The following is a 72,089-nucleotide window of genomic DNA, read 5'->3' on the forward strand; positions in this document are numbered from 1 at the left end:
GGCCGACTGAAACCATATATACGGACATGACGTCTCATTGCTTTCAGATCCATGAATTTATAGTTATCACATTGCTCACATGGACATCTGGTTTCACCTTTACTATCTAGCCGTGAGATGGATCTCTTGACAAAAGAGGCAAGTCTTAGCTGGAACTTAAGAGATCGACGATGTGGATTATTAGTCCAGCTTTTATGAGTAGACATTATGCAACAGAAACATAGTTTAGTGTTTAAGGTTTAATGTAACGTCCCACTAATAATAACATAAAATTTTTGGTTTTAGATTAATAAATCAATAATACATCTCAGTTACATATAACCAAGGTAATCAAGATTTAGGAAAACATCATCAAATCAGAGTAAATCACAGAATGTGGAAACATATGGTGTGTGCTCTGTAATCATCCCGAGCTCTTCCATTTGAAAACCAAGGTCCCTGAAACATAAACTAAAAACTGTAAGCACAAAGCTTATTGAGTTCCCCAAGATACCTCATACTATACATATCATATAACGGGCCCAGTACATATGAGATACGAGCCCTACCCACACTCGAATAATGAGCCCCACCTAATGAGATACGGTCCCCGCCCACACACACATAACGGGCCCCGCCCAAATGATATACGAGCCTCGCTCACACTCACATAACAATCAGATACGTGCCATACCCACACTTGCATAACGATGACATACATGCCCTATCCATACTCGCATAACGTTGAGATACGGGCCCCCCATACTCGCATACATGCCCCACCCACTAAACATATAACCATATAATCATATAACATTAAAACACATGAGAAAATCACAAAGATAGAAGCATACTGCACAATCATCCGACCCCGATCACATAAAATCGTATATGCATAACCAACCTGATACTAGCATATAGAATAATCATCGGGTCCCGCCCAACATAAATATCAATACATACACATGCAAGAGTCACGTAGACAACTGGCATCTTAACATAATAACCATGGACCAGCATTATTGCCTTCTACCCACTAACTTCTACCCGCTAAACACAATGAGGAGACTCACCTCACACTGCTGAAGCTCACTGAAAGAATTTCTTTAGCTGTTGCCCTGACGACACCTCTGAACTATCAGATCAAAAATAATACTCAATTAGCAAGTGGGTTCCAATTCATAACCACAACTTCATACCTGGGGTAAAACGACCATTTTACCCCTAACCTAGCCTTGTCCAAATCTATGACCCAAACTACAATCTGAAAGGACCAAAGGCCCACTGATGAACCATTGGCCCAATTTACCAAATTGGGCCCAACCCCATATGCGCCTTATTCTAAGCCCATAATTCCTTTAATTGCAAATCAGATTACCTCAAGAACCCCTTGGGAAAAACTTGTTCAATGACATAAATCAAAAGTCAAACTCAACAATCCAAATTGACCCAAGTCGCCGAGTTGTCCTTCAACTTGTCGAGTTTCTCCATTAACAGTACAGATTGGTAAAAACCAAGTCAACTCGCCGAGTTCGCTCAAGAGCCAACAGCTTAATGCATTAAGCTGCCTTCATCGAGTCCAAGAGCTCCAAAGCTCAGATCTCAACCAAAATGAGATCAAGAAGGGTGAATTTTCCAACTTTACCCCTTAGGAACCACCTAAATAGGTCTAAACCCAAACCCTAGACTTAAAAGAGCGAGGTCTTAATCATTAAGCACATAATCATCTAAAACAAAACCCCAAAATGCAGATCTGACCCCATAAGGCTAGATAGCCACGTAAAGTTTCCAACTTTACTCTTAAGCATGACTAGGAGGAGCTCAAAAGATCAAAAAGGGCTAAATGAAAGACTTAATGAATGCATGAAGCCCTTAAATCCATAAAGTTGGCACCTTTATGCCAAAAGAGCTCATGTGAACCTTAGATCTAAAAGAATAGACATTTGGGACGTCCTAATCCCCAACATCCACCCAACCATGGCTATAAGCATAAGATCTAAACAAAGAAGATATCTAAGCAATTAATAAGCATGGTGAGAACTCTATACCTCAAAAACTTGGCAAATGAGATAGAGATTTTGGATCCAAGATGTTTTCTTCAAGCCAAGAAACGCCTACTTCCTTAGCTCCTTCAACATGCACCAAAAATAAACACTCAAGGCTCTCCCAAAGCTCACACACTCAACAATGGAATACAATGCTCAATTTTAGGGTTTCTGGACAAAGGAGGTTGGTAAGGACGCCAGCAAAGGGACTTAAGGCCTTTAAATAGGGTGCAACACCCTGAATATTAGGGTTTCTCAATCAGCTTCCAACTCATCGAGTCCCCTTCACAAACTCGCCCAGTTGGTCCATAAAAGGTGCTTCCCAAAAGCCTCCAACACGTCGAGTTTCCCACCACCAACTCGCTGTGTTGGTCCCTAGGAAAGGGCATTAGTTTCCACAATTAATCTTCTAGATTCCAGGTGTTACATTTAATCTACGAGAAACAAAAATCAAGTAAAGTATTCATAAAGTTGATCATTCAAGCAGTATCCCCAACATGGGAACACAGGAACAAATAATCAGAAACATATAGAGTGTTCACAAAGGTAAGCTTCTAAACCCACTTTTTGAATCCCTTATCTCATCTGTGAATGTTTATTATATGATTGATTGTTTAAGAAAAATTTGGCAATATTTCTCCTTAGCTCCCAAGTGTGTGTGTGTGTGTGTCTATATATATATATATATATATATATATATATATATATATATATATATATATATATATATATATATATATATAATACATGTTCACATCCTAAATGAGATAAAGTATTCAAAAAGTTGTCCCAAACGGGGACAGCCCGAAATTAATTTCTAAATCAATTACGGGTGGGTATTTCTAGGCTAATGATAATTACAAAGAAGACACACAAACAAACAGAATTTGGAAGAAATTTTTTTTGTCATTTATAGCATCTTGCTTTTGTATATTTTTGTTATTTATTGCATACAATTTTGTTTTATGTTTTCCACAATAGCATTGTACTTTAAATATTATATTGTTTATTCTATTAAACCATTGTACTTTTGAATATATTTTTTATTTATAATATCATATTTATCCTATTATAGTATTGTATTTTATAATATTTTTGTTACTTAATAACATTGTACTTTAAATATTATATTGTTTTTTCTATTTGAGCATTGTACTTTTGGAAAGTACAATGCTATAATGCAAAAAAATGATTTTTTTTTTGTGTATTTGTATGTAATTTGGAAAGTACAATGCTATAATGGAAAATGAAAAAAAAAATAGTTTGTAAAGTAGAAACTATTTTGTTTTCATTTTTTTTCCATTATAGCATTGTACTTTCCAAGTTGCATACAAATACACACTATTTTTTTTTATTTTTTTCAATTATAGCATTGTACTTTCCAAATCGCATACAAATACACAAACTATTTTTTTTCAATTGTGACATTGTACTTTCCAAGTTGTACGCAAATACACTAACTTTTTTTTTTATTTTTTCCATTATAGCATTGCACTTTCTGCATAAATACACTTAAACATGTTTCCTACACATATTGCATATTCAGTATTGCATCATACATCATACACATTACAATATAGACAAATACACTTAAACATACATCCTACACAAAAAATTTGTGTATTTTGTATGTAATTTGGAAAGTACAATGCTATAATGGAAAAAATATAAAAATAAAAAATAGTTTGTAAAGTACAAACTTTTTTTTTTCATTTTTTCCATTATAACATTGTGCTTTCCAAGTTGCATACAAATACACACTTTTTTTTCAATTATAGCGTTGTACTTTTCTAGTTGCATACAAATACACAAACTTTTTTTTTCAATTATAGCATTATAGCATCATATATATATATATATATATATATATATATATATATATATATATATATATATATATATATATTCATTTTGTCCACACATTACATACATAAATACATACATTATACATACAAATACACTTAAACATACTTCCTATACATATTACATATTCATTATAGCATCATATTTTTTTTCATTATAACAACCTACTTTTTTTTCATTTTCCATACATACAAATTACGTATATAATTTCAAAAGTCATACACATACACAAATACTACACATACAAATACACATGGAAAAACACATACATCATACACATACAAATACATATCATATATACACAATATAAACATTCCACATACAAAATGAAAGATAAAAAGATGAAAAGGATCGTGTGGTGGTGTAATTTCGAAGTTTGCAGCGAGGTTTCCACAATTCCGACAAATAAGTGATGTTCCAAATTTTTTCCGGTAGGAGCTCTAAATTCTGACACTAAAGCTGGAAATTCCAGTAAAGAATCACTACAAATTCGAGTTTTCAGTGGGGAAAAGAGTAAAGTAAAAGAAATTAAAAAAAAACGGTACATAGTTAGACATCGTTACCTGTCGCCGGTGATGGGAGTTGCCGGTGATGTGTGGGGTTGGGGTTTTTTCTGGCGAAATCGAATATATTGATGATTATTCGTTCGGTGCAGAGAGAATTAGTGTTGAGATGAGAAGGGAACACATAACACAAGACAAAAGAAAATGGAAGTATTATTCGTCTAGAGTATTAGTGGCCACAAAATGTCAATAGTGCCGACACATGAGTGGAGGGAAGTTTGACGCCATCTGTTTAGAGTATTAGCGGTGACACCGTCGCCGCTATTGGTGTCGCCACTATTGGTATATGAAACGACGTTCAAGCCGTTGGATTTGCAACAAGATCAATGGGTAGGGTGTAATCTTGGACTTTCACTCGGATCATGGTCAAATAGTATTAGCGGCAATGCCTTTAGCGACAACAACTAACGCGAATGTTGGTTGTTACCGCTAATACTCGTATTTCTTTTAGTGAATAAAACCAGGTCATAAAAAAACATCTTGACATTTGTTGAAACATGTTAATTATGCAAATTTAGCTAATGTTTAATATTTATTTGGCATTAGGTATCCGATCCATTCCATTCTTTCGAGCTATGTAATCCAAAATACTTAGTATTTACAAGTAACAATAAACAATAATGAAAATGATGTATATTTATTTCATTCCAACTCATCATTTTTCTATCGTTTCTAATTATATTACATCTTACAACTACGTACTTCACCCGTAGTTTTCTTATTCCTTTAATTATGACTATGGTTCCTAGTTACATTCTTTTGATATATAACATATAACATATATCATATAGAAAGACTCGTGATAATATGGTGTGCAAGCTATCCATATGCACTTATAACGTCATTGAATGTCATCAACATGCTTTTATCTTATCTTCTTCGCCCACCAAACCCACTTTCACGTTGGCAGTTGAAGTAGACTGCTGCCACCGGAGAACCAAGGTTGTAAAGCTCCGCAAAGTCTTTAGTATTGAAGTTCTGACGCCATCCAGGGGCATACACAGTTTGTCGACCCAACTGTCGGAATAACACAAAAACCATGCGATGAATTCCCATTGACGGCCTTGGACTCTCATAGCACACAATTTCTTGGCCTAAAAAAAGTTAATAAGAATGAAATTAAACCCTACATTACAAAAAAACAATCAAGAAAGATATCAAACAAAAATAAATGAACTTAAGGTGTTGCTTTCGGCATTTGATCCGGGAATCCAATCACATTAATTAAAGTTTATAGCACACTAGAGACGAATTTGTGGGAGATTGACCCTTACCCCATCTTGTTATGGCTTTCAACATGTTCTAAGGAATCGATTATAACGAGAATAAACATTCACACGTGCTTTAGTATCAAAAATTTAAGATTTGACATCATTTAGAGACTGATTAAGTGTCTATTTGAATATCTTTTTGTTTTGCTTTGGGCAGAAAAGATTCTTGGATGACTTAAAAGAGTGAATGCTTTATGAAATTCCTATCCTTTCAAGTGCATATTGCTTATAGATTTCACTTTAGTTGTACAGACGACAGTGACGTTGATTCATAATAATTATTATAATAATAATAAAAAATAGAAAAGTAATATTTTATAGTACCCTTGTTTGCAAGAACACGTATGCTCAAAATAAAATTTGGATTCTTATGAAAAACAAAACCACCCTACCTTTGAGGATTGTTATGTAAATTAGCGAAAATACCTCTTCCTTTGCTCACCTTTTACCATATATACTTATTAAGAAAAATAAAACGAAGTAGCGATCAGCATAAAATCGTGGAAGGATAGAGTTCGTGGACCACAGTATAGTTTTTATTTACGCGATTTTTTTTTTCCAATTTTTATGTAATTAGCCGCAATAAATGATTTCAGAACTAGTGGAGCAACGAACAATATGAATTGTTGGATGTGAAATAAAAAAAACAAAGCACTCACCAAAACGTGCTCCCGTGGTCGCTGGTATATCGGTCACCAACCTATGTGGTTTACATGCAGAGAATAAAGTATTACAAAAAGCAAACGAGTAGACCAATCAGAAGTAACATAAAATATGATGTAGAAAAGAGTATCTGAGATTCGACTTTTACAATAAAAACAAATATATGTTGTTTTCGGAGGTAACATGGTATCAAAAATAAAGCTAGAAAGTAATAGTGATAAATGATGGTTGACCATTGAGTTTAATAATGAAGTGAGAACCTTGTATATCTAAGCTTGCTTTTTGTTTATGTGGTAGCCAGATTAAAGCCATGAAAGCCACTTATATGCTCCTAGACTTTTTATTCTCTTTAAAGTTGCTCATCATGGTTATAATTTCTTTGATTTTGTCATGTTATTGATTAGGGTTTAGATCCAAGCCCTTTATAATTTAGGTTAAACCGATAAAATTAAAGAAATTATTACTTCGGTTTAACCCTCACTATTAAAGGAGCAATCCATTGTCTATCACTATATTGTCACATTTTGAAAAACCTAATCTATTTGCTAAAATGGTTTCCAAAAACATAAATTGAATTTTTTTTTCGTTTCACACATAATAAATGTCTTCTTATACAAGGAGCTTACCAATGCAAGTATTCCCTAAGGTTAGGGTCACTAGGACTTGGAGCATCAGGATCGACCATCACCTAAAAAAGTAATAATGTAACTAAAATAGTTTAATTATAGTTCACAAGAGCGAATTTGGAAGAAAGAAAAAGTGAAAGAAGTAAGGAGGATTAAGAATGAAAAGAAACTAAACGTACTAAAGTGTGAAAAGCCCGGAGGTCGTCACCTCCAATATCAACCCTAGGCTGATTTACCACCTGAGAGGGTTTTAGCTCGCACCCATTGCTAACTTCTCTATCGTTGTATGTTACAGAAAGGTTAATCGACTTTGTGAAACTGTCGAGAACATCTCCTATCACACGTCCAACAACCAACGGGTCCCTCTCCCTAGGCATCATACGAAAATTGGAATTTGGGTTTAGTTTGTTGTGTTTCTTTAAAGCCGGTTGGATGTTGTAGTGGTTTGCATGGAAGTAGTGTTGGTATTTATAGGGTTTATATTTTTCTTTTTGGAGTTGGAGAACATAGTGTGTGGCACCACAAGTATATCACACACAAACATATTCCCTTTATGATGTGATCGATTTAAAATATTGAGGATTCTCCTATGATAGATAGACCAGTGGCGAAGGCTGAGTGATAGACTTGTCAAAAGGGTTGCACTTTCACGCAGTATATGGTTACCAAAGCATGTTGGACTCTATCTTTAGATTCAGAAACAAGAATTCAACACCTAGTTAGTTCTAGAAGTCGAAGGTAAAAGTAATCTGGATAGATAGATAGAGTTATCATTATCATTTGGAATCGGATTGCATTTTTGTAATCTTATCACATAAATAAACGTCATTGATCCGGCACCTCAAATCACTAGATGACATGTATAACAAAATTTAAGGGACAGAGGCGCCGAGAGACAGAATTTTTCAAGTTTTATCCTCGTATTATGAGTATCTTAAGTAGTAGTAATTAACTAGGTCTCTAATTGGAATCTCACAAGTATTAAGGTTAGTGTCACTTGTGGTTCCAAAAATATTAAGTCAGAAGTACACTACAAGAATAATGAGAATTAGCGGCGACAACCATCTTTAACGACGACATGTAACTTTCGCGTTATGTGTCGCTGTTAAAGGTGGCTGTCGCCGCTAATTCCTATCGACCCTGATCCGCGTCGACATACGAGGTGAAACCTCACCCGTTGATTTTGTCCCTAATCTAATGACCGAAAATCAATAATACTCAAAAATTTGACCATCAAAATTTTCTCCAAAACATGTCGCCGCTAATACTCTATATGTCGCCGTTAATACACTATCTGTCGCCGCTAAAAGTCGTCACCGCTAATTCCCTTCGTAGATATAACCCCCTTCAGCTCATTCTCCCTCTTTTGTGGACCCTTTCTCTCTATAACGACTCTGGCAACAACTCCTTCTTTTATGTTTTTCTTATTCTTTATCTTCTCTCTATGTGACATACTCGTTAGTGGTGTCGGATTGTTTCAGCCCCTAGTCCCTTGCCGGAATTGTTGAAGATTTGTCGGAATGTGTTGTTGTCTGCCGGAAATTGGCCGGAAAATTAGTCCTACTGCTGGAATACAGCCACCAGTCCACCACCACATTTCTCCGTAGGATTACACACCACCACATGTTTTATATATGTTTATTTTAATTTTTGTATGTAGAATGTATATTTTGTATATGTATGTGTATCTTGTATGAATATTTTATATGTATATATACGTGTGTTTTTGTATGTGTATTATGTATGTATATTTGTTTTTGTATATATATATTATATATGTATGTATTTGTTGTTGTATGTGTATTACGTATGTATTTGTGTATTGGTATGTGTATTATGTATGTATATTTGTTCTTGTATATATATTATATATGTATGTATTTGTTTTTGTATGCGTATTATGTATGTATTTGTGTATTAGTATGTCTATTATGTATGTATATTTGTTTTTGTATATATATTATATATGTATGTATTTGTTTTTGTATGCGTATTATGTATGTATTTGTGTATTAGTATGTCTATTATGTATGTATATTTGTTTTTGTATATATATTATATATGTACGTATTTGTGTATTATGTATGTATGTATGTTTTTATAACATTTTCATATTTTTATAATATTTTTTATAATTTTAAGAACGTTTGTTTTGTATATGAAATGAACGTTTACAAAAAAAAAAATAAAAAAAAAAAAAAATAAAAAAAATAAAAACTACAATTAACAGTGACACTTTTAGTGGCGACAGTAAAAATTAGCAGCGATAATTGGGATATTAACGATAAGACAACAGCGGCGATGGATCACCACTAAATATATTAGCGGCGACATTCGGAACCTTTAGCAGCAACGGTCATTATTCTTGTAGTACCTGTACTAATAAGAAAGGATTATCACTTTTGTACGTATGTTCTTGATATGACATACAATGTACAAGGCTTTTGTTTTTTAGAATTTGTGTAATAATTTTACTTGTATCTACTAATTAATGTATCAAACTAGTATTTTATATGAAATTTATAACGATAGCGTGGTTATCCAAGGTTCAGAGCAAATAATATTTTATTAGCAACCAATTTAATTAATGTATATTTGATAAGCTAGACAAGATAAAAAAAAATAAATAAGCTATTGTATAATATGCTAGGTAGTGACACAATAATAAAAAAAAAATCGCACAAATCAGGTGTTGCTGGTACCATTTCGGGCACCCATATAAAACCACCTCTAAAGAAATTTCCGGTACTCCAGATAAAAATTATAAGTAAGAAAAGAAAACAAAAGATATTTAGATATATAATTAAAAATTAAACTTATAATTAATTTTTTTTTCTTCCTAATATTAAAATAACTAGTTATAATGAGATTTTTAGGTTTAAACCACACTCCTTCCACTTTCCACTCTACGTCATGTTTCTAATATTATTACACTACAAAAAGCATGCTAATTAGTGACGAAAATGAACAAGTCACTAAACAACTAATGACCAAAAATTTGGTCGTCAATTTTTGTCACAATAGAGATCAGAATATATACATAGTCACTAAAATAGTGACTAAAATATATTGGTCACTATATCCATGAAAACCCATTTCCCCACTAGATATAGTTATTACTAATCAATGAAAATTGTCACTATTTATTCAATTAGTGACCTCAATCTTTTAGCAACCACAAAAATGTCACTGGTTTTTGTTTGTTACCCTATTAATGACCATAGTGACCAAAAAAGTGGTCCCTAAATATATATTGTTAGACCAAAAAATTTGGTTAGTAATAAGGAAAATACAAGAAAAGATGATAGTGACTAGGTTGATGTAATTGCTATAAATTAAAAACTACTCAATTATTTCAATGATAATGTTTGAATAAAATTATATCAAACCTCATATTTGCTTCCAATAAATGTGGTTCCATGATCTTCAAACTTGCTCATATTTTCTTTTCAAAAACATTACTAGAACTAGTGTATATATTTCATGACTACTTAATTTGGTAACATAAGGGACTTTTGAGCATATGGAATCTCCATTAAACTTAGTTAAAACTAATTATCCATTGAGGAATATATGCATCCTTTATTTCAATATTGTAATAGGAATTGGAGGCTGATTCTTGACAGATAGTTGGAGCATACATATGATCGAGTCTCCTTACATCCTTGCATTTAACAAAAATTATGAGCTAAATGCATTAAAAAAAACATGTTATGATTATGAAGCTAAGTTTTATAAGTGATATGAAGAACATATCACTCCAATAACTCCACCATAGAACACGAACACCTCTACATTCCCCAGAGCTTTATCACTAGCTGTTGCATTCATGAATAGACCAAATTTAGCAAGCTTGAAAAAATCTCCAAGGTTTAAGAATTGCTATGAATGTTTACAACCATCTACAAAATACACAAATACCCTAAAAAGAATCAGCATCATCAAACCCACATACATGTGCATCTCAGAAACAATCAGAAACTGATTTACAGTTCAGGAACAAATGAACAGTAAACTGATCAAGTACGAAGCATCAACAAAAATCAGAACCAGTGAGTGATGAACTGAAGCTATGCAGACTTCGCAAAGATCAGAACAAATTACTCAGCAAAACAGAAATCTAACAATTAAAACTTTACAGAAAGCAAAAGAAACTCATCTAATCGTAGTTAATACAACGAACTTAGATAAGAAAAACATTACTGAGGTAATCACTATCATCGATGCTGAAATCGATTGAGGAGAAACAGGTGATTCAGTTGTGGTAAGACGCAGATCGGTAGAGAGACCAACGTTTTAGGGTTTAAAAAAAAGGCTTTTTGTTAAATAAAGGCCATTTGATGTGTTAGGGCTTCAAATAAATGGGGTACGAGATGTTCTTACATGTTCAAAGTTGTTGAAGATCTCTCCGGTAAATCCCTTTCTTATGGATGAGAAGGAGCGCATCGAGAGACTTCTGGTAGTCGATGTACGCTAAGTAATCATGCTTCAGGGGACTTCCGGCGTTGTTTGACCAAATCGGCAATTCCAGTGCACAAGCCATGGCGCTCAAGGTCTTCGATATCATTCACCATGCGCTCGAGCTTGTATTGTACTACGTCCGCCATCATTACTGTGTCGGAGAAAGTGAACAGCAGGCTGCGAAGGGTTTCCGGGCGTTAGGTTATCGACCAACGCCAGTATTAGTTTTTTATTACTGCACAATTAGCCCATAAACATTTTATGTTTTGAAGTTTTACCCCCAATGACTTTCGTTTCACCTATTTCACCACTCTTTTTAAACTTTATTGTCAATTTGGTCCTTTATATATTTCCATTTCTTAGTCGTGATAGTCGATGATGATTTTATGAAGTTTGGCAAATTGATAGAAATGATTTTATTATATTTTATGACCATTATGCTATTTCTTTTTTAAAAAAAAATTTGGTGATCGTTACAGTTATTAATTTTTTCCAATATACATAGTATGTGTTGACAAGAATAATTGATGTGTATGCTTAAATTTATGACCCATACAAATATATGTTTGCGTCTCCGGTTGAATTTTTAACCTAAGTAATTTTATTAAGTATCATTGTTAGAGATTTTTAACCTAAGTAATTTTATTAAGAATTTAAGTTGGAATCTATTGCAATATAAAAGAATTCAATACGTTACATAAATTAAAAATTATATTTCTTTGTATAACAAAAAATATAAGGAAGGCCTTGTTAAGATTCATATTGTCCACACATACTCGTCATTTCCCATTCTTTTCTGTACCACGACCATGTTGACTAGCTACCTTGGGAACTTGACCTCCTTTATCATCCTTGTCTTAAGAAGTTATTCCACTTCTTCTTGGATGATCTGATTCCTCTCGGGTGCAAATTTCCTTTTTTTTTTGGTGTAATGGTCTGCAAGAAGGATCAATGTTAAGTTTGTGATTTATAATATTTTTCTCTATACATGTCATGTCTTTGTGTTTCCATACGAAGGTTTTCCTTTTTTCTTTTTGAAACATTATTATATCATCTTCTATGTTTTCAGGGATTGATGATCTTATGAGTACTTTCGCACGGGATCCTTAAGGTCTAGGGACACTTCTTTTGTTTCTTGTTCTTCGGCTTCTAGTACATGTTATGCCCTTTTCTTTAATTTCTATGCTTGGCGTGGAACTGTGGAAGTCTTCATCAAGGTCTTGTAGCACTCATTGGATTCTTGTTGATAAATTGCGATCTTCACTGTCCCCCAGTGAGTGGGTATCTTCACACATTGATGGTATGTTGATGGAACTGCCTTCATGTCGTGGATCAATGGTCTACCTAATATAATATTATAGGAGGATAATGTATCAATTATGCAAAAGCATTGCATGGTGTTTACCCCCTCAATGTAGATAGGAAGATTTATTTCACTAACCGTAAGTTTTGTTTCGCTACTGAATCCTATTAGCACTGGGGATCTTTTGACTATTTCAGACTCTAGGATGTTCATTCTTTTTAAAGTATCCAGGAGTATAATGTTGACTTAGGATCATCCTTCAACACGGATCCATCTAACAAAATGGTTGGCGATGTAAATAGTGATCACCAATCCATCGTGGTGAGGATCCTAGATGTCTACTCTATTTGTTTCGTCGAAGGTGATTTGCTTCTTGTTCGTGATTGATGTATTCTTCCGTGTTCTTCCTTCGTTCTCTATTTTTGATACTTTAGTATGCCTTTTTGCTGCAGAATAAGAGGTACCACAAATGTCAGAACCTCCAGAGATAACATTGATTACCTTGGCATCTACAAGAGGGTGTCCTTGTTTTTCTAGGATATTATGAGGATCTTGATCCTTTTCTTTGGATCTTTCTTTTCTTCTCCTAAGGATCTCTATAATGTGACCAAAGTCTTCATGGTATGCACACCACTTGGACTTATCTTTCCAGAATGTGGACTTTTCTCCCTTTTCTGGCCATCTCTTTTTTTCGCCAAGATCCTGCATAGAGAATATTAAAACTAAAACATCCACAGAAAAGCAATAGTCAGTGATATCGAGAAATTCTTCTTCCTCTCCTTCATATTGAAGAGAATTAACCATGTGATGATCAGGATTGGAATATGGTTATAACTTATAGGATCTTTGGACCAAGGAGTCAACCTTCCTACTGGGGTAATCGTATAAGTTTGGTGGCTTACTCCTCTTTTGGATCTCCTTGTCTTCTTTGAGCCATATAAACCTTAGTGCTTTGTTTCTTACTTCGTCCGTTCTTTTTCATGGTGTCATTACAAGGTCTTCATAGAAATGAGAATCCTTCTTTAAGCCAATTTTGAAGGCTTCTATGGTGGTTTCCATGTCAATATTGGGGATACTCAAAGCCTCCCTACCAAAGCTATTCACAAAATCACTAAGGGATTCCTTAGGATCCTAAACTACCCGGTAAAGATCACTAGTGGCTTTTTTGAATGTTGTGCTACCAGAAAATTGACTATTAAAAAGATTAACTATGTAAGAAAATGAGGTAACAGAGTAAGGAGGAACGTTGAGAATCCATTTTAAGGTTGATCCTTTGAGGGTCGAACAAAAACCTTTTTATAGACGAGCTTCCTTTAAATGTGTGGGAATGGGGATGATCTCCTACCTTTCCTGGTATTGTGCCACATTTTCTTCAGGATCCATAGTTCCACCGTAAGGCTTCGTGTTGGGAGTTTGGAAGTGCTTTAGGACTTTAGTATCAGCTATCGCATGTGCAAATCTTGAGATCATGTGGCTCGTGGGGGATACCTCTAGTATAGGTTGGACCACTTTAAGCACACTTAAGAATATATCCCTTAACTATTGAAGTTCCTCGGCCATGACCGAGCTTATTCTTGTATCAAGGTCCATAGAGTTATTATTAAAAGTGTAATTGTTAATGGAGTTACTAGGATCCTTGTTAATGAGAGTGATGAAGGTTTTGTCGGGATCTCGGATCACATAGGCTCGCTTGTTTGGAGTTGCATCCCATGTAGGATCAGGTGTTGGTGTTGAGGATCTTATCTCCTAGCAGTTTCATGAGGATCCTATATTGTCAATGTTCAGGATCTTGGGTTGCAAGATCAAGGGTGCTGCTCCTAGGGGTTTATGGATCTCCTTCCTCAATCTCTCCATTTACATGAGCTCCTTCCTATTATCCTTATTATACTGTGTAACTTATTGTTCAAGTCTCTTCATCATAACAAAGAGCATGTTCTTGGAAATCACTACAGGGTGATCCTGAAATCCTCGGGTAGTGACCGTAGAGGTATTTCTATGTGGTGCATCAGAAGCCACTCCTCTTGGAGGTGGGGGAAGGTTCTTAGAGGAAATGGGAGGAATGGAGGAAAAGGATAACGTTGGTTGGGTGGACATGATTTCTGAATGATTGTAAACACTAAGGCCCCACGGTGGGCGCCAAATTGTGTTGGTCAAAATTGATCAAGTAATATTCCACCAAATTGTATGAGAGGTTGTTGTGTCTAAGGTAATTCAAGTATCGAACAATGATCAAAGTGAAAGAATTGAGTTACAAGGAAAGCCCTTGGTCCTTTATAGGATCTTCGGTGGAAAACCTTAAGAGGAGATAATGATCACATACCTTATTCTTATTGATTTGAATGTAAGATTACAGAAATGGTGATGGTAATAGGAATACAAAAGTAGTAGTAGAGCTATTTGTTTCCATAGTGTGTGAATTACATGTGTATTTATAGTCTAGACTAAACAACATGGATCCTATTAAATGAGTATATGCACGTTGTTTGATTTGGTATTCCTAGGTCTTAAGCCTGCTTGAAGCGATTCTTCGTTAGGAATGAGTCTTATGTTGACCATTCCTACACATGTGAGAAAAAGGAATAGAACTATATCCATCAAAATTGTTAAGAAATCATATCGATAATGATCTGGATCCTAAGGTATGTTTAAGGATCATGGAGCTTTGTTAACATCGAGCATCCTGAATATGGTTTCAGGATCCTGCCCTAACATATATATATATATATATATATATATATATATATATATATATATATATATATATATATATATATATATATATATATATGTTAGGGCAGGATCCCATAATCAGGTTTTGGATCCTTAATATTTCTGAAGCTTCTGGATCACTAAATATATCAAAGGATCTTAATTATTATCATTAATATTTCCTAACATTTTTAACAGCGACAATCTTCTTTCTTTTTCTCACTTGTGTAGAATTAGTCAACATACGACCAATTCTCAACGGAGAACCACTTCAACCAAGCTTAGGACCCGGGAATACCATGTCAAACAACATGCAAATATTTGTTTAAGGATGATCCCAAAAATATCAGATATCTTGTTATTTAGCTTAGACTATAAATAACACATGTATATCGCATACTACACACAGAAAAACCTCTACTATTTCACTTGTACTCTTATTATCTTCATTATCACTATAAACCTTCTTCGAAATTAATAAACACAACAAGGAAGGTGATCATTATCACCTCCCAAGGTTTTATGTCGGAGATCCTAGTAAGGATCAAAGGCTTACCTTGTAAACTCGCTTGTGTCATTTATACTTCATTAGCATATTCATTTTGATCACAACTCCACGGCCTCTTATACAAGTAATTATTCCTCAGTTAATATAAACTCTATATAACTAGTTCTATGATGTCCTTTGTCAATTCTATTAGGAAGAGTTGGAGGAATTTCAGTTTCCTTAATATCATTTTCAAATTCAAATTGAAAACTAGGGAAACTGTAGGTTATTCGATGGCTGACTCTTGAATCTTATCAATATTTGTGTGGCTCTCGCTAGCTCTTCTGGATATCAGTTCCCTCTTAAGAAGGAATACCCTCTTAGCAACAAACATTTTGTTCTCAAAAGGTTTGTAAAACTATTATCTAAAACTCTTGTTGGTAAGTCCAACAAGAAGACACCTTTCTACTAGAAGTTTTAGATTTTTAAGCATTTCATGACGAGCGTAAGCCTCACAATCATAGACGTCCATATGTGCTAGTGAGGGATGAACCCTTACTCCACATCTCAAAGAATTTCTTATAAACTTTCTTAGTTGTTGCAAGACCAAGGACTATTGTAACACTATTAATGGTACAATCCATGAACTTTTGGTAAGTATGATACGACTCATCAAGTACCAAATCAATCAATGATTTGTTTCTCTACGCAACTACACTTTTTTCGACAATGTTTTGGGTAAAGACGTCTCATTAAATATTTTCATAATTCCTTCGATGATCGACAATGTTTTTACTAAGATGCCCACTATCCCTATATGATTTGAGTATCTTGTCCTTTGGCCCAAATGATTCTAAACTTCGTTTTACGACAATTCTGAACATCTTAAAGGTTCCACACTCATGTTCGAAGCTTTCCTTCTCATGCATTATGGTTAATCTAAATGGTCTATTATCAATAACTAATTCCTGTAGATATTCACATCACCAAGTGATCAATGTCATCTATTTTGATAAACATGATTTTCCTTTATTATAAGACTTGCATTCAAATGATATCCATAATTTTCTCAAACGGGACACTTAGTGATGCATTTCTTTTTTATATATTCAAGACAATGACTCTACAAATATACTTTATCCAAACTTTTGGATGTATTCGAATTAGTATGTATCGTGGACAATTTGAATGAACCATTAGTTAAGATTAATTCCAATGGATATTCATACTATCATATACTGAGTTGACCATCCAACTTGAGACTTGCATTTATAAGACTTGTGGTTAAATGGACTTCAATATTCTATCCAAATGGATCTTTGGTAATGCAATTCTATTTTTCAAGAAAATGATTCCACAATAATAAATCTCATTCAAATATTTGAATCTACTTCTGATTTATTGTTACTATACAAGTATCACAGATCTCATGACTTTCCTTTCAAACATGTTCAAACACTCTAAATAATTAATAACAATATTAAGAAATTTTTTGTATAAACAAATTTTGAATCATAAGACCATATACTAAAGTTTTAGGCAGAATGAGGTGTCTTTTGATCCTATGATAAGTAACAAGGGATCGGTATTCACAATCATTTTCCTTCTCCATTTTTCAATCTTCATACTTCCTTTTAGCCGCTACACATTTTTTTTCCAAATGTCAGTACTCGATCCATAGTAAAATAATCAAGGATTGACAGTAATTTTCCAATGGTATTATGAATTTGCATATATGATTTGTAGACATAAAAATTTGCGAGAACAATTTACCTTTTGATCCAATGGATAGTAGCATGGGCTCGATATCCATTATCAAATCATCTTCTCAATGTTTCAGTCTTATCTATCATACATATTGGGCATTTATGCTTTATTGGTCATTATATTGTTATGGAAATGAATAGTCTATCAAAAAATGTCTCAGAATTAGTCTTCCTTTTGTCCTTGGCGTTTAAGACCGAATTATGTATTCTAACACTAATCGCCTTTTTGCCCATGGGCAATTGGTTTTTTTTGCTTTTTCACACTTCTATTCATGAAAGCAAATATGGGAGCATATGAAGCTGAAGTTCTCACACATGCTAGTTTCGAAAAGGCCCTCAATGTGTCATGCATCACCTTCGTGGATATTTCAAGTTGTTCATACCAGAATCAGAGTGAACTGATTATATATACATGCCAACTAGTTGATCATGTTGACCATAGTCAACTCCTAGCTAAAATGAAATTCCACTTTACTTCGTTAATATGTTTGGCCACTATTCTAATAGTTTTACAATGCAGTTATGGGAGAAACCTTAGGAAGAGCTTTATCTAAGACATGATCTTTCTATTAGTCTATAAGAACTTTTCCCAAACTACGAATTTAGACTAGATTAATCATCCTACCAGCTAATCCTTTTGAGGTTTTATAATAGTAGATTCAAGTGAATGATCTTATAGACATCATTCATTATTAATTCCATTCTTGGTTGTTTTATTAATCCTTAAAATGTGTCTTCTAACACTAATGAATTATTTACTAAGGCTAGGATCTATATTCTGCTTTGTGATATGTAAAGGGATGTCATAAACACACCACAAAGTTAATTAGGTATGCAAAGCCCTTTACCAATTTCAATCTCTATGAAACTCCTAGATATTTTGATATTAATGGATCTTATCAAAGGCATGTTAATATCATATTATTCTCTTACGTTTGTGACTGGGATTTTGAGGATCACAAAACAAGATTGTGAAGTAACCATGCAAAACCACATGACACACTCATTCTATTTACATTTTCAAATTGATGTGTCGGTAAGCCACGTATGCTCCATCACAATCTGCAAAACTAATTTGCCACATCACCTTACCTCTTATAGTGTCAAAATCATGTGTCGGTAAACCACATACGCTCCATTAATAGACTTGTAAATAAATGATGTGCATTTTAATGGATTAACACACTATTCACATTTTGCTAATATCTAAATAGGAATTTTCTTTGGATACTTTTAAGTTAAAACTTTTAATTTGATGTCAACCTATTGATACCTTTTGGCAAACTCCATTGGTCCACACAAATAGCGGTGGTGAAAAAGATACACATTCAACGGTAATTTTCTAGGTATTTCCTTATACCATATTAGAGTGCTTAGAATTGATGGGGCCAGCTCTTAATCCAAGTATCGATGCATTAAATTATAGTTATATATAAAATAAAATGTTATAAAGTATAGGGTATATTTTAAACATTTTAAAATTATTATGGGTCAAGATGCTTAAACCTATTCAGGATCTTGGATCCTAAAGGAGTCTTAGGATCATGACCATCACCATTACTATTTCCTAACAAAATTACCAGATATATTTCTTATTTAGTATCCACATGTGCAGAAATAGTCAACAAAAGACTCATCAACTCCAAAGAATCGCTTCAATCAAGCTTAAGACCCGGAAATATCAAGTCAGAGAACGTTCAAATACTAGTTCAACAAGATCCCGTAAATATGGACTTTTAGTTACATAATCTAAACTATATATATACACTTGCAACATGCACACAACAAACGCAAGGCATTGAAAGATTACACATCTAGGCTGACTGAATCATTTGTACTCGTATTATTAAGCTTATCTTTGTAATTCATTCTTCAATCAATAAAATCAAACTAGGCAGGTGATCATTACCACCTCCCAAGGTTATATGCCGAAGATCCTAAAAAGGATCAATTGATTTCCTTGTAAACTAATTTTGTCATTTCGATCTTACTTCTATATTTAAGTTAATAACACTACAACCTCTCATATAATTTTGTTGATATCCTTTTGATCGATTTTAGACCAATACAATTTGGCGCCCATTGTAGGGCCATGGTATTCTACATAAACAACCTTATCTTCTTCCTATGTTCCTTATATTTCTTCAAAAAAAACCTTCCACCGCCTCCAAGCGGACACCCTGGTTAGAGGAAAACTTCTGATGCATCTAAGAAAAGGAACCTCTCCGACCACTAGCCTTGGGAATTCGGGATCCCTGGGATCCTAAGATCCTCTCGCTTTGATCTCTAACAAAAAACTATTTTTCATGATGAAGATATTGAATCATCAGGTAACTCATCAACATGAGTACAACAAAACATTGCTCAATGAGGTGGAAAGGATAAGGGTAGAGATCTGTAAACCCCATGAAGAAGCACCATCGATCTTGCAACCTAGGATCCTTGATTTTGATAGCCTAGGATCCCTATGGAATCGTCAAGATACTACAGCATCGCCACCTACTACTACATCAACATGGGGCGTAATCCCAGATAAGTGAACTCTTGTGACTCAGGATCCTCACGAAACCTTCACTACTCCCTAAGAACCAATACGTTGGTAACTTATTGGAAAATAAAACCTATAACATGAGTTTTGTGAGTCTTGATGCAGGGATAAGTCCAGTCATGGTCAGGGTACCTCAACAGTTAAGGTAGATGATCTCAAGTGTGCCAAGAGTAGTGCAACCTATACCAGAAGTATCCCCCACCAGCCACACAATCTTGAGATTTACTCCCTCGATAGTCGACACTAAAGTTCCAAAACGCTTCCAAACTCCTAACATGAAACCTTATGATGGAACCACAGATCCTGAAGAACATATATCACAATATAGAGAAAGGATGAAATCATTCCTATTCCATCGAACCTAAAAGAGGCTTGTTTATGCAAGGGTTTTGGTTAAACCCTTACTATATCAACCTTAAAATGGTTTCTCAATATTCCTCCTTATTCCATGAACTATTTTGCACATTTTTTTTTACCTTTTTAATAATCATTTCTCTTGCAGTAGGACATTCAAGAGGATCACTAGTGATATTTATCGAGTAGTCTAGGATCCTAAGGAATCCCTTAAAGATTTTGTAAATAGGTTTGGCAAGGGAAGCGTTGAACATCCCTAATATCAACATAGCCACTGTCTTGGAAGCTTTTAAGATGGGTCTAAAGAAAAATTCTCTGTTCTATGAAGATATTCTAATGACCCCATGCAGGAGAATGGATGAAGTCAGAAGTAGAGCTTTAAGGTTCATCAAACTAGAAGAAGACAAGGAGATTCAAAAGAGGACCAACACTCTGAATTCATACGACAATCCTAATAGGAAGGCCGACTCCTTGGCCCAAAAGACCCTAAAAGTCAAAATCATAATCCAAATTTGATCATCATAGGGTTAATGCCCTTGACGATGAATGAGAAGAGTATGAATTCCTCATGATCACTAAGTATTGTTTTTCTATGGATATTTCAGATCTGATCTTTACTATACATGATCTTGCTGAGATATCAAGATGGAAAAGAAAAGGAGAAAAATCAAGTGGCTGAAAAGGCAAATGTAAGTGGTGTGCGTACCATAAATATTTCGGACACATCACTGAGGACTGTATAGTTCTCAGGATGGATATTAGTTATCTTCTGAGCAAAGGATAGCTTAAATAAATCCTAGGAAAAAGGAGCGAAAAATCAGAGGAAAAGGAACAAGATCCTGCAAATATCCTTGAAAAACCAGGATCCCCTCGTTCGAACGCCAAGGTAATTAATGTTATTTCTGTGGGTTATGATATTTATGTAACTTCTTACTCTACAGGAAAATACAAGATAATCACTTTGTAAGAAGGATCTTGGTGGACAAAGGATCCTTGATGAACATCATACTCTTAAATGCTCTAACCAGGATGAACATCCCAAAATCCGATATAATCAACAATTCCTTAGTACTAATTTGATTTAATGGTGAAACGAAGCATACAATTAGAGAGATCAAATTACCTATCTACATCAAAGGGGTAAACTCTATGCAAAGATTTTGTGTTATTGATGCTTTGTCTTGTTATAATGTTATACTCGGTAAACCCTTGATCCATCACATGAAAGAAGTACCATCAACATACCACCAATGCGTCAAGATGCCTACTCTTTGAGGGACAGTGAAGATCGTCGGTGATCAACAAGAATCCAAAGAATACTACAAAAATTCAATGAAGCCTTCTACATTACCGAGATAAGCATAACAATAAAAGCAATGGGCACAAGACGTACTGGAAGCTGAAAAAAAAGATCTAAAAGAAGTTACCTTAAACCTTGACGATCCTGACGCCAAAGTACTTATAGGATCCTTAATACCCGAAGGAATCAAACATGACCTGGTGAAGTTCCTATAGGACAGAAGAAACACATTTGTGTGCAAAAGCTAAGATAAGACAGGTATAAGCAAAGATATTATAACTCACACACTTAATATAGATCCTTCTTTCAGACCTATACATCAAAAAGAGAAGGAAATTCACACTTGATAGGAATCAAATCATCCAAGAGGAAGTTGAAAAACTTTTTAAGTCATGGATGATTAAAGAAGTCAAATTTCCAAGGTGGTTGGCCAACATGGTGGTAATACAAAAGAACGGAAAATGGAGGATGTGTGTGGATTACACAGATCTTAATAAGGCTTGCCCTAAGTATCCTTTCCCTTTGCTACACATCAACTCTATGATAGATGCCACAGAAGACAATTAATTACTAACATTCATGGATGCCATAACTAGATTCCAACAAATACACATGGACTCATGTGATCAAGAAGATACTGCCTTCATAACTCGTATAGGTATATATTGCTATATTGTTATGCCCTTTGGTCTAAAAATGTCAGTGCAATGTATGAAATATTGGTAAATCGAATGTTCAAAGACAAACTGGGGGACACCATGGAAGTATACATTCATGACATGGTGGTCAAATCCAAAAGAGATGAAGATCACCTTAGGGATATTGAGGAAGCTTTTAACATTTTATACGAATACAACATGAAGCTCAATCGATCCAAATTCCACTTTGTAATGCAGGCAGGCAAGTTCCTCGACGACATGGTCACTAAGAGGAGCGCAAACCTTTCAATGATATCTTGAGGAAGAACAAGAGATTTGAGTGGTCCAAAGAACATGCAGATGCCTTCCAAGAAATTTAAAGATATTTAACTTCAACACCTCTCTTGGTGAAACCATTAGATGGTGAGCCACTCCTCCTCTATCTTTCAATATCATCAAATGTTGTTAGTGTAGTCCCAACCAAGGATCTAGATGGAGATCAACAGCCTATGTAAGTTTAAGTGTCTTCGATCTTAAAAACAGGTACTCTCACCTAGAAAAATTAATGTTGCACTAGTCACAGCTTCCACCAAACTAAGGCATTATTTGAAACTCATACTATACATGTGAAAACTAACTATCTTATTAAGAATGTTATGAGAAAACCATAAATGTCAGGTAGAATGGCTAAGTGTTCAGTGAATTTCAACACATATGACATGAAATATGAGCCAAGATCCTTAATAAAGTAACAAGCATTAGTAGATTTTATGGTTGATTTTAGTGAAGATCTACAACTGAGGTAGAGTTAGAAATATAATAACTTCAAAAAGAAGAAAACATAGGGGAGTGGATATTGTTTACAGATGGAGCATCCAAATTTAGAGGAACATGCCTTAGGATCATACTAAAATCGCCATTGGGGGACATCTTTCCCTATACATTTACTTGTGAATTCAACATAAATAAAAATGAAGCAGAATATGAAGCAGTAAGCATGGGACTACAACTAGCCAAAGATCAAGGATCAAGGATCTTCAGGTATATGTTGACTCATTATTAATAACTAACCATTTCAATGGATACTACGTAGTCAAAGGTGAAATAATAACACTATACCTTTAAATACTTAAAAAGTTGGCATATGAATTTACAAATTTTAGTTTAAATCACGTTCCTAAAAAAGATAATATAGAAGCAGACACACTAGTTGATCTAGGATCATCCCTTAGGATCCCACCAGAAACCAAGATCCTAATAGTCCATATAACGATCTAACTAGGACGCTAGAAGATCTCACCACCCAGAATCCTAATCAGTTAGCTAGCATAACATCAATTGTAGATCCAATTCACCGAACCCCCCATCAGGATCCTAATGTCCAAGATCCTAATCTGAACATTCATGATTCACACTAACAACCAAAATCTTGGGTCTAACCCATCATAGGATACCTCCATAATGGCACAATGCCAAACGAAAAAACCAACAAAGCATTCAAAATGAAGATCTCATGCTTTGTGTTGATCAAAAGAGTGTTGTACTAGAAGTCTATGGTACGACCATATCTAAGATGCTTAGTTGGTCGTGAAGCCATGGAAGTTTTGAAAGACATACATGAAGGAGATTGTGGAAACCACACTGAGGGTAGATCCTTATGTTCCTAAGTATTAAGAACAGGATACTACTAACCGACCATGAAGAAAGATACCTTCCTACATGCTCAAAAGTGTGATGCTTTCCAAAGACACAATAATATCCTTCTTCAACCAACGGAACCTTTACATCCCATCATTTCACCTTGGCCGTTCATGAACCGGGGAATGGATATAGTTGGCATACTACCTAAGGCATTAGGTGGAGAAGTCTTCATGCTAGCAATGACAGATTACTTCTTAAAATGGATCGAAGCTGAAGCTTTTGCTTAAACAGGATCACAACAAAAACGACAAAAATTGAAACTCCATAATCCTTACTATTTGGAGCAGAAGCCGTGATCCCAACTAAAGTAGTGATTCGAACGATAAGATACCAACTCTAGACTCAAGAAGACAATGAAATGATCCTAGCCTAGTATATTAACACAATCGATGAACTAAGGAACCTCGCCAAAATCTGCATTGCAGCTCATCAGCAAAGCATCACAAAGTCTAACAATAAAAATATCAAAATCAGAAGATTCCAAGTAGGTGACGTGGTCCTCGGAAAGGTGTTTCAAAATACCAAGGATCCTAAGGTAGGTGAATTGGCACCCAAGTGGGAAGGACCCTATCTCATTCATTCATAATTAAGAAACGGGGCATATTGGCTGCCTATTCTAGAAATAAGTATCTTGCCAAGATCATGGAATGGTATACATCCTAAAGCATACTTCATGTAAGTTGAATTCTTCACACTTCAATACGACAAAGTCAAGGTACACACCTACACCATACCCTCACTTTTTCCTTTGATTGCTTTTTTCTCGAAAACCATTACGTACTTAAACATCAGAGGGACGTTAGCCAAGCTGACGCCCACCCCAAGCTAACGTTTTCAACATATAGATACTTGAAGATCCTAGCAACGATGAATAGAGATTGATCATCTCTCCTCCGATCAAGGGTACATAATATGTAACTCCCGTGTTTCCTGCTATATTATTTATTGTCTATAATCACTTTGGTCAACTATTTTAATCCTTATATGAATGAATAATAAAGGATTATTCATATATTTATGTGATTATGTATGTGCTTATGTGTCTTATAAAATGTCTTATGAAAATTATGTAGGTATTTAGTAATAAAATAAATAAGATGAAAATACGTGTTGAAGATAAAAGATTACTTAGGAAAAATAATCTTAAGTTAGTTGTAGTATACGTTATAAGGATTCTAGAGTTATAAGGAGCATTTAAATCCGACTTCATATGAAGAAGTTATGATTCTTCGAAGTTTCACTATTAAACCGATACGAGTCTACGTATCGTAAAACGTAAATTTTTGATAAATTACTTTTTAGCCTTAATGATCTAAAAGAAACTCGTAGTAGTCATTAAACTGAGAGCGTGCATATTGATAATGTCTAAATCTCATTAAACTGAGAGCGTGCATATTGACTTCATTAGAGGAGGTTATGATTTTTCTAAGATCCAACATAGGAGTATACAACTCAAAAATCAAATTTTAGATCGATCAATTTTAGCCAAAATAATCTGAAAGAGAGTTGAAGATCTCAGTGATAGGAGTCCAAAGATATAATAAACATCAAAAATGGAGTACGTATGAAGAAGTTACATAATTTTAAACATCTGAAAAAAGGTTCGTGCACTCATTGGTAGCGCGACGGGCCCGACAAGACCACGCAGCCCCACCCACTTTTCACCAAGTGTCAGTATATACTATTACACCATGTCACTATTTCCCGAACAAGAGCACATCGTGCCCTATGGCATGCACGGTGTGCATCCCAAGAAACCCCTATAAATAACAACTCGTTCACCCCTTCGTCCTTACACCATTTCAGTCAATATTATCTCGACTTATTCTCTACTTTAAGCCTATTTTCCCATGTTTATGTTCTGCAAAGAAGACTTGTGACACCCTAAGTACTCATCTAAGTAGTATCCTCCAATTAGGAGATACCGAGTTTGTATTTTGTTTCCTTAAATCCCAATTCTCATCAATAACCCTCTGTATGTGAGATGCACTTACTCTGCTTTTGTGTAATTTATAATTATAGTTATAAGTCGTTAATAGGAACTGTAAGATTTATCAATGAATCCAAGTCATTAAACTACTTGGTCTACTTACGGGAGTGATGTCTAGGCTGGATTTAGTGAGATGTTTAAAGTGGAATTTCCAAACAATATGTTTTGTATACCAAACGGACCCTACCTATGATATGATCCTACCTAGTTATTCCTTATTTAGATATTGAAGTAGAATTTTTGAATTGTGGGTAATCTAAAGCCTTAGTATAATAGTTCGTAAATAATGAAGTTATACTAAGACTTAGTGTTATGTAAATCTAGGTTATTTGGAAAAGATGTAAGGCGAAGCTTTACCGGTTCACCGATCACCAGACACTTTTGTTAGGTAAGTGCTTAGTTATTATCAAGATCATAATATAAAATAAATGCATTATTTATATGAAACGTTAAATGATTTCCTGTACTATTTGTGCTATATGTTATTTATGTAATTAGGATAATACTATTAGAGTAGAAACCATAGCAGAAATCTATTTCCCTTAGTTATAAGTCTTACCTTAGGTTTAATAATAAGACTTGTATAGGTTTCTTATTTCAAATTAAGCTTAACATCGAATAGGTATCATGAATGGGTTAGAGTGTATGAGACCAGAGTGGAGTGTTTCTCCTCTTTCTTGGAAGACCATAAATGGTGGGTCCAAATCAGAAAACTGGCAAGTATGTCTAGGTCATCAACCAGAGTATATGACAACACTTGACTATTCTATGCGGTCTAGTGAATTACATTGCTAGCATAGACTTATAACCCATGGACGTAGATAAAATGGGTTACCATATTATCAAATATATGAACATTGATTGCCTTTATCTGATTTACACTGACCAAGGACACCCCTAGCTGTGTAGTTAAACAATTACTCAACCTATTCATCAGGTTGGGTGATTCCTCCAGATAATCGTTGCATTAGGATCTATGAGAATCAGTTGGGTTGGGTAGTTGTTCTTAGGTCAAATTTTATGTTATCTGATAAAGTTGTTTGCAATAATGATATTAATTATTGTGACAACCCGATATTTCAACTCTATGTAATGACCTAAAAAGTCAAGTATTGTAACCACTTTTGATATAATGAAATTAACTTCGAAAATAAAATGTCCAAAAATCTCAAATTAATTACCCACTATGTTAGATGACATTAAACCGTGATCGTACGTAAAAAGAACGCCCAAATCTGACTTCGTATAAAGAAATTATGATTTTTCCATGTTTGGCTTAGCGACAGACAGCTAAAAACTCGAAACGGAGATCGACCGACGGAATCTAAACGAAAGTTGTAGAGCGTAGTCTCACCTACGCGTGGATATAAAGAACGTCGAAAACGGAGTTCGTATGAAGAAGATATGAAATTTTGAAGTTTATTAAATAAATAAAATATAAATTTTATTATTTAATCATGGTATTATCCGAAGGAGGAGTCACCAGGCCGATCCGAGTTACGCCTAGCGTACTCGAGGCCTAGGCCTCGGATCGTCCACGTCGCCCCTATGCGAGACTATGCCCCGTCCCATCCGAAGTTCCGAAGCAGTCGAGGATGCGGTCACGCATGACGCACGCGTACGCCCAGCGTACCGAGGTGGTTCCCACCCCTATAAAAGGGATGCGAGGGTTCCGAAGAAAAAGGACAATTCCTCTCATCTTTCTAGCGTTTTTGCCTCGTTTTCCGTGCACGTACTATTCCGAAGCCCCGGTTTCCTTGCTCAAGCCCCGAAGGTCCTTTGTGCTCCCGAGATTCCCGAGAATCCCAAGAAAATCCACTTTCTCGAGTCGAAATTCTGCTTGGTTTTCATCTCGCCTTCTTCGATCTTTCAAGTGAGTTCATACCCTTATAATCCACACTTTGAAATGTTTTATAAATGCTTTTACATGCTTTTAAGGGGGGAATACAAGTAAAACACACGATTATTATCGTGTGTTATATAAAGTTTCATTATACCCATTTTATCAACGGAATCATATGTGATTTATAACTATTATAGGGGAACTTTCGTATGCAAAATATATCACGATAACATCATATATTTGGAAATGAAAAGTGTTGTTATATATGTATAAATCAAACACTTTGTTTTTACTGTATGTATATGTGTCCATCTTAGGCACTACAAAGATTATACTTTTCATAACAAGTGAGCATTTCACTAGGGTTTACTATACAAACGAGACACACTTTTAGAAAACGATAATAGGTATAGTTTTACGAGAACATCACGAACTTTTGCATACTAGAAACACTATTTCAAGAAGTTTACTTTCACATACAAGAACAAACGAACATTTTCACACGTAAATCTGTTTTATACTAAGTTTTGTGAGACATTAACTGCACGTACGTTCAAGTACACATTTCAAGTCCTGTATTATATACCAGAATCCCTTGGAGGGGGAGCATGGTGTTTGCGTATAGATCTACACGGGATTGACAACCCACGCCCTGACTGTTAGCTATAGTACACCATTTGGGGTGACAAACGTCAGAACATTCCAACGCCTGAAGAACGTTGTGTAGAGGCATTTCTAGTCAATAGCATGGTTATAAAACTCACATGGAGTATTAAAAATACATTGATTTACGGGGTTTTTCAGACGTATTGGCAAATTTTATATGTACATAAATTTTCTAGAAACAAACATTGGTCTTAATAAAAGGCTACCTTCATGCTAGTAGAAAATATGGGATTTTCTAGGAACAAACAAACAAAAAGAAAACAGTTTCATACAAACATTGTCATTTAATACTTATGAAACTCACCAGCTTAAATGCTGATCTACTCTTTTAAAACTACTTGTATGTCCCAGGGATTCAGTAATTATAGGTAAAAAACAGCTTTTGAAGAAGGAACGCTGCGACGCCAGTTTAAATTCATATTTTGGCATCATATTGTTATTGGTTTTGAACATATACCTTTTAACAATGTAAACTTTCAATTATATATATGATGGTTGTATTGCTTTCTTTACTATGTATTCATTTGTTACGTTACCACATGAAGTCATCCGCCCTCGAACGTTTCCGCCGTTCCGGTTTTGGGGTGTGACAATTATGATTATCAATAAATTGATATGGGCTTAAAAACCCTATGCATCTCACCAGCTTTTTCCAAACCTAACCCACTCGTTTTATGCATCACATGTAGTGGAACCAAGGCTACAATAGTCTAGTTAGGATGACGAGTGGAATAAAGGGATGTGCGTGTAATAAGTAGTTTCAGAACCTTTTATAATTTACATTGTAGTGTATGTTTGGATATGTACGAATGACATCAACAATGTTTTCATAAAATAACTTTTGTTATCTAAAAAATGTTTTATTTAACTGGGAATTTTCATCATCTCACTTTATAAAGCGTAAGGAAAATGTTTTAATTGGTTCTGAAAAATTGCAGATGTCACATAATCCCCTCTATGGTTTAAAGAGTTAATAACCTCTTTCATCCCTGTTCAGGTTTCTGCACCTCGCTTGGACGTAAGTTATCTAGCTATGGAATGTGAATAAGGGGATTATTTAAGGCTTTAGTGACTTGGAAACACTCTTATTTATGAACATATGTTAATATCCTAAAGATTAATGTACAGTCTATAACATTATCAAGCTATCTTACGATTTGGGACATTTCCTAATATAATCTATGGTTTATAACATTATCATGTTATCTTACAATTTGGGATCTTCGCCAGTATAATCTATTTGAGATCTTCCCTAGTATAATCGAAGTTGGGATCTTCCCCAGTATAATCTATCTTGGGATCTTCCTCAGTAAAATTCTAAGTTCGGATCTTCACTAGTGTATTCAAATTTGGGATTTTTCCCAAAAAAATCTAAGTTGGGATCTTCCCCAACATAAGTTAGGATTTTCCCCTATATATCCTAAGGTTGGGGTCCACCCCAATGGACTCTTAAGATGAAGTTTTTCTCAAGAGTTAAAAGGATTCTCCTTGGTTCAAACCTCAATATTGAAAAACAATTTTTCGAGTTCGGAGTCCTAAATAAAAGTTCAAAGAGACAACTAAAATCCCAATTGAAATAAGAAAGCTATAACATCCATAAAAAATCATGCCAATTTTAAACTTCTTAAAATATTTCAAAATCAATGATTATTACAAAACTTGTTTTCAAAATAGTATAATGTCAGAGTATCCCATAATAAAATCATGAAAATATAAGGAGGTTTATAATCACGCACTCACCTTCCGAGATCATCAGAAGTACCTGAAACAAAATCAACAACTGTAAGCTCGAAGCTTAGTGAGTTCCCCCAAATTACCGATACACATCAAATAGCACATATACAAATAACAACATGTAATGGGTCCATAGCTCTACAGACTGGATTACCCCTGAGCCCATAGTGCAAGTCAGGCTTGCCTTTTGGTTCTACAGGTCACACTTGGCTTCCCCTCCCCCCCGAGCCCCCGAGCCCACAACATAAGTCTCGATTTCTCTCAAGCCCACAACTTATGACCGGCTTACTCCCTCAATCCTTGGACTAGAATACAAAAGATTTTCCCACAACACGAGTCTGGCACGCCCTGCCCAACCCTCAACTCGTATCTGGAATGCTCATGAGTCCTCAATATGAGTCTGGCATGCCCTTCCCGACCCTCAGCTCATATCTGGCATACTCCAGGGTTTGTTGGCTACCGCACGGAGCAATACAACCTTAACCCATCCACACAACATGTCGACATATAACAGCTAAAGGAACATACAGATAACCAAATAGTAACGCAGGTAGTCCTACATATCTACCAAACTGACATAGAAACTAGCATGCCTAACTATCTCATACTCCACATATCATCAACTACTAGGATATTAGATCCAATGGGCCGACCTTAGTGCCTTTGACCCCTAAGTATAGTGAGCACAACTCACCTCACAAGTAGCTCGAGATGATTAATGTCAAACTCCCCAAATACAACTCCAACTCTAACACCTACATCCACCAATAATCCACTTCCATAAATTTCCAAATCACTAAAATAACCCCAGACGTCAAACTGGTCAACCCTTGGTCAAAGTCAAATTCAACGGTCAAGATCAACAGTCCATGTTGACCTAACTCATCGAGTGGAGCTCACTGGATCATCGAGTCCTTCCAGAACTCGAGAAATCGTGAAAACTCTATTCGCCGAGTCCATGCAGAAACCCACAACGGCCAATCTTCATCCGACTCGTCGATTTGTACATGCAACTCGTTGAGTCCCTTGAGTCTATTTCTTATTTAGACGATTTTAAGCTACCCCAAATCTCCAAATTGCAGATCTAACCTCCTAGGGCATGGTTTCCACCTAAAGTTGCAAACTTTAAGTACATGCATGATCCTAAATGCCAAAACCAAGCTAAGGGAAACGTTTAAACCAAGAAAAAGAACCCAAACTTGCTACATCTCATAACTTTATGACTATAGGGACTTAGAGGAGTCCAAATCTGAATTTAGTACTTCAGATCATGCCAAATACCCGAAACGACCCACAACTAACTTGAATATGGCCCTAAACCGTTACATGAAGAGATCTAGCTAAAGATAAGTCAAGGTAATGACTTGATACCTTCAAAATGATGCCAAGATGAGGTAGAGTCAGATCCACAAGATTCTCTTTACTCCAAGCTCCTTAGACTTCAAGCCTTCTTCACAAAATGCACCAAAAGCACTCATTAAATCTCACAAACACTCAAGAACAAGGTCTAGACTGATTAGGGTTTCTACTAGCCGTCAAGAGGTGATAAGGGGGATAGAGGAAAGGACTTAAGGTCCTTTAAATATGGTACAAACCCTAAATATTAGGGTTTCCATGTACAGACTATACTAGTCGAGTCGGGGCCCTCCGACTTGTCAAGTAGGAATCCTAAACCACACGGGCCAACTAGGTTCGACACGGCGAGTTGGGGCCTCTAACTTGTCGAGTTCCGTGAGAAAAATGAATATAAAGCTTTTGAAAATTATACTTGGGAGTCGAGGTGTTATAATTATCCTCCACTTGAACTAGGCTTCGTCCTCGAAGTCTGCTGTGGTGATTAACTTGGGGTAGTGCTCCCGCAGCTCTACCCCCAGCTCCCAAGTCAACATAGATCCCCTCCGATGATGCCACTGTACCTTTACCAAAGGTACTTCCTTGTTCCTTAGAACCTTCACCTTCCTCTCAAGAACAACCATTGGCCTCTCCATGTAGTTCAGGAGCTCATCGACTTGAATATCATCAAATGACACTACTTCCTCCTCATTCAGAATGTACTTCCGCAACTATGAAACATGGAAAGTGCTATGGATCTGACTAAGCTCCTCAGGGAGATCTAGTATATATGAAACCTTGCCAACCCTGACAGTGATCCTGAATGGCCCGATGTATTGGGGATCCAACTTCCCCCTCTTCTTGAAGCGAATCACACCCTTCCAGGGTGAGACCTTCAGGAGTACCATGTCACCGACTTGAAACTCCAACTCAAATCAGCTCCGGTCGACGTAACTCTTCTGCCGACTCTGTGCGGTCTGTAACCGTTGTCTGATATGCTGAATCATCTCGGTAGTCTGCAGGACTGCCTCGGTCCAACCCATCGCCTTGTGACCAACCTCTCCCCAACAGACTGGGGTACGACATCTTCATCCATATAATAGCTCATAAAGTGGAGCACCAATACTGGAATGAAAGTTGTTGTTATAGGAGAACTCTGCAAGGGGTAGGTAGGAGTCCCAACGCCGACCAAATTCAATGACGTAGGCTCTCACATACGCTCGAGAGTTTGTATGGTCTACTCACTCTGTCAGTCTATATACGGATGGTAGGTTGTGCTGAAGTGCAGCCGCGTGCCTAGTTCATCGTGGAACATCTGACATAAATGAGAGGTGAACCGACCGTCACGGTCTGAGATAATAGAGACCGGCACCCCATGGCGAGCAACAATCTCACGGATATACAAGTCGGTCAGCTTCTCAGCCGATGAACTCTCCCATATAGCTAAAAAGTGGGTGCTCTTGGTCAATCGATCCACGATGACCCAAATAGCGTCGAAGCCCTTCGCCGTCCTCAGCAGCTTGGTGATAAAATCCATCGTGATCTGTTCTCACTTCCAAATGGGAACCTCTAGACACTGCAGCTTGCCATACAGCCTCTAGTGCTTGACCTTGACCAACCTGCAGGTCAAGCACCTCTCCACGTACCAAGAGATTTCTCTCTTCATGCATAACCACCAGTAACGTAATCGCAAATCCTGGTACATCTTGGTGGCCCCTTGGGTGAATAGAGAAGTGAAACTTATGAGCCTCCTCCAGAACAATCTGTCTGAACCCACCAGACATCGGAACCCAGACCTGACCACAACAGGTCAATAATTCCCAGCTATCCTGCATAAACCAGGTGTTCTCACCCCTAATCCTCTCAAGCTTCCAGTTATCCAGACGCATAACCTCTGCCTGAGCTTTCCTGATCAAGCTCATAAGTGGAGAATCCACAAATATCCTCATACATGTCACTGGGGTAGAAGATCCAACTGACTAGCGGCTCAGAGCGTCCACAACCACGTTTTCTTTACCTGGATGTTAAAGGATCTCACAGTTGTAGTCATTGACTACATCCAACCACTTGCGCTATCTCATGTTCAGTTTTGGCTGATCCATGATGTGTCTTAGGCTCTTATGGTCTGTATATATGGTACAACAGACCCCATAAAGGTAATGTCTCCAAATCTTAAGAGAAAATACCACCGTTCTCAACTCCAGATCATGAGTAAGGTATCTCGTCTCGTGCGTCTTCAACTATCGTGATGTGTAGGCTATCACATATTCTCTCTGCACGAGGACGGCTCCTAGTCTTGTGATGGATACATCACATAATACCACAAAATCCTTAACTCCCTCTGGGAGAGTCAAGACTGCAGCCTCGAATAGTCGTTGTCTGAGGGTCTCAAACGCCTTCTGGTTCACGAGGCCCCACTATAAATCCACCCCCTTCCTCGTCAAAAGAGTGAGGGGTACTAAAATCCTGGAGAAATCCTGTATGAATCTCCGGTAGTACCCTACCAATCCCAAGAAGCTCCTGATATCCGAAGGAGACCTTAGAACCTCCCACTGCATAACCGCCTCGATTTTGGCTTGTCGACCAAAATCCCCTCCTGGTTAACGAGATGTCCAAGAAACTGATCCTCTTGTAACCAAGACTCGCACTTTGAGAACTTTGCATAAAGTCATTCTCATCTCAAAATTCCAAATAGCACTCGTAGATGCTCATCGATCATGCTGCTCTTGGGTCTTGGAATATACCAAAATTTCGTCTATGAACACGATGTCCGAGCGATCGAGCATTGGTCTACAGACCTAATTCATCAGATCCATAAATGCTGCTAGCGCGTTGGCGAGCCCAAACACCATCACCACAAACTCGTAATGTCCATAACGAGTCTGGAACGCGGTCTTTTCTATGTCCTCCTCTCTAACCTTGAACTGATGGTACCTAGACCTCTGGTCTATCTTGGAGAACCAAGATACTCCTTGCAACTGATCAAAGAGATCATTTATCCTCGGGAGTGGATAACGGTTCTGCACCGTCAACTTGTTCAACTCCTGTTAGTCAATGTAGATCCGGTGTGAACCGTCCTTCTTCCTGGTGAAGAGAATTGGCGCTCCCCACGGAGAACAGCTCGGACGAATGAACTACTTGCCCAGCTGTTCCTGCAGCTGTGACAAAAGCTCCTCCACCTCTGGTGGTGCCAACCGGTACGACGCCTTGGCGATAGGAGCCGCACTAGGCCATAGGTCGATTGTAAACTCGACCTGCCTCTCCGGAGGCACTCCAGGTAACTCCTTTGGGAACACATCATCAAATTCCCTAACCACTGGAACCTCTGATACTGAAAACTAATCCCTGACCTGTGTATCCACCACATACGCTAGATAACCCGCACACCCATGCTGAATGTACTGCCGACCCTGGCAGCCGAACAAAACCTGATCCCGATCTGGTGCCCTCCCCGTAGAGAATCATTTCTTCCCCACTTGGGGTTCAAACTACCACTCGCTGACCCTCACAATTGATCATGGCATCGAAGCGACTAAGCCAGTCCATACCACGATCACCCACATCCCCCATGGGAATCAGAATCAAGTCTATCGGGAAAGATACCCCGAAGATCTCTAACACGTAATCCCGATAGACTGAAGAAGTAGAAACCCCGTGTTCGTTGGCGATAGAGACTCGCAATGGACACTCTAGCTCTCCTACTAGTACACCAAACTCCTTACTAAATGTCTAAGAGATAAACGACCGAATCGCCCCCGAGTCAGATATTACCAAAGAAGGTAAGGAGTTCACTAAAAACGTACCTAATCACAGGTACAAACATATAAGCATAAAACATATATAATGAGTAAGATAAGGGATAGAAACATGCCAACAACCATGTACCGTGTTGTCCTGACATCCTCGGTTGTAAGATGGAAGGCGCATCCCCAAAACTTTGGAGGCTCCGCTGTACCCTGGCTCCCGTCCGTAATCCTCAATGTAGCTGACACGGGGGCCTGCACCTGGCTAGCAGCAAGCACTGGATAGTTGGCCTTCATGTGCCCAACCTGGTCGTAGTGGCAACATATCTTGGAGCTGAGTGTTGGGGCCTGCTAGCGGCAATCCCTTGCCAGACGACCTTGTCGGCCATAGTTGTTGCATCCTAATGATGACCGACAAGCACCCTCGTGCGCCTTCCCGCACTTCCCACAAGCGCGGCCCTTCCGGCCCCCAGATCTGGAATCAGTGGTCTTGAACCGCGTCGGCACTGGCTGCGCCTGCACCAGGGCCTGCCTCTGCTCCCGCAGCTGAAGTTCAATTTCCAACTCACGCCGCCTAGCGGCCTCCTGTAGCTCCAACAAAGTGTCACATCTTTGGGTCGAAAAAACTGTGTGATGTCTGTCTTGAGCATGCTCATATAACGGGTCATCTGAGCCTGCTTAGAAGCAAACTCCTGGCAGAACATCGCCCTCTCAATAAACATATGGGTGATCTCCGTCACCGACTCCGAATCTTGTCGCAGATCCAAGAACTCATGCACCAGTCTCTCCCGCTCAACCCGCGGGACATAACGGGTATGGGACAGATCCCTAAATCGATCCCAAGTAACCACAAGTCTCTGGTCATCAGTGTAAGACCCAGTCATCAACCTCCATCAGTCCTTTGCCTCAGACCCTAGCAGGTTTAAGGCACATCAGACCTTCTGGTCAGTAGGACATGAACATGAGAAGAAACACCCCTCCACGTCATAAATCCACCTCATGGCTTTGATGGGGTCCTGAGACCAATCAAAAGTAGGGGGCTTCTTGTTATCGAAGTCCCGATACTTAAAAGCCCGACCGGATCCTCCCCCTGCCACTGTTACAGCTGATGTAGCTGTTGCGGCAACCGTCTCAACAATAGCTAGATAGCACTCGTTGAAATACTCAATCATGGCGGTCTTAGTAGACCCAAACATCAATGGCAGTTGTGCTCGGAATAGAGTAGTGACCTCATAATGAATGATCTCTCGAATCCTGGCGTCCAGCTCATCCGACCTCATCTGACCAACAACCTCAGGCACTGCCGGTCGCTTTTGACCGCCATCTCCTGATCCTGATCTGGATCTAGTCACAAAGCGTCTCGTAACCACCATACTAAAATATACCAGGAAAATATCAGATAATCCGCATAAATAACGGGGAACCAACTCCCAACTAAACCCTAGGGGTCATGACTTCCTTGCTATGTGTATGGGTCCTGTACTGTCAGTAGTACGAGCCCATACTGTGACTACCCGAAATTTCTATCTTGTAAAGGTCAAACTTATTCCTTCTATTATCTTAGGTTAGTTAGATTATTTGGTTAAAAGTATATAAGCCTTGTAACTAGTGTGTTATGGTTTGGAGGGAAAAGCAATTGGACCGAAAATCGTAAACCTTCGCATGGCCGCAAACGAGCCTTCGGATCGTGATTAGGCTTCGGATCGTGAACCCTTGGTTCACGGCCGAGTACTCTTCAGCCGCAAACACCTCCCCTATATATAGATGTTTAATCGATTTTATCCTTCACTCCTTCACTTCTGGCCGTGAACTCAACCATTCCCTCTCAAGTATCATCAGCCAAAAACCATCTTCTCTCCTCAAAATTATAAGAAAAACCTTCCTTCTAGTAGTTCATATAGAGCTCTCTTGATTTCAACTTGATTCATCATCTTTTGTCAAGACCTTTGGGTCGTGAACTCAAGAACACGAAGTGTTCTTGGGTTATGAACACCGAGCTAGCCGTGAACAGCTTGCAGCCTTCAAACTTTGCATATAACACCTTTATTTGTAAGTTAAACTTGCAAATTAGTTCGACTCCCTATTATTCTTATGATTATATTCATTAATAGTATACATACACACACACTCAGATATATATATATATATATATATATATATATACATACATATATATATATATATATATATATATATATATATATATTACATGAATTATGTTTAGGACTCGTTTTGTTAACGGGACTTCACTTGTGGAAGTAACAACCTATATCGAACATTATATCGAATCCCCAAAATAAGGTGAGTTCATACCCCCCCATATCTTTCCAACGTTTTTAATGTTGTTAGGGGGAGGGGAATACAAGTAAAATACAATAAATCTTGTGTTTTAAAATATAAATTGCTTATTCTATCTTTCTTACCTTTAAAATGTATTTAAAACATAAAGCTTGTTAAAACATGGAAATAAACCTATAAACTATAAGTTTAGTTTATGAAACAAAGGGATCTTTTTACAAACTTATATGATAGTTATGAAAAGGGCTTCTCGCATTATTACTTGTAAAGTCGTTAATCTAGTTTGTGAGACACGTCTTCGAGTACTTACATAAGTACCAGTGGAAGTCTACCCCTATGAACCTGAGTCTCCTGGAGGGAGAGCATGAGTTTGTGTATAGATCTATACAGGACTGACAATCCCTCATCTCGTTGTTAGCTACAGTGGGACCGGCAGGTCTACGGGTGACAAATGCCATATCTTTTTGACGTCTACATAATGTCGTGTTTAACCGGTCCAATTAGTATGGTCATAGAACTCACAAGTAGATAACAACGTCATATTTACGTAGTAATATACTTTTTCTCAAACAAATATCAAAGGATATTAACAATGTGATTACTCAGTATATACAATGGGGTTAGATAAAACTCAAGTCCGGTAGACAGTGGAATGTGTGATTTCCGCCTCACTTCCTGTTCCTTGTTTGGTGTTGGGCTTAGGGAAGATTCACCCATTCAACTGTCTGTTCGATCTCGGTTGTATACAACTCGTAGGTATTAAGTGATCATAGGAGGGTACTATCATCGCATCGGGTTTTCAGAGCTAACAAATCTTCAGCCAGTTTAACTTATCCACAAAACTGGATATCATTAAAGTAAGTATAGTAATTATATTTATGCTTTTCGATCTTGGAATGATTAAGACTACAAATCGGTTTTATAGAGAAATATAAGATTTTCTATGATATACATCGTTATTTTAAAAAGGTAAACAATTTTTGATTGAACTTTCTGAAAACAATGTTTTACATTAGAGTAAATGGAATTAAGAACCTTTTTACAAAAGGTTCAACACTTATTAACGAACTAGTATGACATAAAGGACATTTATTAGTTAATTCTATAAATCCTTAGTTTATACATCAAGTTATATATAAATAATATCCAATAGGCAGTGGAATGTGTGATTTCCGCCTTACTTCCTGTTCCTTGTTTGGTTGTGGGCTTAGGGCAGTTTCACACATTTAACTGTCCATTCGATATTAGGTTATATATAGCTGGTATAAACTAAGTGATTGTAGAAGGAACTATTGTGGTTACCATTTTACTAAAGAAATATAAGATTTTATTAAGGAATATTTTTATCATATCTCAAAGAACTATTACAGTTAACTCCGTAAGCACCTAGTGAATACGTCAGCATTATATACAATGAGGATCTAACAAACAATGGGATGTGTGACTTCTGCCTCATTTCCTGTTCCTTGTTTGGTTGTGGGCTTAGGGTAGATTCACACAATCGATTGTATGTCTGATCTGGATTGTATATAACTTGTATTCATTAATTACTCATAGAAGCAATTGTAAGAGTCATTCTTACTTATCATTCATCACATCAAAAAAATATGATTTTCTCGAGGAACAGGCGAACTTTTCCAAATAAATAAGAGTATACTATTTACAACGAAAATACTTATGAACTCACCAACTTAAATTTTGATACTCTCTTTCAAAATCACTTGTATTCTCATGAAACTAGTAGACAGGTACACGCACCGGGATTCAGAAGATGGAGCATAGTAGCTTCATGTCCTTGTTTTGTTATTTACTTTTGGAGTCAATCTTATGTAAATCGAATACAATGTAAACACTTTAATATTAATGCAATGAATTTTGTTGTTTGCTTTACTATTCTACTTTTGTTGTGATACTGAGCATGACTTCCTCCGCCCCTAAATGTTTCCGTCGTTTCGGTTTGGGGGTGTGACACATACTACCTTCCACACCTACCCATATTTGTCTCAAGTATCATCACAACTCCCTAACAATATACAATAACATGGCGATCACTCAATCCTCAGTCCTAGAGGAATGCTAAAAATCTCATACTGGCCTACCGACCTCGCACAACCCACCCATGAAACTTCCACCAACCCTGCAGGGCTTGTATATGCTAGCCATATATAATGCTAGACCCTATAGACTTTTGAATACCTCATCCTACCCTAAGCCCTTCATCAAACAAGAATAGGAAATAAGGCAAAACCAAACATTCTTAGGCTATAAGATCTTAATGGAGGGTTATGAGCATTCTAGCACTCCTATGGTGTACATGCAACCCTATAAACCTTGGATCTATGTTTTCTCTATTATACATGCAAATATTCTATATTACAAGGTTTCATCCTAACTAGCATAATAAGAAGTAACTATACTACAAGAAACTAGTAGAATGACATACCTTTAAGATGGAGTAGCTTGATTCCATGGAGCTTAGTAGCCTAGTGCCTCAAGTGTGACACCTCAAATGGTTCACAGAACACCACCAAAAACTTGGAATAACTTGAGTGAGAAGTTCTTATGCTCAAATCGGCTAGCCCTCATGTGTACACACCTTAGTGACAATTTCTTGAGCTATGGGGTCCTTATATATTGTGGCTATTAGGGTTACACCATGTAAATCATGTCTTTCCATATTCTTCATGCTCCATGGGCTAAAACCTCCATGGAGTATCCATGGGTTACTCCATGGGTTTAGCCCAACATGAAGAACTATGGATCATAAGCCCACATATATAAGAATGAATGATTTACATAATCAATCCCCATAAATTTAATTATTCTACTTTTGATCACAAAATTAATTCCAAATTAATTCTTGATCAATACTAATTAAACAATATGATTTCATATTAATATAGTAGAACTTATAATATATTAACAAATCATAAATATCCTTTTCTCACAAAATTCTATCCAAATTGTTCCGATGCCATGCAACCCAAATGCACCATGCCAAATCGGGTCAGGTACATACCAATTATAGTTATGGAGCTAGACACTAATCCAACAGTCTCCCACTTGGATAAGTCTAAAACTATTATTGCATATGACTCTGAAACGCGACTAGCGATCGTAGCTCTTAAAAGTTGTTGTCGAACTATGAACAAATAAATGACGCTTCCATTACATAAGGGATCATATATTCCTCCATTCTAGATATCATATGGACTGAGACATGGATTATAATTATTCTATTTGTCCATTTCTTGTTTCCCGATTTCCGATTTATGATGACCGACTAATTAAATAAAATCAAATCAGTTCAGGCTTGGCGAAGCACTTCGGGGTGTCATCACTAAATCATTGAGGGGCCCACAGATATTGCTTTTATCCCTTTAAGGTTAAAAGGAATGGATAAACTTCGACTCATATGCTCGTTCTACTACTTGTTGAATCATAAACAAAGGCACGTTTTATAACATCGAGTTACCAATGCGTTTCCGTACAATTACTATATAACCAACTCATAGGCAACAACTCATATCTCTAGGTTTGAAGAATATAAGATATTATCGTCTCATGATCACTCGTGATAAAATCCATGAAGTGAGTCAAATGAGCTTGGTTTTAATCCAATACTCAGAACTTATGAGCACTCATGAATGTTGCAGCAACTCTTGCTATGTCCAATACCTTGGACATCTACAAACAAGCTTCTTGACAGTCTTGACTTAATACCTACTTCCAACGTATTATAGACTGTGGATGGTTTAAATAACTTACTTATTCGGGAAGAATGACCTAGTTATTCTGAAAGTCAAAACATGCAAAGTGAAACACAAGAATAAACGAATCCAATATGGTCTCAGAACTTATGAATATAAATAGAACACCTTTTATTTATCACCATATTGATTACACATTATTCATTGCATACTGTTTCATATTATCAACTTTATACTTGAATTAAAACAATAGTTGTCCCATGCTCCAAGCATGTACATTATGTTTTTCTAAACACTAGTCATGCCATACACCAAGTTTGCACACTTTGTTTATCCAAACATTAGTTATGTCATACACCAAGTATGCACACTAAGTTTGTCTATGATCTTTACTTTGTGAAATAGATCGATTGAACATTATTCCAGTGATTCTCATTTCACAATCCCAAATCCTTACTACAAATGCAAGAATTCCAAATTCTTGCCATTTAGCAAAATCTATTAGATTTTAAACTTATATGCATTAATCCTCTTGTAATGATTATGCACAAAGCCACAAAGACTTGTCAACAGACATTACAGAGTATTCCAACGGAGATCACTCCATGGAAACGAAGTCTCAAATTCAAAGTACATTGCTTTGAACATCCTTCTTGCATTAAGCTTCCTAATCTTACACAAATTTAATGAATAACTTCCACCTATGGGAACATTTCCATATTCCCATTTTGACTATCACTTCTGAACAAAAGTGGCCTCTTTTCAGAAATGTCAATATGGTCCTTCCAAAATTAACACTATACTTTCAACTGTCCCTGAGCAACCAATCTTTGGTAAACATTAGATTGTCCTCGACAATTTCTTAATCAAATTAGTCATTTCCAGTTCTAGTGCTTTTTCCCACTTAATGCTCTAGGCATTTGGAAAAAAATAGAACATATGAATATTATAGCACATGCAATCGATCGTATATTGGAATCATATGAGACACGATTCATGATGTCTCACATAAAAACATGATACTAGACCAGTCTTTTGCTATCATATTTCTATGTCTATTTGACATGTTCTCATAATTCAGATTATGAAAAGGGATGTTGTAATCACAATCAAATTTTAGAAAGCAAATAATGTTCCTATATATAGAATTTCCTTATGTTAAGCTATTCCAACATAATATTCATATATATACTTGACTAAATTTGATTAAAATCTCAATCTAAGATTTTTGGAATTGAAATGAGTTATGTTCCTATATATAGAATTTCCTTATGTTGAACCATTCCAACATAACATTCATATATATACTTGACTAAATTTCATTAAAATCTCAATCTTAGCTTTTTAGAATTGAAATGAAGTACATTTCCCTCTCCCTTAATTATAGCAAAACAACTTTTCCCAATTGAAACTTTTGTTTTGTATAATTAACATTTCTAACTTGCAACACTTATCATAATTATCATGCTCCCACTAACAAGATGATTATTAGCATAACACTTATGCTCCCACTAGCTTTGACATGTACTCAGAAATCAGTTGGACTTCTAGAAATCAATACTTTATTGACTTTCTTACCAAAGTTCAGACATCTGATACGACATGCTTAGATAAAACTTTATCAAAATCATACACCTTTTCTTAGATAGCACACATGTGTGTCTAAACAATTTCAGAACTATGAAAAGGGATGTCGTAATCATAGTCTCAACTGTTTAGACCTTTTCCATTCCTCACAAGTCCATGTTAGTGTGTCAGTTAACCATACATGCTCCACTAACGACTTTGAGAATGCAAATATCACAATTGATATCTTAAGACCTACTTAGTGAAAGTGTTTCCTCACCATCATTTTCATGAATCGGAGAGAAACCTTATGACACTTAGATTTTATGGTTTATGTGTTCCTATCCATGTGAATTTGTCAAAACCATAATCTCAAGACAAGTTTTGTGACAAATCTAAACTCATATGGATTGAACTTGTGCAGTCTTAACTTCTTGCCACCTGGCAGCATAAGGGCATGCCATTGCTACCAAGTTGTTATGCAACCAATTAAGAACTCTCAAAACTCATATGTAAAGTCAACTTTAACTAGAATGGGCACATAAATAGGAATATGTCAACACGATAGGTTATAAACCTCACGTCGTGTGCTAGTGATAAACTACATGTTTTTATTCTTGATTAGATCTTGAAATGCTTTCAGGATCTTTAAGACTCCCACTGTCCTCGTGACATATAAGACTCTCTTGCCAAATATTCAAGAGATAATGCAGATTCTTTATGAAGACAATCACTTCACACAATTGGCCTTAGTTGGTCTTTGTTTTATCCAAAACATCACAGCTTACCAATTTAAAATGTATAAGAGTGGTGCACATTTTACTCTTGCATTTGACAAGTGTTAATAAACATTCTTTAAGATGTGTCACTCAAATTACAATCTTGGAGCATGACTCTACGAATTGTTTTGGAACGAAGTATGACTCATCTTCTTGATTTAACCATTTCAACATTTCATGATTCCTCTTCGTATCCATAGGAATGCACTAAGATGTCCTTAGAGGACCAATTGTGATATGGTTTCTTAATCATTAAGATGATCACAAAACATGATACTAAATACTCACCCGTCTTTTCAAATTTGAGAAAATTTTATCTTTCCTCCAAATTTGATTCTTCTTATTCATTCTGCCATACATCGAAACTTTTGCAATGTTTCAGAATTATACTTAAACTTGTAAGTATAACCATATTTACTAAAATTTATTAAATCATGACGAATAGTCTTGTCGATCTTTTTGGTGGACTTGACCAGTGCATAAGAATGTGTACTCGATCCCTTAGTCCTTCACTTAACTCACATATACATGTGAACAAGGAATTAGTCTTAATTTTCCAAAGATGAAAATTCTCATTCAATATACGATTCAACTTGCATGATTCCAAGTTTCTATTCAACTAAAAACTTGGGTGATGAGAATCTTTCCTTAATTGGTAAATGTAGACACTACTGTTGGAATAGTGTCTAAGCCCGTAACTATATTTGGTATGTACTTGACCCGGTTGTGCATGGTCCTTTTGAGTTGCCTTCTCCAAAGCAACTTGACAAGGTAATTTAAGGAGAAAGAGAGAATATTGTGGTTTATTAATATATTATAAGAATAATATAATAAAGGAGAAATCATATTTATTTAATTAGTATTGGTCATAAATTAATTAGGAATTAATTTGGTGACTAAAAGAGATTAATTAAATAAAAGGGTATAAACTGTCAAACGTATGATAGTTGAGTTTTGGGCTGGAGAACCTAATGGACTAAGGGGGAACGAAATTATGATGGGGATCCATAATATTTTCGTCCAAGGGCCCCAATCTACAAGGTTCTATGGGCTGCTTAGTGATTAAGCTGTCCATTAGGGTTTAGGTTGAAACCCTAGCAGCCAGCAGTATAAATAAGACCCCTAGGCTATAGAAATCGGCTACCACTTGATTCTAAGAGAACCCTAGGCCGATTTCAGCACCTCTCTCGCCCTCTCTCATATTGCCTTCTTGCTTTTGGTGTTTGTGAACCATTAGAGGAGTTATATTTGTGACTCTAAGCTCAAGATCAAGAAGATTACAAGGATTCAAGCTACTTGAAAGAGGTAAACCACTTAGATCTGTTTTCTTTATGATAATTTCGAATTATATATGATAGATCTAGGTTTGTAATCTTGGAATCAAAGCATGTACAATAGAGAAACCTAGATCCAAGCATTAGGGTTTGTATGAGCACATAAGAATGTTTCTTATGCATAAAACCCATCAACTACCACATACGAAAGAATCAAATTCATATTTCCAATACTGCTAGAAACATTAAAAAATCAACATTTCATAAATGCCATTGCAAGGAGATATAATAAAATAAATTAAAACAAAAGTTTATTTATTTACAAATACGGAAAAAAAAATCCTTACAATGCACCTTTAAATGAAAACTATGCTATTACATATTTCCTAGCAATTTAATCATAACTCCTAAGCAACAACTCAAAAATCCAATCTACGAACCATGCGATTGAAATCCATCTTCGCGATCAGATTCAACATACTCTTCTTTTAAGTTTCCTTCCCTTTGCTTGATCCTATCATACATCAAACTGTATTAAGAATCTTCAAGTAGGAACTTAAGAGAGTTAGATAGTGGACTTACCTGAAGCAGAATCAAACTTTTTGACTTGACCTTCTCTTAGATCTTTCAGGTAGTTAGGGCAGCTTCACAACCAACGCCCCTTCCTTTGGCAATAGAAACATATGGACCCTTTGGGAATGGTACACAGGACTATCTCAGACTTATCCTTTCTTTTTACCATTTGGTCAACCGAGTTGACTATGGCCGATCCCTTTCCATTGGGATGAGAAAGCTTTTCTGGATATCCAATGTTACCATTGTCAATGTCCATGGTAGTTTGGGGAGTTGATATTTTAATCAAATTTGCTTTACCAGTGCTCTAAATCATTGTTGATTCAGCAGCACCAAGCAAATAGATAAGATCATTAAGGGTCATGTCATAGTTTGTTTCATAGTAGTCCTAAAGGAAACTCACTATGTGACTTAGAAAGTGATTGAACAACCAACTTTCTCAAGACTTTGACACCCAACTCTCCCGTCTTGTCAATATGTGACTTCATCTCCAAGATGTGAGCACACACATAGACCTTGCTTGCCAATAGGGTTTGATTGACCTTGAACTATTCAAGAACTTGTGGGTTAGGGAGAATAATTGGAGGAAGTGGAGGAAGTGAAGTATGATTTCCATGAGACAACCACGGGACATCATCTTCATTAGGAAAGCTTGTTCCATGAGATTTGGGAAGATCATTATTGTCTCAACTATACATTTACAATGGGAGAAATTCAAGTTAGTTGATTTAAAGTCCTTAATTTAACACCCAATATGAAATATTAAGGATAGGACCCAACACAATATTTTATAACTTGGAAGAGGGATTCCGTAATCCAAGCTATAGAATATTTGAAGGTAGGCGAATGACAATTCACCAATTTCCACCATGAAAAACGAAATAATTTATTAGGTTTTAATTGGATTTGAAACTCCTAGATCTTCTGAGATTCATTGAACTTTTCAATGGCATGTTTCAATCTCGATTGTGCCCTCTCAAGTTTTATGACTAGGATGTTGAGGATCACAATACAAGGTGTGAACAACCATGCAAATATACTTGGTATCCTTAATAATTATCACTTAATCGATGTCTCGGTTAACCACACGCGCTCCACCGATCCTATGATAAATATTAAGTTACCCTTTACCTACCTTGTTAAATCTAGGTTAGTGTGCCGGTTAACCACACACGTTCTACTAACGATTTAAGCAAAGTGAAAAGTGTAATTTCATGGGTTAGCACCAAATTCACATTTTCCTAAAGTAACTAAGATTGGGAATTTATAAAAGGTTTAGTTACTTTATATTTATCATTATACTTATAATGAAGGGAGAATTAGAGTCCTGTCAAACCCATTCGGCTAACGACCCTCCACCAGTCAAGGAAGCAGTGGGTGAGAGTGGACACCCATTAAATTGCCATTTTATAGGTAGTAACCTTATACCCCCCTTATAGACCGGCTTCGTGAATGAGGCCTACTAACGGTAAGACTGACTTTGTTCTTATATATATATATATATATATATATATATATATATATATATATATATATATATATATATATATATAATTAACTTATAATACTATAAAGTATAAGGGTTGAATTTTAACTTTTAAAATTCTACGGGTTTAACTTGGAATTAAAGTATTCATGAGGGGAAAGTTTACAAATTCCAAAACTTGAGGGGAAGTTTTGAACTATTCAAAAACTTTTAGATTTTCGTAACTTATGAGTTTAATTAAGGTTTTAAAAACTTTAATGAAGAGACTCTTGAACATCCATAACTTGAGGACCAGTTATGGAGTTCGTAAAACAAAAAAAAAACTCTTTAAATGTGTAACCTACGCATTTTAATGAATCTTTAAAAGAAATGACTTTTGGTAATCAATAAGTTGAGGACAAATTATGGAATGCATTAAAATACATTTAGATCAAGAATTAACTAACAACCAATTTGCAAATAATTCCAATGATCTACCAAAACTAATAAGTGTATGAACAATCATATCAACAATTTCAAGAATTACATAAACACATAAACTTGAAATTTTGATAATTACCTTGAAATTTGTTTACCATAATCAATACCACATCAAAAATAGGTTTTATAAGTCCAAAACAGTTTAAGGTAATGATTCTAGACCAATTCTAACCTTAAAGCACGAAAATCTGCCAACTGGAAGACAAACTCGTCGAGTTCCTTACAAGAAATCATCAAGTTCATGCCTTCACATATGAACTCGTCGAGTTTATAGCCAGAACTCGTCGAGTTTTCGGTTTGGGCAGATTCTCAACTTTGAAAAATAAGTTGCATCAAGTATAATTGAAAACAAGCCTATGCTCTGATACCACTAAAGGGTTATGAGCATTCTAACACTCCTATGGTGTACATGGAACCCTATAAACCTTGGATCTATGTTTTCTCTATTATACATGCAAATATTCTATATTCCACGGTTTCATCCTAACTAGCATAATAAGAAGTAACTATACTACAAGAAACTAGTAGAATGACATACCTATAAGATGGAGTAGCTTGATTCCATGGAGCTTAAGAGCCTAGTGCCTGAAGTGTGACACCTCAAATGGTTCACACAACAACAACAACAACAACAACAACAACTTGGAATAACTTGAGTGAGAAGTTGTTATGCTCAAATCGGCTAGTCCTCATGTGTACACACCTTAGTGCCAATTTCTTGAGCCATGGGGTCCTTATATATTGTGGCTATTAGGGTTACACCATGTAACTCATGTCTTTCCATATTCTTCATGCTCCATGGGTTAAACCTCCATGGATGGGTTACTCCATGGGTTTAGCCCAACATGAAGAACTATGGATCATAAGCCCACATATATAAGAATGAATGACTTACACAATTAACCCCATATATTTAATTAATCTACTTTTGATCACCAAATTAATTCTTGATCAATACTAATTAAACAATACGATTTCATATTAATATATTAGAACTTATAATATATTAACAAATCATAAATATCCTTTTCTCACAAAATTCTATCCAAATTGTTCCGATGCCATGCAACCCAAATGGACCATGCCAAATCAGGCCAGGTACATACCAATTATAGTTATGGACTTAGACACTAATCCAACACTTAATTATGTATGGTCGTGATGCATACACTAAGCAACTACAGTAATGATGTTAACTTCATATAAGGAAAACTCTAGGCTATCAAGCATCGTACAATCAGGCAATTCTATCATGCAATTCCTGAAGATCCCTAGCCTAGTACTAGCATGTTGTTCTATCATATCACAAAATCAAATAATCCATAAGGAATTTTGGGGTCTACTTACTGGCTTCGGCTGATCGTACACTTGCATCCTCCTTTATATTTTTGAAAACCATTTGAAAAATCATTTTAAAATCTTGTCCTTAGTTTGAGACGGGAGACACAAAAGTGTTTCCTCCAATTCACTCAAACCTAGACTTTGATACCAACTTGTAACATCCATAAAAACTCATGCCAAATTTAAACTTTTTAAAACGTTTCAAGACCTATGATTATTACAAAACTTGTTTTCAAAATACTATAATATCATAGTATCCTAGAATCAAATCATGAAAACATAAGGAGGTGTACGATCACGCCTTCACCTTCCCGCGATCATCAGAAGTACCTGAAACAAAACCAACAACTATAAGCCCGAAGCTTAGTGAGTTCCCTAAAATACCTATACATAGCAAATAGCACATATACAAATTACAACATGTAAAGGGACCACAAATCTACAGACTGGATTACCCGTGAGCCCACAGTGCGAGTCTAGCTTGCCTTTCAGACCTAAAACTCACACCTGCCCCCCCCCCCTCCGAGCCCACAACATAAGTATGGATTGCTCTCAAGCCCACAACTTATAACTAGCTTACTCCCTAGTCCTTGGACTAGAATACAAAATATTTGCCCACAGTACGAGTCTGGAATGCCCTGTCCGGCCCTTAGCTCGTATCTGGAATGCTCATGAGTCCTCAGTATGAGTCTGGCATGCCCTGCCAGACCCTCAGCTCATATGTGGCATACTCTAGGGTTTGTTGGCTACCGCATAGAGCCATACAGCCTCAACCCATCAACACAACATGTCGACATATAACAACTAAATGCACATACAGATAACCAAACAGTAACGTAGGTAGTCGTACAGATCTACCAAACTGACATAGCAACTAGCATGCATAACTATCTCATACTCCACATATCATCAAATACAAGGATATAAGATCCAATGGGTCCGCCTTAGTGCCTTCGACCCCTAAGTATAGTGAGGACAACTTACCTTGCAAGTAGCCCGGGATGATAAATGTCAAACTCCCCAAAATACAGCTCCAACTCCAACACCTACATCAACCAATGATCCACTTCCATAAATTCCGAAATTACTAAAATACCCCCTAGACATCAAACAGGTCAACCCTCGGTCAAAGTTAAAGTCAATGATCAAGGTGAACAGTCCATGTTGACCCTGAATGGTTTTGAGAATTCTAACACTCCTAAGGTGTACATGCAACCCTAGAAACCTTGGATCTATGTTTTACTAAGATACATGAAAATTTGATTTTCCAAGGTTCTTAACCTAACTATCATGGCATGGAGAACTTTGAAACATAAAAGCTAGTACAAGAACATACCTTTTTGTTGCTTGGATTCCTTGAGAACTTTGTGAGTCTAGCACCCCAAGTGTGATGCTCAAATGTTTCACACAACACCACAACTCTTGGAATAACTTTGAGAGTACTTTATCACTCAAAATTGGCTAGCCTTCTTGTTCTACACATAGTGCCGATTTTAGTACCCCATGGGGTCCTTTTATAGTTGTGTCACAAGTAGAGTTACAACATGTAAACCCTAATTGATATGGCTTTTCATATTCCATGATCCATGGGTTTATAACCTCCACGGACTATCTATGGAGCACCTTATGGGTTTTATCTCAATTCAATAAACCATGGATCATTAGCCCGCTATAAAAGAATAGATGATTTACACAATCAACCCATATATTTAATTAGTCTCCTTTTGATCACCAAATTAATTCTAAATTAATTCTTGATCAATACTTATTAAATAATATTATTAATATATTAGAACTTATAATATATTAATAAACCTTAAGTGTCCTTTCTCTCATTAAGTCCATCCAAGTGTTGCAATGCCATGCAACCCAAATGCACCATGCCAACCGGGTCAAGTACATCCCAGAAATAGTTATGAACTTAGACATCTAATCCAACAGTCTCCCACTTGGATAAGTCTAATAACTATATTTGCAAGAATGACTTCAGGAACCGATCAGCAATCATAGCTCTTTCAAAGTCTCGTGGAACTGAGATGATGATGATACGCTATTTAAGATAAGTGATCATATTATCCTCTGTTCTAGATATCAGCCGGACAAATACATGTAACAATATATTACTTATTGTCCAGCAGTTTGTTTCCTGATTTCCGATTTGTTTGACATAGAACTTAATTGAACACATCAATTTAGTTCTAACTGGGCCCAGTACATAGGTCAAAATAAATTAATAAGGGGCCCAGATATTGCTTCTAATCCAAGAAGGAATAGATAAACTTCGACTCATATGCTTGTTCTACTACTCGTTGAATCATACACAACGGCACGTTTTATAACATCGAGTTACCAATGCGTTTTCATACAATCAATGTATAACCAACTCATAGTCAGCAACTCATATCTCTAGGTTTGATGTAACGCACCGATTCTCAGGTATTGATTTAATGTGTGAGTTTTTGATTTCAAGGGCTACTCGACGAGTTGATCGCCCTACTCGTCGAGTAGCAGTAGGTTGGTCCACGTATTTTAATGACCTACTCGCCGAGTCCAAGAAGGGACTCAATGAGTAGGAGTTGGCAGATGAAACCCTAAATCTTGGGGTTTTGCACCCTATTTAAAGGATCATTGGCCTCCCCCAGCCTCCCTTTTACTGCCCTTGTCCCTCTCAAACCCTAAATCGTGTGTCTGAGTGTTATTTTGGTGTGTTCAAGCTTGGTGGAGGAACTTTGAAGAAGGAAACACTTGGGGAAGCAAGGAAATCAAGGATAGGAACTCGGGGGAGCTAAGAGATTCTTCAATTTTCACTCTCTGGAAGGTATTAAGCTGTTCCTTTAGCTCATCTCTCTTATAACCTCTTTTGGATGGGTTTTATGAAAGGTTCCCCATGTTTAAGCTAAGATCTGAAGTTGTAACTTTAGATCTGGACTTCCTTTGACCTCTAGATCCTTAAAGTCATCAGCCTTGCCTAGTAGGAGCTTTCCCTCAAGCGTGAGACTTCATTGCAAACTTAGTTTTGCCATTTAAGGGTCTTAAAGCCTTGCATGCACGTAAAGTTTGCGACTTTACGTGATAAACATGACCTAGAAGCTTGGATCTGTAATTTGGAGCCTTACCATGGCTTAAAAAGCGTCTGCATTGATGAAGGTCTGCAAGGACTCGGCGAGTTAGAGGAAAAACTCGGCGAGCCCGTCGAAGAAGGCCATGAACTCGACGAGTTGGATGAACAACTCGGCGAGTCCATTGAAGATTGCCTTGAGTTTGACAAGTCGTGCGAAGACTCGGCGAGTTGGCTAGGGTTTTCCGCAAGTTCTTGGAAACGTATGAAGTCGGCAAGTTAAAGGGGAACTCGACGAGCCAATCAAGGATTTCACGACTTCTCGAGTTCAGGAAAGACTTGACGAGTCGGTGAACTGCACTCGACGAGTCGAGTCAACATGGACTGTTGACTTTGACTCGAACCAAGGGTTGACCAGTTGACTTTTGAGGGTATTCTGGTAATTTGGAGATTTATGAAAAAGGGTTTTATGGTAACTATAGGTGGTGGAGCTCGTGTCGGTGATCCGGGGGTTGAGCTTTCTAGTTTCAGACGACAGTTGCGAGGTGAGTTATCCACACTATACTAAGGGGTCTAAGGCACTAAGGCCGGCCCATTGGATATACTATCCTAGCTGTGTTAGATGTTGAGTATGACTTAGTATGCATGCTAGTGGTTATGCCTGTTAGGTAGGTTTGTAGGACTACCTATGATGTTATATGATTATTGCATGCTCGATTCTTATGATTTATGTGTTAGTTATATGGGATGGGTTGAGGTTGTACTGGTTCGTGCGGTAGCCAACAAACCCTAGGAGCATTCCAGTTACGGGCTAAGGGAGACTCGTACTGTGGGCTCGGGAGCATTCCAGTTACGGGCTAAGGGAGACTCGTACCGTGGGCTCGTGAGTATTATAATCTGTAGGGTTGTGGACCTGCGATGTGTTGTTCTGTTTAGTTTGTAATGCTATGATATTGTTGATATCGTTATGTGGGCTGTATGTGTATCGGTATTTTGTGGATGACTCACTAGGCTTTTGGGCTTATAGTTTCAGTTTATTGTTTCAGGTACATTAGGGGATCGCGGCAAGGCAAAGGCGTGATCATACGGCTCCTCCTATTATGTTTATGTTTCTGGGAAAACTCTGATAATTAGTATTTTGAAAACAAAGTTGTAATGTTTTTTATGAACTTGACATGTCTTTTTAAAGTTTAAATTGGATTGAAATTTTGGGTGTTACAAGTTGGTATCAGAGCATTTGTTTGAGTGAATTGGAGGAACACTCGTGTAACTCTAGTTTCAAATCAAGGAAAGGATTTTCAAAATGATTTTTCAAAAAGGTTTTCAAAATAAATAAAGGAGGATGCAGGGTGTACGATCAGCCGAAGCCAGTAATGTAACACCGTAAATTTCAAAATAATTTTTCGCATAATATAAAACATATTGATTTAATTTTCATAAAAACATCAATGTTTGAAACTCCAATCCAAGTCATACAAGGAATCCCAAGATCACATAACATAAAAATCCCATGTGTGTGTACTGATCAAGACGACGCCTTCCCACGGTCATCACTAGTACCTGAAACAAAAAACATCAACACTGTAAGCTCAAAGCTTAGTGAGTTCCCCAAAATACCGCGCATAACACATATTCGCCACTCGAGGCTATAACTCTGTGGGTCCGTAGACCCTACTCTGTGAACCCTATGGGAACCTTCCGGTTCCAACTCTATAAACATGCACAACATAAATCACATAGAAATAATGTAGTACAACACATAACATACATATAGCATACAAATACTCTGTCACATAACTCTGATTACCTACTCAAGGTAAAGTATAGTGAGAAGACTCACCTCGCGTATCTCGATAACTCGAAATCCCGGAAATCACTCGCGCTCGATCCTCCGAGCTATAATCCTCCTATAAAACAATATATCTCTAATTAACACTTTCTCAACTAAGGTTGATTACCCCTATCAAGTAAACACTGGTCAACTCTGGTCAACGGTCAACTTTGACCGGACTCGGCGAGTGCACTAGAGCGACTCGGCGAGTCTATACGTGTTTAGTGACTCCCTAGGATCCTCTCTTGACACGTCGAGTACTTCCCTGACTCGACGAGTTCCACCTGGCATGAATCGCGGGGCCACCACGACTCAACTCGCCGAGTCTCAAGAACAACTCGGCGAGTTCCAGCTCGACTCAGACCACCTGTCAACCCTCTCTAACTCTCCCTGACTCACTGAGTCAACCCCTTAACTCAGCAAGACCACTCGCTGAGTGGTTATGGACAATCTTCATGCTACTCGCCGAGTCTGTTCTTCGGACTCGGTGAGTCTAAGCGATGCATGAACTCAAACTCACTCCTGAGGTCAGATCCGTTCCACTAACTCATAGATCCAATCCTTCCAAGCAAATTCATCACGTAAAGTTACAATCTTGGTGCTCATGCAAAGGTCCAAAGGCCTTATTTGATGATATGGTCTCTAGAATGCTATTCTAAGCTCATGGCCTCCATTAACACTCATAAAGCTTGAGGGAAAAGAGTCTCTAGACCTCTTTGGGTCCAAATCTAAAGAATCAACACAAAAAGAGGCCAATCACCCCATTAATCATTCCACAAAGAAGCCCTTAACTCTAAGATTTGCACCAAGGGCTGAGAAAGGAACGAATGGTTACCTCAAATGAAGTCTCTGGACACAGGAATCACTGGATTAGCACCTCCTTGGTCTCCTCTTGCCTTGATCCTCTTCTATATGCAAAATCACCCACAAATAATCAAAGATCCTCCTCTTCTCTCTCACAAAACGCTCAAGGACTCTTTTAGGGTTCTCTCTGGGGTTGGTGGCCGCAAATGACAGCCATAAGCCCCTTTAAATAGGTCTCATACCCTAGAAATCAGGGTTTCATTAAACAGCGTGGACTCGCCGAGTCCGGACGCGAACCCTTTCCCAAACCGCGATCATACTCGGCGAGTTTGAGCTCCAACTCGCCGAGTCTCCTCACAAAACACCAAAAATTAGAAGAATAAATTAATACCTGGGAATCCGGGCTGGTACAATTCTCCCCCACTAAAACTAGACTTCACCCTCAAAGTCTCGCTCTGCAAATAACTCCGGATGCTGCTCACGCATCTCACGCTCCAGCTCCCAAGTCATCTCGGACCCCTTCCGATGCTGCCACTGAACCAAAACCAGGGGTACCTCCTTTTTCCTCAGAACCTTGATTTTCTGATCTCTGATTGCCACTGGTCTCTCAGCATAATTTAGGCTCGCATCCACCTGAATATCCTCTAATGGAACCACTGCCGACTCATCGGCTATACACTTCCGCAGTTGCGACACATGGAAGGTGTCGTGAATCTGCCCCAACTCTGCTGGCAAATCCAAACGATAGGCTACCTAGCCTACCCTCGCGATCACTCGGAATGGACCAATATATTTGGGCCCCAACTTGCCCTTCTTCCTAAATCGAATCACTCCTTTCCAAGGAGAGACCTTCAGGAGTACAAGGTCGCCGACCTGAAACTCAAGCTCGGACCGGCGTCTGTCTGCATAACTCTTCTGACGACTCTGAGCGGTCAACAACCTTTGTCTGACCTGCTGGATTTGCTCTGTCGTCCGAAGCACGATCTCTGTACTGTTCATCACCCCTTGTCTAACCTCTCCCCAACAAATGGGGGTCCGACACCTCCTCCCATACAACAGCTCAAAGGGTGGCATACCAATGCTCGAATGATGGCTGTTGTTGTAGGAAAACTCTGCCAAGGGCAAATATGCATCCCAGCTACCCCCGAAATCTAACACACATGCCCGGAGCATGTCCTCGAGCGTCTGAATAGTCCGCTCACTTTGACCGTCTGTCTGGGGATGATATGCGGTACTAAAATGCAGTCTAGTACCCAACTCCTCATGAAACTTCTTCCAGAATCTAGAAGTGAAACGCACATCACGGTCTGAAACAATCGAGATCGGAACACCATGCCGAGATACCACTTCCCTCACATACACCTCTGCCAATTTCTATGTTGAAGAACTCTCGCTGATAGCAAGAAAGTGAGCGCTCTTCGTGAACCTGTCCACAATCACCCAAATTGCATCAACTCCTCTGGTAGTCCTTGGCAATTTGGTGATGAAATCCATGGTGATCTATTCCTACTTCCATTTGGGAACCTCCAATGGCTGCAACTTACCATGCGGCCTTTGGTGCTCGGCGTTAACCCTACGGCAGGTCAAGCACCTCTCAACGAACCACGCAACATCCCTTTTCATACAGGGCCACCAATACTCCTTTCTCAGGTCCAAATACATCTTAGTGGCCCCAGGATGGATCGAAAATTTCGACCGATGAGCCTCTTCCATCAAAATGGTACGCGTTCCTCCCACAAACGGCACCCAGATACGCCCCTAAAATGTCATAAGCCCTCGACCATCGGTAACGAACTCTGAAACCAAACCAACAACTCGTTCTTTCTTCTACATCTCAGGTTGCACATCCTCGGCCCGTACCCCACGAATGGCATCCAACACTGGAGCTATCACAGTCAATCTCAAACATACATCCCACAATGGGGTGCTCTCTGCACTGCGGCGCAGTGCATCGGCTACAACATTAGCCTTGCCTGGGTGGTACAAGATCTCACAATCATAATCCTTGACCACATCCAACCACCTTCTCTGTCGCATGTTTAGGTTGGGCTGATCCATCAAATATTTCAAACTCTTATGGTCCATGTATATCATACACCGAACCCCATACATGTAGTGACGCCAAATCTTGAGGGCGAACACCACTGCCCCCAACTCTAGATCATGGGTGGGGTATCTCATCTCATGAGGCTTCAGCTGCCTCAATGCATATGCTATCACATGCCCTCTCTGCATCAGCACCGCCCCCAACCCCAAAATCGATGCGTCACAGTATACCACAAAGTCCTCCATCCCTCCTAGGAGGGCTAACACCGGGGCTTCGCATAACCTTTGGCAAAGTGTCTCAAAGGAGGCCTGCTGCTCGGGGCCCCATGAAAAAGCAAGACCCTTCCGGGTCAACCTGGTGAGTGGCACTGCGATCTTAGAGAAATCCTTGATAAATCTCCGATAATACCCTGCCAACCCTAGGAAACTCCTGATCTCGGAGGGTGACCTCAGCACCTCCCAACTCATCACCGCCTCAACCTTGGCCGGGTCGACCAATATCCCTTTCTGGTTAACGAGATGTCCTAAGAACTGGACCTCCCGCAACCAGAAATCATTCTTGGAGAATTTGGCATAAAGCCTCTCCGATCTCAAAACTCTGAGAACCTCTCTCAAATGCTCCTCATGCTGCTCTCTAGATCTCGAATATACCAGAATGTCGTCGATAAATACAATCACCGACCGATCCAACATCGGCCTGCACACTCGGTTCATGAGATCCATGAACACTGTCGGGGCATTGGTGAGCCCGAAAGGCATCACCACAAACTCGTAATGCCCATAACGCGTCCTGAAAGCTGTCTTCTGGACGTCCTCATCTCGCACCCTCACCTGATGATATCCAGACCTCAAATCGATCTTGGAGAACCAAGACACTCCCTGCAACTGATCGAACAAATCGTCGATCCTCGACAACGGGTAACGGTTCTTGACCGTCAGCTTGTTCAACTCCCGGTAATCAATGCACATCCGGTGTGAACCATCCTTCTTCTTGACGAACAGGATAGGCGCTCCCCACGGCGAGCTGCTCGGCCGAATAAACCCCTTTCCTAGCAGCTCCTGAAGCTGCGAGGATAACTCTTGCATCTCTGGAGGTGCAAGGCGATAAGGCACCTTAGCGATAGGCGCGGCCCCCGGAACCCAGTCGATACTGAACTCCACTTGCCTCACAGGAGGCACACACGGCAACTCCTCAGGAAATACATTCGGGAACTCACGCACTACCGGAACCTCTTCAACTGACCACGGTCTCTCTAAATCCACCCGCGTATCCATCACATACGCCACAAAACCCTTACAGCCCTGCTGTAGACACTGCCTCACCCTAGCGGCCGAATAAAACATTGATCCTGAACGTGTACCCTCTCCGTACACCGTAAGAACTCATGGTCACCAGCTGTCGCTCACAGTCGATAACCGCACCGAATCTGCTCAACCAGTCCATGCCCACAATGACACAGACATCACCCATCGCAATAGGAACCAGATCAATCGGGAACTCAACATCGAAAATCTCGACTACGCACCCTCGGAGAACCTCCGTGGCGTATCTCACCCTCTCGTCAGCTATGGAAACTCTCAGAGGCCGACTCAACGCCTCACGACTAACACTGATATGCTGACTAAAATCCAAAGATACAAAAGACCAACTCGCACCCGAGTCAAATAACACCAAGGAAGGTACATAATTCACAAGAAAAGTACCTACGCATAACATAATATAAGCATAATATCTCAACATCAAAATAAATCCACGAAAGAATACATACCAGCCACGACATCGGGCGTTGCGCGGACCTCCTCCGCGGTCAACTGAAAAGCTCTCCCTCATGCCTTTGGCGCCTCGGAATACTCAGATATCGGCTCATACGACATCGGGCGTTGCGCGGACCTCCCACGAGGAGTTCGCCGCGAACTCCCGAATGTCTCTCCTCGAAATACTCAGATATCGGCTCATATGTGCCTGCTCGGTGGACACGTGCTCAGGGCAGAACATCGCCCTCTCATGGAACATCCTGGTAATCGTCGTAACAGACTCAGTACCCTGCTTGAGGGTCAGAAACTCCTGGGCCAAACGCTCCCTCTCCACCTGGGGAACGTACTCATCTTAGAACATGGTAGTGAACCTCTCCCAAGTCACTGCCGCAAGCTCAGCAGGTGTAAAGTGCGCCGTCACAAACTTCCACCAGTCCTTCGCTCCCAAGCGAAGCTGGTTCAGTGCGAACCGAACCTTCAAATGCTCAGGAGATGAGCAAGTGAAGAAATACCCCTCTATGTCAGAAATCCATCTCATAGCCGCCACCGGGTCCTGGGTCCCATCAAACTCTGGCGGTTTTGTGTTGCTGAACTCTCGGAACAGCAACGCATCACCACCCTGCGGCCTCACGGCAGCAATAGCTGTGGTAGCCGCTGCAACAGCAGCCTCAGAAAGAGCGGCATAACGCTCTTCAAAGGTCTCAATCAGCGTGGTCTTAATAGACCCGAACATCTCTGGTATCTCTGCCCTAATGGCCGCAGCCACCTCCTCATGGATGATCCGGCGGATCTCCTCATCACTGGTCTCACTGCTCTCAAGCATCAGACGTGTCCTCACCATGATCTACCTCTGAAATAGAACATACGATAAATTAGAATCCATTCGAGCATACTCACACTCGACAACTCATCCCTCCTTGATCCTTGGTATTCCAAAGATTCCTACTTGGGCTGTACACCGCTCCGGTGCTTTCAGTAGTACGGGCCCAATACTACTGTCTGCACCGTATCAGGATACACCCCAAGTCTTCCACTTCGGATTCCAAATCCCAAGTACTCTATCATGCATAATCCACTCTCTAACAGATCTCTCATAAGCCCCTCGCTGCTACCTACTCACTCTCAATCATCTCATAGCAGCTCACCTCTCCCTAGGCTAAGGCATCACAAATCAGGCCACTTTAGTCCTAATAGGAGTACCTAGCCTACTCTAGCATGAGAATACATCATATCAATATAAATATCACATAACATGAGGGTATTTTGGGAAATCACTGTTCGCGCGCGGACTGATCGTACACACAACTCAGCTCTGCGTTCTTCCAAACAACATCAACACTGTAAGCACAAAGCATAGTGAGTTCCTCAAAATACCACGCCTAACACATATTAGCCACTCGAGGCTATAACTCTGTGGGTCCTTAGACCCTACTCTGTGAACCCTCTGGTTCTAACTCTGGGAACCTTCTGGTTCCAACTCTATAAACATGCACATCATAAATCACATAGAAATAATGTAGTACAACACATAACATACATATAGCATACAAATACTCTGTCACATAACTCTGATTACCTACTCAAGGTAAAGTATAGTGAGAAGACTCACCTCGCGTATCTCGATAACTCGAAATCCCGGAAATCACTCGCGCTCGATCCTCCGAGCTATAATCCTCCTATAACACAATATATCTCTAATTAACACTTTCTCAACTAAGGTTGATTATCCCTATCAAGTCAACACTGGTCAACTCTGGTCAACGGTTAACTTTGACCGGACTCGGCGAGTGCACTAGAGCGACTCGGCGAGTCTATACGTGTTCACTGACTCCCTGGGATCCTTTCTTGACACGTCGAGTACTTCCCTGACTCGACGAGTTCCACCTGTCATGAATCGCGGGGCCACCATGACTCAACTCGTCGAGTCTCAAGAACAACTCGGCGAGTTCCAGCTCGACTCAGACCACCTGTCAACCCTCTCTAACTCTCCCTGACTCACTGAGTCAACCCCTTAACTCAGCAAGACCACTCGCTGACTGGTTATGGATAATCTTCATGCTACTCGCCGAGTTTGTTCTTCGGACTCGGCGATTCTAAGCCGTGCATGAGCTCAAACTCACTCCTGAGGTCAGATTCGTTCCATTAACTCATATATCCAGTCCTTCCAAGTACATTCATCACGTAAAGTTACAATCTTGGTGCTCATGCAAAGGTCCAAAGGCCTTATTTGATGATATGGTATCTAGAATGCTATTCTAAGCTCATGGCCTCCATTAACACTCATAAAGCTTGAGGGAAAAGAGTCTCTGGACCTCTTTGGGTCCAGATCTAAAGCATCAACACAAAAAGAGGCCAATCACCCCATGAATCATTCCACAAAGAAGCCCTAACTCTAAGATTTGCACCAAGGGCTGAGAAAGGAACGAATTGTTACCTCAAATGAAGTCTCTGGACTCAGGAATCACTGGATTAGCACCTCCTTGGTCTCCTCTTGCCTTGATCCTCTTCTATATGCAAAATCACCCACAAATAATCAAAGATCCTCCTCTTCTCTCTCACAAAATGCTCAAGGACTCTTTTAGGGTTCTCTCTGGGGTTGGTGGCCGCAAATGACGGCCATAAGCCCCTTTAAATAGGTCTCATACCCTAGAAATTAAGGTTTCATTAAACAGCGTGGGCTCACCGAGTCCGTCTTTTGGACTCGCCAAGTCCGGACGCGAACCCTTTCCCAAACCGCGATCATATTCGGCGAGTTTGAGCTCCAACTCGTCGAGTCTCCTCACAAAACACCAAAAATTAGAAGAATAAATTAATACCTGGGAATCCGGGCTGTTACAAGTAAGTAGACCCCAAAATACCATACAAGTTATTTGATTATGTGATATGTTAGAGCAGCATGTTAGAACTAGGCTAGGGATCTTCAGAAATTTCACGATAGAATTGTCTGATTTCATGATGCCTGCTAGCCTAGGGTTTCTTTTATATAAAATAGACATCATTACTGTAGTTGCTTAGTGTATGCATCACAGTTATATATAATTAAGATCTTATAGCCTGAGAATGTTTGATTTGGCCTTATGTTATGTTCTTGTTTGATTGGGAGCTTAGGGTAGGATTGGATATTCGAAAGTCTATAGGGTCCAGCATTATGTATGGCTAGCATACACTAGTGCTACAGGGTTGGTGGATGTTTCATGGATAGGTGGGTTGAGTGAGGCCGGGAGGCCAGTTATAAGATGTTTATCATTCCTCTAGGGTGATAATTGAGTGCTCACCATGTTGTGTATTCAGTTAGGGCATTGTGATGATGCTTGAGACAAATATGGGTAGGTGAGGAAGGTAGTATGGGCCCGTACTACTGAAAGCATAGGACCCATATGCGTATCAAGTAAGTCACAATCCCTAGGGTTAGTAGGGAGTTGGCTCCCTGTTATTTATATGGATCATCGAATATCTTGTGGTATGTTTCAGAATGTTGATGACGAGGTGCTTCGTGGTCGGATCTGGTTCGGGATTAGGATCAGGGGACAGAGGCCAGGAGGGGCCGACAACACCAGAGTCGGTGGTGCAGATGGGTACATAGGAGTTGGATTCCAGGATTCGAGAGATCCTGCATGATGAGGTTGCTGCTGCATTCCGGGCTCAGTTCCCGGAGATGTTCGGGTCGATTAAGACCGCCATGGTGGAGTATTTTGATGAGTGCTACGCAGCCCTTGCAGAGATAGCCGCTGCAACAGCTGCATCAGCTGTATCAGCGGCAGGGGGAGGAGTTTGTAACACCGTGAATTCCAAAAACAAAATTTTCATTTAAATAATCAATTTAATATTAAAACACTTGTTTAAAATCTTATTCACATTCGAATTTCAAAACATAGTTTCTTTTTCATTATAATAGAAGACCAGGATCCTCCAAAGCATAACTCTTTCTTCGGTGTGTACAATCGAACCGTTGCCATCCCACGCTACGGTAAGAACCTGAAACAACATAACATAAACAACGTAAGCACGAAGCTTAGTGAGTTCCCCAATATACCTTACGCACATACGCCCTCCGGCCCGGACCTTTCGGTCCTCATAACATTGCCTTCCGGCCCGGATCTTTCGATCCACATAACATTGCCTTCCGGCCCGGATCTTTCGATCCACATAACATTGCCTTCCGGCCCGGATCTTTTCGATCCACATAACATTGCCTTCCGGCCCGGATCTTTCGATCCACATAATATATATCGCCTTCCGGCCCATAACATACATAGCACATATAACATATAACAAACCACATATAGCATACATGTCACATATCATATCCGACCTTACGATCACACAGTCAACCCTTCCGGGTACAGTATAGTGAGAAGACTCACCTCGCGGACACTGGAAGATAGCAACTCCTAAAATCCCTTGCACTTGATTCTCCGAGCTACAAGCTCCCTGTAACATCATATATCCCTTATTTAATACTTCTATCTTCCACGTTAACTGGCCCTAAGAAATCACACCAGTCAACTCTGGTCAACAGTCCATTGTCAGCTCGAATGGACTCGGCGAGTTCCCTAGAGGCTCGGCGAGTCTGGTCGTCCTTCAATCCTCTACAGTTCCCCTTCTACTCATCGAGTATCCTCTTTGACTCGACGAGTCACCCCTGGAAGAATCGCGGGGCCACCCCGACTCCACTCGCCGAGTCTGAAGAACAACTCGGCGAGTCCCAGTGAATCTTCAAGCTACTCGCCGAGTCTGATCATCCGACTCGGCGAGTCCACGCCATGCAGTCGATCAAACTGCTTCCTGAGATACCTATTTTCCCGAAATACACACTCATGGGACTTCTGGACCTCTAACCATCCTATTACTGGGTTACAAACACTTGGGTAACAATATAATAGTCTCTCTAATCACCAAATGGGTTTCATAAACCCTAAATCCATGCACACATTCACATAACAGAAAATAATCCGAAAGGTTACCTGAATCATACACTCTCAGTGTCCCCAAGCCTCAAAACGTGATTCCCTTGCTGTCCCAAAAGCCAAAACCTTCTCCCTCTTGGACAATAACTTCCTCACACCACCAATGATCTTCAATCCTTGTTCTGGATGCCCACAACCGATTTAGGGTCCTTCTCAGTCGGCCAAAAGGCGAACAATGGAGGCATAAGATCCATTAAATACTTCCCAAACCGAACGGCTAGGGTTTTCCACTGAACAGCGTCGACTCGCCGAGTCCATACCTGGACTCGTCGAGTCCAGTCGCGAACCCGCGACCAAATCTGCGACCCTACTCGGCGAGTCTGGCTCCAACTCGCCGAGTCTCCCCTTTAAAACACCCCAAAAATGCAATTTAACAATACTTGAGATTTTGGGCTGTTACAATTCTCCCCCACTAGAACTAGACTTCGCCCTCGAAGTCTCACTCTGAAAATAGATCCGGATGCTGCTCCCGCATCTCACACTCCGACTCCCAAATCATTTCTGATCCCCTCCGATGTTGCCACTGAACCAATTCCAGAGGTACCTCCTTGTTCCTCAGAACCTTGATCTTCCGATCTCCGAAGGCCACTGGCCTCTCGACGTAACACAGGCTCGCATCCACCTAATCGTTCTCTAGTAGAACCACTGCTGACTCATCCGTTATACACCTCTTCAACTGCGACACATACCAGTGTCATGGATCCGTCCCAAATCCGTTGACAGCTCCAGACGATAGGCCACCCTTCCTACCTTCGCACCTTCACGAAAAGACCCAACATACCGGGCCCCCCCCCCATTTACTCCTCTTCCTAAATCGAAGCACCCCGACAGAAATACGAAGTCGCTGACCTGAATCACATGCTCGAAACGGCGTCTGCCTGCATAACTTTCCTGTTAACTCTAGACGATCACTAACTCTCTTTAACCTGCTGAGTCCGCTTTGTCAACTAAAGTACGAACTCTGAACTGCTCAGCACTCTCTGTAATCGGAAATTACCCAAGATGCACTCTGCTCCAAATCTCAACGATCACTCAACCCACAAGGGTTAGGAAACCTTGAACCACCGGATCCCCGATCCAAAGCCCACTCTGCCCATTCTGAACCGACTGAGAGATCCGTTCTCCCTCTCAGATCAACTCTCACAAGTTCCCCTCTTGCCATCACACACACATACTGAACTAGTCCCAACACTCGCAGGTTGAAAAAAACCGATTCACTGATGATATCCTCGAACATCTCCCAAGACGAGCCACTAATTTCCGTCCTATACCCTGATTAGAATCACACTGAGAATTCAAGATTCTCTATTCCCTTGCATCCTTTCTGAGTCTCGCCAGTCATCCCAACCCGAATGGGTTCCTACTCCACCGTCGCGAACACGATTCTCAAAACCATACTCGAAATACTCTAACTATAACTCTGCTCTGCAGCTTTCACTTTCGTGAACTTGCACCCCCTTCGAAGTTACATACCCTCTTCTTTTCCTTTTCCACAGAACTCTCTTGAACATAATGCCACTCCAACCGGTGCCACGGTGCTCGCCCCAAGCGACACCACCCTTTTTGCGTAACTGCTATTCACATACTCTGGTTCTCATTGCAGGGGCTCTCAATCCCATGTACTCTCTCCACTCATCAAAATCACTGCCTCCGCTAAACAAGATCAATAACCCGGGGCCAGACCTTCCAATGCAATCACACTGCAACATACGCGATCCGCGAATCTCAAACTAATCCAGCAATACCAATAGAGTCTCCAGTATGACTGGACCGACTCTCATAACACATACTAGCCACTCGAGGCTATATCTCTGTGGGTCCGTACACCCAAACTCTGCGAACCCTCAGGTTCTAACTCTGGAACCTTCCGATTCCAGCTCTAGAAACATGCACAACATAATCCCGTGGGATTAATGCAGTACAACCCATCACGTTCCTCAAACATACCAACACTCTGATCACATAACCCCGATTACTTACTCAAGCTTGATCCCGGCCTTCTCTCAGGCCTCCAAAATCGAATGCCCTAGGTCTGTATCCCGCCCCGCATACCCGACACTCGCTCTCGTCGGCCTATACTCTGCGCTGACAAACACTGCTGAATCCCGGCAGCTAAGCACCCTCACATACTCATCGATCTCCCGGAGAATTTTCTAATTCTCCCCCACTAAAGCACTGACTAACTGCCACCGATCGTCATTAACGACCTTTCAGAACCATCCTGCACAAAGAGAACATTTACCCACTGACTGCTTCCCACAAGCGTAAGCAACCCTCAGCAAAACACATCTCCTCCCTGATCAATCCGCTCAAAAGAATCCGATCTTTCAATTATCCACTCCACAACTGCAGATGCTACCCGTCATTCAACCCAGGGCCGCATCTCCACTATCAACCCCCACTAACGATGACCAACGGAATTCCCAAGCAATAACCCATAACCAATCCCACAACCTGCCAAAGGTTGAATATCGCATCGAAAACCGCACAAGGCTACCAGTACCAAAACACCAAACTATAATCATACTAAACCATCAGGGAACAACGAATGCCAAGCGAAAACCTGAAGCACCAATCCATAACCATGCCAAACCCGCGAAACAACGAATACCGCATCGAAATCCACACTAGACACCAGCACAAACAATACGCCACAATCAACGCAAGTCACTCAAGACATCAAGAGAGCATCATACCCGCAGCTGCCTCCGGCACTGCTCCGTCTCCCTCTGCCGCAAGTCGATAAGCACGACCCTAAGCCCTAGGGCTCTGCTCCATCCTGTCCTCCTCCTGAACTCCTCAAGGTGGCCGATGCTAGAGCCTGCACCGGTCCTGCAGGAAACTGTGGACGGTTGACCCTCAAATGTCCAACCTGCCGATACTGATAACAAATCCTGAAATCTCAAATTGGCACTGACTGCCGACAATACCGTGCACCGTGCCCCTCTTTTCCGCACTTGCGGCATGCACCACTGGCCAACAAGCTCCGGTGCCATCTCTCTCACACTTCCCACAAGTGTGACCGCTCCGATCCCCCATTCTGACGTCTACGGTCATGGACCATTTCGGCGCCGACTGCGACTGCATCGGGGCCTGCCTCATCTCACGCAACTGCAACTCGACCTCTAACTCACGCCACATGGCGGCCTCCTGCGATACCAACACGGTCTCGCGCCTCTGCGCAGACACGAACTGTCTGATACCCCCCCCTCTTGAGCATACTCGGATTTCGGGACATCTGAGCCTGCTCCGAAGCGAACTCAGGGCAAAACATCGCCCTCTCCATAAACATCCCGGTGCTCTCAGTCACCGACTCCAAATCCTGCCTCAGCTTAAAGAACTTCCGAGCCAATTTCTCCTTTTCATCCCGCGGAACATAGCGAGTACTGAACGTCCCTCTGAATTGATCCCATGAAACTGCAGTCCTCTGCGCATCGGAAAATGACCTCGTGGTCAATCTCCACCAATCCTTCGCCCCGAGCCTCAATAGGTTCAGAGCACACCCCACCCTCTGATCAGCAGGGCGTAAACTCGTGGAGAAACACCCCTCCATGTCTGATAACCATCTCATAGCAACCATCGAGTCCTGAACTCCATCGAATGTGGGAGGCTTCGCATAATAGAAGTCCCGATACTGAAAACCCCGACTAGCCCCCTCCTTTGCCGTTGATACAGCCGCTGTAACCGCCGCGGCAGCCGTCTCTGCGAAAGCCGCATATCGCTCATCAAACTACTTCAATCATAGTGGTCCTGATCGACCCAAACAATTCTGGCGACTCAGCCCGCAACAATGCAGCGACCTCATCACGCAGGATCTCGCGAACCCTCGCATCCCGCTCGCTCGTGCTCGTCCGATCGATAACCGGATAACAAGATAGCCACAAGCATCATCCACTACGAACCATGGTACTCATCCCATGACATCCCTCCTCAACATGCTTCGGTGTATGGTACCTGAACCATAGCACCACTCCCCAATCTGCTCCAATGTATAGCACTCGAATCACAACACCTATCTCAACTGTTCCGATGTATGGTGCCCTGACCATAACATCACTCTGTATCAGCTCCGATGTATGGTATTCGAGCCATAACATCACTCCTCAATCTGTTCCTTAGGACCTTTAGAATGCCCCCTGTATCAAGTATGGGTCCTCTGCTTTCAGTAGTACGGGCCCATACTACCTGCCACATCTACCCATACTTTCCACACGGACCATCCCAGAGTTACTAAGTAGCTGATAAACCTGCTCTTTCACCCATCTCATCGCGCGTGCTCGCTTTCCAGCGAAATCCTCTACTCTACCAGCGCACTCATTTGGCTAGGTTTACTCCCTAGTCCCTTCCGCCGTCCTCCCACTTCTTTGCTATCAGCTGCTGAAGAGTTCCTAATGATGCCAACCCTCTACCTCCTGAGTATCGTCATACTCACTTAGTAGCTGCCTCCCATCATCGACAACTCCACAAAGCACAAAGCAAGCAGCATTCGAGCATTGAAGCATACATAGGACTCCCCATCTGTGGTAGCTCCACCTTCTCGGCTCATCCTCGGAAGTACCTCTGTACCCCGTAGCTTTACCCCTTGTGCGTTCCAACTGGATACTCTCACTCATCGCATATACACAAAAGCATAATGCACATATAAGAGCAAACCCTAGACTAAGGCATCACACATCAGGCCACTCTAGTCCTAAGATATGAAATACCTAGTCTGTCTCTAGCATGCAATAATGTCTCATAAAGTGCATAATAGATATGTCATAACACAAAAATAAGGGTATTTTGGGAAATCACCGTTTGGCTCTGGCTGATTGTACACACTGCTCTTTCTTGCTTTCTCTTTGAACTCTTATTCACTTTAGAAAACCATTTATTTGCAAAACCTTTTCTTACTTCCTCAGTTTGAGTCCAGATTTACCCGTAGGTGCGTCCGAATCCCTCAAACCAAGGCTCTGATACCAATTTGTAATACCGTGAATTCCAAAAACAAAATTTTCATTTAAATAATCAATTTAATATTAAAACACTTGTTTAAAATCTTATTCACATTCGAATTTCAAAACATAGTTTCTTTTTCATTATAATAGAAGACCAGGATCCTCCAAAGCATAACTCTTTCTTCGGTGTGTACAATCGAACCGTTGCCATCCCACGCTACGGTAAGAACCTGAAACAACATAACATAAACAACGTAAGCACAAAGCTTAGTGAGTTCCCCAATATACCTTACGCACATACGCCCTCCGGCCCGGACCTTTCGGTCCTCATAACATTGCCTTCCAGCCCGGATCTTTCGATCCACATAACATTGCCTTCCGGCCCGGATCTTTCAATCCACATAACATTGCCTTCCGGCCCGGATCTTTTCGATCCACATAACATTGCCTTCCGTCCCGGATCTTTCGATCCACATAATATATATCGCCTTCCGGCCCATAACATACATAGCACATATAACATATAACAAACCACATATAGCATACATGTCACATATCATATCCGACCTTACGGTCACACAGTCAACCCTTCCGGGTACAGTATAGTGAGAAGACTCACCTCGCGGACACTGGAAGATAGCAACTCCTAAAATCCCTTGCACTTGATTCTCCGAGCTACAAGCTCCCTGTAACATCATATATCCCTTATTTAATACTTCTATCTTCCACGTTAACTGGCCCTAAGAAATCACACCAGTCAACTCTGGTCAACAGTCCATTGTCAGCTCGACTGGACTCGGCGAGTTCCCTGGAGGCTCGGCGAGTCTGGTCGTCCTTCAATCCTCTACAGTTCCCCTTCTACTCGTCGAGTATCCTCTTTGACTCGACGAGTCACCCCTGGAAGAATCGCGGGGCCACCCCGACTCCACTCGCCGAGTCTGAAGAACAACTCGGCGAGTCCCAGTGAATCTTCAAGCTACTCGCCGAGTCTGATCATCCGACTCGGCGAGTCCACGCCATGCAGTCGATCAAACTGCTTCCTGAGATACCTATTTTCCCGAAATACACACTCATGGGACTTCTGGACCTCTAACCATCCTATTACTGGGTTACAAACACTTGGGTAACAATATAATAGTCTCTCTAATCACCAAATGGGTTTCATAAACCCTAAATCCATGCACACATTCACATAACAGAAAATAATCCGAAAGGTTACCTGAATCATACACTCTCAGTGTCCCCAAGCCTCAAAACGTGATTCCCTTGCTGTCCCAAAAGCCAAAACCTTCTCCCTCTTGGACAATAACTTCCTCACACCACCAATGATCTTCAATCCTTGTTCTGGATGCCCACAACCGATTTAGGGTCCTTCTCAGTCGGCCAAAAGGCGAACAATGGAGGCATAAGATCCATTAAATACTTCCCAAACCGAACGGCTAGGGTTTTCCACTGAACAGCGTCGACTCGCCGAGTCCATACCTGGACTCGTCGAGTCCAGTCGCGAACCCGCGACCAAATCTGCGACCCTACTCGGCGAGTCTGGCTCCAACTCGCCGAGTCTCCCCTTTAAAACACCCCAAAAATGCAATTTAACAATACTTGAGATTTTGGGCTGTTACAATTCTCCCCCACTAGAACTAGACTTCGCCCTCGAAGTCTCACTCTGAAAATAGATCCGGATGCTGCTCCCGCATCTCACACTCCGACTCCCAAATCATTTCTGATCCCCTCCGATGTTGCCACTGAACCAATTCCAGAGGTACCTCCTTGTTCCTCAGAACCTTGATCTTCCGATCTCCGAAGGCCACTGGCCTCTCGACGTAACATAGGCTCGCATCCACCTAATCGTTCTCTAGTAGAACCACTGCTGACTCATCCGTTATACACCTCTTCAACTGCGACACATACCAGTGTCATGGATCCGTCCCAAATCCGTTGACAGCTCCAGACGATAGGCCACCCTTCCTACCTTCGCACCTTCACGAAAAGACCCAACATACCGGGGCCCCCCCCATTTACTCCTCTTCCTAAATCGAAGCACCCCGACAGAAATACGAAGTCGCTGACCTGAATCACATGCTCGAAACGGCGTCTGCCTGCATAACTTTCCTGTTAACTCTAGACGATCACTAACTCTCTTTAACCTGCTGAGTCCGCTTTGTCAACTAAAGTACGAACTCTGAACTGCTCAGCACTCTCTGTAATCGGAAATTACCCAAGATGCACTCTGCTCCAAATCTCAACGATCACTCAACCCACAAGGGTTAGGAAACCCTGAACCACCGGATCCCCGATCCAAAGCCCACTCTGCCCATTCTGAACCGACTGAGAGATCCGTTCTCCCTCTCAGATCAACTCTCACAAGTTCCCCTCTTGCCATCACACACACATACTGAACTAGTCCCAACACTCGCAGGTTGAAAAAAACCGATTCACTGATGATATCCTCGAACATCTCCCAAGACGAGCCACTAATTTCCGTCCTATACCCTGATCAGAATCACACTGAGAATTCAAGATTCTCTATTCCCTTGCATCCTTTCTGAGTCTCGCCAGTCATCCCAACCCGGATGGGTTCCTACTCCACCGTCGCGAACACGATTCTCAAAACCATACTCGAAATACTCTAACTATAACTCTGCTCTGCAGCTTTCACTTTCGTGAACTTGCACCCCCTTCGAAGTTACATACCCTCTTCTTTTCCTTTTCCACAGAACTCTCTTGAACATAATGCCACTCCAACCGGTGCCACGGTGCTCGCCCCAAGCGACACCACCCTTTTTGCGTAACTGCTATTCACATACTCTGGTTCTCATTGCAGGGGCTCTCAATCCCATGTACTCTCTCCACTCATCAAAATCACTGCCTCCGCTAAACAAGATCAATAACCCGGGGCCAGACCTTCCAATGCAATCACACTGCAACATACGCAATCCGCGAATCTCAAACTAATCCAGCAATACCAATAGAGTCTCCAGTATGACTGGACCGACTCTCATAACACATACTAGCCACTCGAGGCTATATCTCTGTGGGTCCGTACACCCAAACTCTGCGAACCCTCAGGTTCTAACTCTGGAACCTTCCGATTCCAGCTCTAGAAACATGCACAACATAATCCCGTGGGATTAATGCATACAACAGATATAGATAATCAGGTTGGCCATTTGAAGGCCAACTGCCCTTTACTCGCCGCCAAACCGACATAGGCTCCAACGCCTACTACTTTAAGGATCACAGATGGGAGACTAGTCAGGGTAGAGCCTCCGAAGGCTCAGGGTCGTGCTTTCCAGCTTACAGCGGAGGAGGCCAGAGCAGCACCATATGTGGTTGTTAGAATGTTTCTATCCCTTACCTCATTATCTATATCTGTTGTATGCTTATCTGTTCTAACTCTGATTAGGTACATTTTTAGTGAACTTTTTGCCTGCTTTGGTCTTATTTGACTCGTGGGTGTTGGATTAATGTCTAAGTCCATAACTATAATTGGTAAGACTTGACCCGACCCGGCATGGTCCATTTGGGTTGCATACCATCATGCACTTGGATGAGAGAAATAAGACACTTATGGTTATTAATATATTATAAGTTCTAGT

The 72,089-nt window shown here is 39.6% G+C and overlaps 1 protein-coding gene and 1 long non-coding RNA gene across 2 annotated transcripts; both read right to left on the reverse strand.

The window, feature by feature from the left end:
* Positions 1 to 5,068: 5,068 nt before the first annotated feature.
* On the reverse strand, positions 5,069 to 7,438 carry LOC111907824 (protein HEADING DATE 3A). Its single transcript, XM_023903632.3, has 4 exons — positions 7,190 to 7,438; positions 7,011 to 7,072; positions 6,381 to 6,421; positions 5,069 to 5,544 (listed from the first exon to the last, which is right to left on the reverse strand). The coding sequence occupies exons 1-4, from the start codon at positions 7,388 to 7,390 to the stop codon at positions 5,321 to 5,323; spliced, it is 528 nt and encodes a 175-aa protein (XP_023759400.1). The 5' UTR covers positions 7,391 to 7,438; the 3' UTR covers positions 5,069 to 5,320.
* Positions 7,439 to 10,572: 3,134 nt separating this feature from the next.
* LOC111907825 (uncharacterized) lies at positions 10,573 to 11,858 on the reverse strand. The gene is made up of 2 exons (XR_002855672.2): positions 11,394 to 11,858; positions 10,573 to 10,912 (listed from the first exon to the last, which is right to left on the reverse strand). It is a non-coding gene; the product is annotated as an uncharacterized LOC111907825 (long non-coding RNA).
* Between the last annotated feature and the right edge of the window lie 60,231 nt (positions 11,859 to 72,089).

The sequence above is a fragment of the Lactuca sativa genome, chromosome 2 (genome assembly GCF_002870075.4).
Source record: "Lactuca sativa cultivar Salinas chromosome 2, Lsat_Salinas_v11, whole genome shotgun sequence".
In the NCBI taxonomy this organism is placed as follows: Eukaryota; Viridiplantae; Streptophyta; class Magnoliopsida; order Asterales; family Asteraceae; genus Lactuca; species Lactuca sativa.

Bases quoted from the DNA above. Each gene is read 5' to 3' on its own strand.
- LOC111907824 (XM_023903632.3), bottom strand. From the start codon at position 7,390: ATGATGCCTAGGGAGAGGGACCCGTTGGTTGTTGGACGTGTGATAGGA. The intron at 6,422-7,010 runs GTAAGCTCCTTG...TAAACCACATAG, and splicing joins CTTAGGGAATACTTGCATTG to GTTGGTGACCGATATACCAG. The intron at 5,545-6,380 runs GTGAGTGCTTTG...AACTTTTTTTAG, and splicing joins GACCACGGGAGCACGTTTTG to GCCAAGAAATTGTGTGCTAT.